The 72,089-nt window shown below is 38.0% G+C and overlaps 1 protein-coding gene across 4 annotated transcripts; it reads left to right on the top strand.

The window, feature by feature from the left end:
* The first annotated feature begins 14,410 nt into the window (after positions 1-14,410).
* Positions 14,411-68,334, top strand: NaPi-T (Na[+]-dependent inorganic phosphate cotransporter). Of its 4 annotated transcripts, none has more exons than XM_067772187.1 (8): positions 14,411-14,543; positions 14,870-15,166; positions 36,820-37,118; positions 66,546-66,791; positions 66,878-67,333; positions 67,415-67,547; positions 67,620-67,861; positions 67,927-68,334. In XM_067772187.1, exons 2-8 carry the CDS (start codon positions 15,157-15,159, stop codon positions 68,155-68,157), a joined length of 1,617 nt encoding a protein of 538 aa, XP_067628288.1. In that variant the 5' UTR covers positions 14,411-14,543; positions 14,870-15,156; the 3' UTR covers positions 68,158-68,334. The 4 variants fall into 4 exon arrangements, with proteins under 4 accessions (XP_067628288.1, XP_067628287.1, XP_067628286.1 ...); XM_067772186.1 differs by having other exon boundaries at positions 14,434-14,745; XM_067772188.1 differs by having other exon boundaries at positions 14,439-14,587.
* The last annotated feature ends 3,755 nt before the right edge of the window (positions 68,335-72,089 follow it).

Raw genomic sequence — 72,089 nt, 5'->3', positions numbered from 1 at the left:
TAAACTTGCAGAAGAGGACAGCAATCTCCCTAGGAAGACGCACGTCACTCTAGCTCAACTTTGTTCTGGTCTGTAACAGGTTAAACTCTTACCTATCCAGAATCAGCACCGAAATTATGTATGTTTCCTGGTTTTGAGTTGTTTGGAAGTTTTTGGGACAGGTGTCTCTTAAAATCGCAAAAAGTTCTGATTTATTAAGGTCGTCGACATCTGGGGGAGCAAATCTCCAAAGCACTTCGTACTGCCGCCGAGGAAAAAATTGGCTGCGGGCGACCACGGAAAAACAACTGGTACGGTGAAGAATGCCGCGTTGCAACCGAAAGAAAAGACGCTGCCTACAGTCCCCCAGCGGGTTAGGGGGGGTCAGAATATACCCGCGGTAGGTATGCCTGTCGTAAGAGGCGACTAAAATACCAGATTCAAGGGGCTGTGTAGCGCAACCCTGCAGGTTGCCAGCGCAACATATAGCTTCTCCAAACCCAATTGTCAACCTCACCTATCCGCGGCGAATCCTGTTTCACTAACAGACGAGGCTCTGGCGACCCTAAGCTCCTTATGGAACTTGGGGTTGGGGAGGGAGGGGATGGCCTGAAGGTTTAATGTGGCCACATAAATCGTTCCCGAGATGGTCGGGCCAGCACCTTAATGGTGCTGTTGTACCGGAGCGTACCGGATCTGTATCCGGCAAAGGACCATCACATCGATAACACTCCCCAAAGCCTTCGGGGAGCAACCTTATCGCTACAACAACAACAACAACAACGCTGCCTACAGGGCTACGTTAAAAGCGAGCGCAACAAGAGGCGTGTGTGAACGCTATCGCGAGATGAAAAGGGAATCTATTCAGGTAGAAAAAAGCAGAGGCAGAAATGCTTTAGTGCGAGGAGCTTGAGCTGCTAGCCACCAGGTTAGGTTAGGTGGTAGCTTCCATGATAGGGGAAGCTCACTTGGACAACAGGAAGGTCCGTTGTGATACCACATACAATAAAATAACGGTGACGTAGTTATAGCTACTTAGAGAATCGTTGGGTAGCAACGATAAAGTTCCGAATGATACCGATTTCAACCTTAGATAAATCCTCGGGAGATCCAAGTGAGTCGCGACCGAAGTACTTTCGCCTAGTTCTGGCAAAAGCTGGACAATCAAGCATAAAGTGATTTCATGATTCCACCTCATCATCCTCCATACAGCTACAGCAGGATGGAGTTTGCAGTATATTGAAACATACCCTGTCAAAAATGACGATTGATAGGTGAGCCTTAGTGAACTCAACTATTTCGGCAGACCTCCTGCCATCCACTTCCGGCCAGAAAGATCGTTGCAGACGTTTGTTGGGCTGACTTGAAGCCCACCTATGGAGGAGCAAACCACAGGTCGCCAGTGGAATCACGAAATCACTACAGCCATCTTCATCCGGTTCAGTTGTACCGATGCGGGCTAAGAGATCCGCTTGACAGTTGCCCGGGATACCACTATGGCCCGGGACCCAGATAATCTTAATTATAAAATAGTTCGATGCAATCAAAAGCGAGGTCAGGTACTCCCAGACCACCCTCGATCGCAATGTAGTTGACCTCAAGGCCTTAATAGCCACTTGGCTATTAGAGTAGATATTAAATTCCCTAACCGTAGTAGCACTGGATAGATAGCATTTCATCCACCGCATCCTTGATCGCAGCAACTTCCGCTTGGAATACACTGCAGTGATCAGCCAACTTAAATATGCGGCTTACATTTAGCTCTTGACAAAAAACTCCCCAATCAACCTTTACATCCAACTGCGACTCATCCGTGAACAAGTTAACCGGTCAATGTCCCAGATTATTTCTCTTCCCCACTGCTCTCGGGGGAATGACTGGCGTAATGGTTGTATAGGGAGCAATTATCGGCCTACAATAGTCCGTCTTGTCCGGGGTAAAGTCGAACCTGGTAAGAAGGCTAGAGTGGCCGAAGTCAGAAAGCCCATAGCCCATATCACGAAGTCTGACTAACGACAGGGCCGTAATATCTACTGGATGTATGCTCAGCATGACATTCAGTGCTAAGGTAGGTGTTTTCCGACCAACGCCGTCCGTTGCACTGACACTAACATTTTGGAGGTGCTCGCCTTTTCCAGGGATTTCCTATAGACCAACACCCCATACGGCATAATCGGTTTGACTACCATCTCATAAAGCCAGTGTACTACTCCTGCCGAGAGTTCCCATCTTTTTCTGATAGCCAACCGAGGCCTTCCTGGCCCTATCTTCTACATTGGATCTCCAGGACAGCTACTTGTCCAAAACAATCCCCAAGTATTTAACCCTATCAGAAAGTCCCAACGGTGCGGTCTTGAAGGTGGATCTTTCACTTCTATTTGAGTTAATCAGAGAAAGCAAGTGCTTCGTTGAGGACCACCAGGAAGTAATCTGTTTGGATGAATTTGCGGCCACCTGGCACTCACTGAGGGCACTCACAATGAATAAAAAAGTCTTTGAGTTGAAGTTTAGGAAGTTCCCGAACAATTGAAGTCCTGGGGGCCTACTCTGTATTGCGATGCGAAAGGCAGTGCGATGCGAAAGGTAATTGGAACTCTGTAGCGCTATCGCATCGCTAACAATGTCGCTTTTTTATTTTCCGCTAATTTTTTGATTGAGTATGCATCACTGACCAAACGCAAAGAGAACAAAAGAAACAAGGCGATTACAATTTTGGCAAACGATTAATTTTTGTTGAACAAATTAAAAAATGGATTCTGTAGCATTATGGGACGATTTAAAAGAAGAAAGGATTGATAGGATTATAAGAGGCAACTCCAAAATTATGAGTCTCAGCGATCAAAGGTAATTTAAACGTTACAAAATTACTCATTCATATACTATTGCTTTATGTTTTATTCATTAGTTTTGTGCAGAATTTTCGGCTTAATAAGGAAGCTTCTTTGTATGTGCTAAATAGCATAAAAAGTGAGTTGAAAAATCCACGGAGAGCAACGGCAGTTCCTGAAATAATAAAAGTTTCTACAACGTTGAAGTTGTTTTCGCGTTGGGTGTTTTAAGTAACCATTTGGCCAAATCTGGGTGTATTGCCATGAAGTCCACTAGGATTTCAAATTGTTGCTTTTGTGTTTGTTTTGTTTTTTGAGTTGTCCTATATATTTTTAAAAGAATGTACAATGAATATAAATATATCAATTTATAAAATCATCAATTAATACTTACATATTTGAACAATGCGAATGCCTATTACTTGTAGCAATAAAAATGCGAAAATGAATGCTGTTTGACATTCGCTTTCGCTATACAGAGTGCTGGCAATGCGAAAAGGGATAAAAATTGCGAATGGGCAAAATGTGAATGCGAAAGTCAAAATATGCATGCGAATGTCAAGATACAGAGTACCGATTTTGCGATTTCGCGTATTTTTTCTTTCGCATCGCAATACAGAGTAGGCCCCCTGGTACACAGTTGTAGTCTCAAGATTTCGTAATGTGGAAAATGATTCGGGATTCCAAAATACCGGGATTTTATGCCCTAATACACACATATGCTATGTGTTCAATTAAGTATTGAGGTGTGTTTCTGTAAATTGTAATACTTATGAATTGTGAAATACTTTTAAAAATAATAGGTGATATTTACGAAATAAATTGTTTTGTAATTTATACTAAATACTGGCATACATAGCTTCCAGCTCAGGGCATTTAATAATAACAGACGAGATAGGGAATTTATTAGCACACAATAGTAGTTGTGCGTAAGAACTAACTAAGCAATCGATGATCATTAATAAACTAACGATTAGGTAGTTTAACTTGTATTACACGAATTACTAGGATACATATATACAATATTTGTTTTGTAATATTAATAATTTTTCATAAGGTTTTATGAGACCTACTCAAAACAACGAGAAAATTACAAAAAATAAATGTATTATACAAACATTAATTTAAATGTCTTATTAATATAGGTATTTATTACCATTGTTTACTATATAGTTTGGCAGCTTAAATTGAGGTTATGTTGCGAATAGAGTGGAAGGTACTCGAATTCAGTGAAAGAGATATTCGAATGGAGTGGAATGAAGAACAGTAGGAAGAGCAGAGTTGCATTGGATTAATATAACTTCAATCATTGCATCAATATTAAAGATAAATTTAGAAAAAATAAATTAATACTTGAGTATAAGCAAACATTTTCTTTCAATTACTGCAATTAAGTTGTCCTAGATGCTATATATTCAAAAATTATTACATTTTATGTCTGTTTAAAAATTTAACTTCAATCTGACGTATGGGAGCAACTGCCGGCAATGCAGTGCAAATATTCACAATAGTGCCACAATCGTTTATTTTTAACAAATTATTTTAATAAAATATAGCTAAAAAAAGCACTGCGAAATCTCCATATTTACAACCAAAACTTTATTTATAGATTTGGATTCCAAACAAGAGCGAGAAAGGGACCCGTACATAAAAGCAGCAATTATAAATAATATATATGACCTTTTGAAGCGACATCTACCGATTTTTTCGTTCGTTTGACGTTTATAGTTGAGATTTATAGTCCCAAATATTGCATTCCCACTGTAGTTGTGAAATGTTCATTTTATTACATAAATAAACTTGTTGATGTTACTTATAACTTGTTGTTTATATTTCTTGTAAGCGAAATTGTAATTGTATTTGAAAAGGGCTTTGCGCTTCATGTTATCTGTCAACTTCTTATCAGTAAACAAAACTACTTTAATCTCAAAAGAAAGCTTATATTCAAATCATATTCGTTAATTTGTTTCAACCATCAAAGCACTAAATTAGTCTAAAAATTTACTCTCTATGACACCAAGCGATTCTTAGTTCTTGTTTATTACTTTCAAACCAATACAACATTCAAAACAAAAACAATCAAGAAGAAATAACAACAGTAGCATAATCACTGATGCAGCTTAGTAGGCTGCTTTCCACATTTTGGATTCTCTGAGTCAATGAGCTCGTTTCGCTGCAAAACCTTAGCAGAAAACCAGCAACTTCACAGAGTAAAAAACAACGGTCTGACTCCCTGTTTGCCTACGCTAATCTAGCGCTTCCCAAGATACCTTGTAGAGCGCTATACTTTTACATATATTATTACCGAAATACTGGGTTGTATATACTAAGTATTGGCAGCCGCCGTGGTGTGATGGTAGTCTGGTCCGCCTACCACACCGAAGATCCTGGGTTCACAACACGGGCAAAGCAACATCAAAATTTTAGAAGCATGCTTTTTCAACTAGAAGAATATTTGTCAACGCGGGGTCGCCCCTCGGCAGTGTTTGGCAAGCACTCCGAGTGTATTTCTGTCATAAAAAGAATCTCAGTGAAAACTCGTCTGCCTGGCAGATGCCGTTCGGAGTCGGCATTAAACAAGTAGGTACCGTCCCGCCAGTTTGTAGAAAAAACTAAAAGGAGCTCGACGCAAATTGGAAGAGAAGCTCGGCCTGAAATCTCTTCGGAGGTTATCGCGTCTTACATTTTTTTTATATACTTTGGATAATATTCGAGAACAGTCTCAAGTTCTACCCTGAGGCTCATTTGAAGGTGTAATATGCTGCCAGAACCTTATTTGACCTTACCTCCATATTTGTCATACAGCTTCCTTTAATACACGAATTCCATCTATTCTACGTGGTACAATCAAAAGCATTGGCTATTCTGGGGCAGGTGCCATTAATTGAAGAGCCCACATTTAGAACGATGTTGTGTACGAAATTTTGTAATACTTCTGCATGACTTATAACATAGGACTGGACCGATGAGCGATAATCGATTATCTTTATAACGGCTAATAACTGTGTCATAAACATCGATAAGTTGAAAAAGTTGCAAAAGCTGTTTCGAATAAGCTCCCTATTTATAATAGTTCCAAGATTTGGCGATTATTTTCCATGGTAACAAAATTAAATGTAAAAGATGGAATCGGCAAATAGTCGATTCTATTCCGATCTACACTGGCAATAGGAGGGGTGAGTTATTCTTAACTAATTAATGAAGTATTCTTAAGACATAGTTAAAGTTTATTATTCAGAATCGGGGGTTTTTATAGAAAATTGATAAGATTTCCCCCAAAGCCACAAGTGATCACACACAAGTGAGTCTTGTTCTTCCGCAAGAACCAATAAAATAATAGCCGTGTTTTTTTTACATACATGTATATATATCTACATTTGGGGGAAAAAACGCTTGTCATCACTTATATAGTGTTTAGGAGATCCATCTGGTGGCAGTGGTTAAATACCTCGCTACAGAACGGGTCGTATCGAATAGCGGAGACACGCACCTCTGTTGGCCATAGCGTATAACCTATAGGTGAATCGATTGTACCGAATAGCGGAGACACGCACCTCTGTTGGCCATAGTGTATAACCTATAGGTGAATCAGTTGCGGTGAATAGTGGACACACATCATTTGTAGAGGTAAAACATAGGCACACATTTCAGTTGCATCTGAATGGTTGAATTTTTTTACTAAGCTCTTCGTGCTTTTTTTCTTTCAAGCTACAAAAAATTTGTTACTTCTGACAACCCTGCTTAATAGGCTTTTAAAAGCTGTGACTAACAGCTGCTTACTACCTGCAAAAACGCTCTCGTCATTCCACGTCATTTGACTAGTCATTTTACGGCCATAGGTTATATTCATAGTCACATTTGCATGGGCGTGATTAAGTTTTGTGACCAAATTTTTTGTAGGGTAGTCGTAAGCTAGACGCATGAGTGATAAAGAGAAATAGAGAGATATAAGTGGGTGGCTGTATTTGAGAGGAAATTCGGCTATAATTTATCACCAGCATAAATACAACACTCATATAGTACTCATAAATGTGATAAGAGTCAAGTGCTGCACCTTAAAATTTATATTGTTGATATTGTTGCGCTGTTATTAATTTTGTGTTGTTGCTCTTGTTGTAATGTGATGAGTTAAAATAATTATTATTATTAGTGCCTAGTTAGGATAGATCTGGGTATGTGCTTTAATTGTTTGCAAGTTCACATACATATATGTAGGTATGTGATAGTGCTATGTAGTTCAAAGTGGGTACTTAATATTGAAAATATTTCTTTGACTTTTAAATAGGAAAGTAAAACTTAACGTGATATCGTAATGCGGGAATTTCAAAATAACAAATTTTGGTAGTTTAAATTGGCATTATTTCGGGTGTCGATTTGGGGGCTACCAGAACTCTGTGCTGAGCACATCGCTTCGGAATGCTCTTTAATACTCTCTAAACCTGTGGTCTCAGTAGAGTTTGTAGAAACCTTTATTATGCTAGCACGAAATCAGTTTCATAAATTCATTTATTATTTCCCTAAGTTATCTTTTGTTTGCGAGAGCTTGCGACTGTTGGGTATAGCAAAGGAAGACAAATCTTTCTTCCCGTTTTTTCTACTCACTAGGTAGGCAACTGAAACGTAAAGTCCTCTCTTGGCAAACGAAAATCATGCTCAACAAGTCACTTATTGTACAAGAATTGCTACATATATAGCATGGACAATGACAACATGAGATGAAGCGCCCCTGGGAGTGTTCGAGAGAAAAGACGAAAGACCAAGTGGAAAAATATTTAAACTCCCTTAGTGTGTCCAATTGGCGACAGCTGGTATAGCGAAGAAGCGACTGGCGCCACTTGATGGACGGCCATAACCGTTTAAACGGTTAAGCGCCAATTAAGTAAGTAAGTAACCGATAAAATTATCCTCTTCATAATGGTCTCTTCATTCATTCTCAACACATCACCTAGACATCCAAGCCATTGGACCTTAATGCTCATTCCGCCCGAAATACCAACCGCTGGTACAATAAAAGGTATCTCCTAAAAGTGTATTAGATTTTAATTAAATTTAATCTCGCTTGATCCCCAAAAAGACTTCTTCACTTTTTCAAGTGTGCGCCGATTCTCGTACCATGTGTTTTATACAGGATTTCATCAATTCTGAAGGTGTGGTCTAGAATAGACACTTTTAGTTTGTAGCTGCACTGATGAGGTCCAACAAGCAGCTTTAAGAGTACTTCAAACCTTCGGTGTGTTTAACTAAATTCCAGTGGAAGTGTTTTTTACTGGTCGCAAAACTCAGCAGATCCTAAACGCAGCATGCAATGGAATCGAAATATATTTACAAGGTGGACAAACATTGCTAACATTAACGAGGACTTATGTATGTCGAAAATAACAGAGTGAGCTCTCCCCCACTCCCTGTTGTTGTAGTTGTATAAGCTGCAAAAAAACATACCCTAAATATTTTGACAGTTGAATATGGCTCGGTTTAGATCGGGTACTTGCATATTCAAGTACTTGTTCGATTTTCATGCACAGGATTTTAATTGACCACGTCAAGCCTTCCATGCTTATCAGTACTCCACAAGCATGTTTGGGTCTAATAGTGCCACATAGCGTGTTGAGAAAACAAGAGATTTAAGGGTGAGAGCAATCAACTGACATATGTTTAGACCAACTATGAAGTTGCAGATCACTATGTTGTTGTAACAGAAAAAAACGCTACGAGAACTTTAAGGGGGTGTTGTGGGTATGTACAGTCCTCTACCGGACATTAATCTATAAGCTTCGGTAGTAGTACCACTGATACCCATCCGACTGCCGCGGGAACGATGTTGGTTGATCTCCCCAACGTTCGGATCGATGGATATTGGTCGCCTAACACGACATGCCTACCTATGGTGGGAATATTCTAAACTTCTTAGCTCACTGGGAGCGTTTATATAATAAATATTTGTCCTCCGAGTTTTTCAGCCAAATTCTCCTGATGCTTGAACATTGGTTACATATGAATTGTTAAAAAATCCGGATACAGTTCCTAGCTTTACTTTGTGTCGAAAACAATGGAGTCCCTGATAAAAGGTAACATTTTATCTATTTCAAATCTCTAGCAAACATGCAGTGATATGCACAGGGCCGAATTAAGTGTGCCCGCTGCCTAGAAATGCATGCAATATCGATTTTGAGATGTTGATATTTCAAAAATTCAAGAGTTTTTCTCCGTATCGTTCACAACAACAATAACAAAAACAAGAAAGTCACATGTATCGTAAAGTGCGAATTAATAATGATGATCATGATACAGTTTAAATAGAGCCGAATTCGCAAGCGTTATTTTCCATAAAACGCCTTGGTATAGATTCGCCTTGATACAAGGTGATGGCAAAGCGAATTCAACCGAATTCGCCGTGAGAAGAATGTGAAGTTAAAAGAAAACTAGCATTGATTTCGATTAACTGACATCCTCTTATACGAAGGTGTTGCGTGGAAACTATCAAAGAGAAGCAATCAGCTGATGGGATAGACCACCTTGTACTGAATTCGCTTTGATCCTACATAATTTTCATATGTCGAAAAAATCGGTCTAAAACTTGAAAGCTAAACTGGAAAGCGAATTTGCCCTCCCCCAAAATGTTGTCTAAAACTCGACATCGACCTTTAATTTTTCATTTAATTTAATTTCTTTTATTAATAGTATATATTAGTACAAAAGTGTTGCAAACAATTTGCCAGGGAACTTATATTCGCCTATTATTTTGCCTTAAAACCCGAAAGCGAATTCGCATTTTCATAAAGTTACATTTTAGAGCGTAAGGACTTTTTTGGAATTTGCCTTTAAGTTTGCTTCAAATCACCTGCGAATTAGATTTACACGTTTCGCGAAGGAGGGTGGGCCGTGTGTAGAAGTCCACGAAAGTGGGGAAAGCTCCTGACCGCCATTCACCTGGGAATGGCCAGAGCGATTCTTTTGCATGCGGTTCAAGCAGCTCACTACTGCCGGTCGCTTGCGGCCAAGTATCCTCCGTTTAGCGGTGATCTAATGTGAGAAGGCGACAACCTGGCTAGGCCACTCTGACATAATCGGTTTAAGGGCTAGCCGGGGAAGATCTCATCGGCAGCGTCTGTACACCTCTAGGCGCGGCTGCAAGCGGGCGTCTGTCTTGGAGCAAGCGGCTCGCTATATAAACGTGCCAAGTAATATTTTCACCCCCGCTGAGCGGGTTGTGCGCTGGGCTTGGGACCCGCCACGTAAAACCATACTCCAATGAAATATAACAACAAGCCTCGGATAAATACACTCTCTATTGATGACGACCATGGCAAAAGTTTGAAGGACAATGAATTGAGGGCATGCACCTGGAACGTCCGCTCCCTGAATGGGATTGGTGCAGATGCCCGGCTGGTTGATGTCCTCGTCAAAGCAAAATCTGACATCACCGCCATCCAAGAAATGCGTTGGACGAAGCAAGGAAGAAAGAAGATCAAAAATTGTGACATATATTGGAGTGGCCATACGAATAAGCGCAGTTTCGGCGTCGGATTCGTGGTGGGAGAGAGACTTTGTCACCAAGTGCTGGCGTTCACGGCTGTGGACGAGCGTCTCGCCGCTATCCGAATAAAAGTAAAATTTTTTAATATATCATTCATCTGCGCCCATGCGCCGACAGAGGAGAAAGACGATGAGGTAAAAGACACTTTTTTATGAACAATTAGAACGCACATACGAGCGCTGCCCCCGTCATGATATAAAAGTCGTGCTTGGCGACTTTAACGCCAGGGTGGGCAAAGAAGGTGTTTTTGGCCCTACAGTAGGAAAGTTCAGCCTACACAATGAAACTTCTCCTAACGGACTAAGGCTGATTGACTTTGCCGGTGCTCGAAACATGGTCATATCCAGCACGAAGTTCATGCATAAAAAGATACATCAAGCTACATGGCTGTCTCCTGATCGAAATACTTGCAATCAGATCGATCACGTTGTGATAGACGGACGGCATGCCTCCAGTGTTTTAGATGTGCACACGATCCGAGGACCTAACATCGACTCGGACCATTATCTCGTTGCAGCCAAAATACGCACCCGCCTCAACGCGGCTAAAACCAAGGAACAAAAAACACAAGGAAAGCTAGACGTCGAAAAGCTTCAATCACAACAGACTGCCAATGATTTCGCAACTCTACTCTCACACCAACACTCTCACTCTCACTCACGCGACAAGAAGAGTGTGTAAACGCTATCGTGAGTTGAAAAGGGAAGCGAGACGCCTTTTCAGGAAGAAAACAGCAGAAGCAGAAAGGCGGGAGTGCGAGGAGCTTGAGCTGCTAGCCACCAGGAATAACGCCCGAAAATTTTACCAAAAAATACGGCGACAGACGGAAGGTTTTAAGACCGGGGCAAACTCCTGCAGGAATGAAAACGGCGACCTTGTAACTGATGTCCAGAGAGTGCTTAGATTATGGAGGGAATACTTATCTGCTCTCCTAAATGGAGGCAGCAATTCACCGCGCAGAGATGAAGAACCCGATCCCGCAATCGATGATGATGGAATATATGTCCCCCGGGCGATTATGACGAAGTTAGAGTAGCAATAACCAGATTGAAAAACAACAAGGCCGTGGGCGCTGATGGATTGCCTGCGGAGCTATTCAAGTACGGCGGCGAGGACTTGGTAAGGCGCATGCAGCAGCTTCTTAGCAAAATATGGGCGGACGAGTGCATGCCCGACGGTTGGAATCAAAGTGTTCTTTGCCCAGTCCACAAGAAGTGGGATACTGCAAAATGCACCAACTATCGTGGAATCAGCCTTCTTAATATCGCATATAAGGTCCTTTCAAGTGTATTGTGCGAAAGATTGAAGCCTACCGTGAACCGGCTGATTGGACCTTATCAGTGCGGTTTCAGACCTGGTAAATCTACCATCGACCAGATTTTCACAATGCGCCAAATCTTGAAAAAAAAAAACCGTGAAAAGAGAATCGACACACATCACCTCTTCGTCGACTTTAAAGCCGCCTTCGACAGCACGAAAGGGAGCTGCCTATATGCCGCTATGTCTGAATTTGGTTTCCCCGCAAAACTTATACGGCTGTGCAAAATGACGTTGAGCAACACCATCAGCTCAGTCAGAATTGGGAAGGACCTCTCCGAGCCGTTCGAAACTAAACGAGGTTTCAGACAGGGTGACCCGCTATCGTGCGATTTCTTTAATTTGATGCTGGAGAAAATTATACTAGCTGCATAACTTAACCGCACTGGAACAATATACTATAAAAGCGTGCAATTACTGGCATATGCTGATGACATTGATATCATCGGCTTAAACACCCGCGCTGTTAGTTCTGCTTACTCCAAACTGGAAAAAGAAGCGGTAAAGATGGGTTTGATGGTGAACGAGGACAAAACGAAGTACCTGCTGTCATCCAGCAAAGAGTCATCGCATACGCGCCTTGGCAACCACGCTACTGTTGGCAGCCATAATTTCGAAATAGTAAAAGACTTCGTTTATTTGGGAACCAGCATCAACACTAGCAACAACATCAGCACTGAAATCCAGCGAAGAATCAATCTTGCCAATAAATGCTACTTTGGAATAGGTAGGCAATTGAAAAGTAAAGTCCTCTCTCGGCGAACGAAAATCATACTCTACAAGTCACTTATCGTAGCCGTCCTGCTATATGGGGACCATGACAACAGCAGATGAAGCGGCTTTGGGAGTGTTCGAGAGAAAAGTTCTTCGAAAGATTTATCGACCTCTACGCGTTGGCGATGGCGAGTACCGAAGAAGATTTAATGATGAGCTGTACGAGCTATACGCAGACATCAACATAGTCCAGCGAATTAAAACGCAGCGGCTGCGCTGGCTAGGCCATGTTATGCGAATGCCTTGTTGGACGGCCATAACCGTTTAGACGGTTGAGCGCCAATTAAGTAAGTAAGTAAGTAAGTTTCGCGAATTAACCGTTTTTCGCTTGCGAATTCCGTTTTCGTTCCTATTCGTAATTCACTTCACTTTCTCATCATTACCATTATCATTGGCATCGAAATCATCCTTTACATATAATCCCAATTATCTCTCTCCTGCCATATTATTATTTTGTTGTCATCCATATTCTTCCATTTTCGCCTTCTGCATTTCCACTCTCTTTTCCTTTTTCTCTGTGATCGCCTAAAATTTCGCTTTCTAATTCGCTTTTGAGTTCGCTGGAAATTTTGCAAGTGAGTTGTCCATTTGTCTTTGATTGCACATCATCATCATTATTACCATTACCAGTTTCATCATTATCCTGACATGGCTGTCATCATCCCCAAATTGTCACAATTACCCTTTTTTATCTTTTTTATATTACTTTTTGGCCGAAGCGTCTTCGTCCATTCGCAAAGCATGACCTAGCCAACGAAGCTTTTAGGCTTTTACTCGAATCACTTTCTTCATATCTGTGTAAAACTCATACATTTCATCATTATACCTCCTTGGATACTCGCCGTCGGCATGACGGACATAACCATAAATCTTCCGTAGAACTTTTCTCTCGAACACTCCAAGAGCAAGTTTTTATCTCGACACCGACTATGATTCGGAGCCATACATCTGGACAGGTATAATGAGCGACTTATGAAGCGTGATTTTCGTTTTTCAAGAGAGAAGGCTTTACATTTCAATTGCCCACTCAGTCCAAAGTGGCACTTGTTAGCAAGAGTTATTCTCCGTTTGATTTCTTTTCATGAAAATTGAATCTGCTTGCAGCTGCCGTTGGGACTCGGCATATATCACGTAGGTCCCGTCGCACCCATTTGTAGGGAAAATTAAAAAATAGTACTACACAAATTGGAAGAGAAGCTCGGCTTAAATCTCCTCGGAGGAAAATCGCGCCAAGTAGTTATTTATTGCTCTTTCTATTTTCGTTTCAACTGTCCATGACATTTCTTACCCTTCCCTTAATGATTTCATTTTTATTTTTTGATTTGGCTCATGTCCACTTACTGAGACTTTTCCTTGTTGCCTGATTACACTCTTATCAGATCAACTAGGCTATCTTACAAACTACCTTTAACTTCTAAATTTTACGCATTGTAGGCTGGATCTCTCCCTTCTTCTTCTTCCACTTGTAGTGATAGCGACACTTCCCGTAGATTTTGGGGAATATTATCGATGATAATGGTCCTCTACCGGATAATAATTCGGTCAGCTCCGGTAATTAACTACTTTGAGGTATTGGCCCGACCTTATTGGGCACGATTTCATAAGATCACGGTGAATCTTCTAGGTCTGTGGATTTTAGTTGCCTGTTATGACAGGCATACCTACCGCGGGAATATACTAAACCATTGACGCGCTGAGGGATCATCTCCCTCAATATCTAGAAAATTTACATTGATCGTGCCCCTATCCAAACAGTCCGCCCGTTTGCCTACTTATAGGTAATCCGGCACTGTATATATATGCTTAGCGTAATCTGAGGCACTCACCTCTCCAGTTTATAAGTAATACATTTTTATCAGAAATAATTTGAATGTCGTCCAGCGGCGAGCGGTAAAACGCAATCAGCTGACTATGTACACAGTACTAACTAACTAAACATATGAAATGTTGCCTACTTCAGAAGCTAGCTTAGTTTTGTGATATGTATTATTAGACGGATAGTATTTTCCTCATTCAACTTGTGAACTTCTCACTGATGAGATGTGGTCGTGGTGATCGTCATCCGTTCCTTTGAAATTCGTACCGATTTCATTTGTCGTACAGATCGTGTAGTTAGTACTCTAAATGAAATTATATCTAAAACAAAAAAGCGTTTGTAAGGGGATATCCGTAATTTTTATTTAGAGGCGCGAAAAAAAAAAATTTAAAATTGAGACCGATCGCGTAATGATCATTTCATAATGTAGTATGATCGTTTAGCGCGTATTATTGGTTTTTATCATTCATACGTGTGTGGATTACAGAAGTGCAGTGGTAGTTTTTTTTTTGTTATAAAAAAATCTATGATGATGCTAACTCGTGGCGCTTGTGGTGGTTGCTAAGCTTTAAAAAAGGCTTCCCCCGCTAACCATTATAATCTATTTTTATTATTTAATAGCGTGCTCAGACGTCGCTCCATTTTCTTGTGATTCAAACACGATCGTTGTACGCATAATTCATTGTCATGACGTTTGAACGCTGACGCTGCTTGTTGAAAGTAATCTTTAAACACCCACGCCTCCAATGCGTTGCAGAAGTATACTCGTGCAATAGAGCGTGTAGTGGTGAAACTAGTGGAAAGATCTTGGCGCCGAAGGCGAGCAGAAACGCGATTTTGTTTCAGCGATATTGTATTTGTATTTTGATTGATTTCTTATTGCGCTACCATCAAAGAAAGGCGAAAAAATGGTTGAAGGTAAAAATCCTTATATCTAAGTTTATTTTTTAACCGCTGACTTCATAATTTTTTTCTTAAGAATATGGCGGTAAGTTTGTGTTTATTTTTGTTGCTCGCTACACCAGTACTCGTTTAGACCAAGAAACACATCACCGAAGATCCAAATGTGTACTAGAGAAGGGGATGTTATCTGTAGTCTCAGCATATGCAGGGCCCGCATTATGTTCTAAAGTCGCGAATTCACATATGTTATTAATCCGATCTACTTGTTCAGAGCCATTGGGATTTGAAAAATTAGTTTCGATCACGGATGTTGTTGTTGTTGTTGTATTAACGATAAAGGCACTTCCCGAAGGTTTTGGTGAGTCTTATCGATGTTGATGGTCCTATGCCGAATATAGATCCGGTACGTTCCAGTAACAAGCACCATTAAGGCACTATCCTGAACATCTCGAGAACGAATAATATGATCACATTAAAACTTCTAGACTTCCATGAGGAACTTCATATTTGTAACAGGGGTGCGGACGCTCAGCTATATATGTATATTTTGTATTGCGCTTATCAACCATTGAATCGCCAATCGGTTATGCGGGCTCACTTCCGGTCGTTATATCCTCATTTTCGCACATTGCTATGAAAGTAGAATTATTTGGGATAGAAAGAGATTTCTACAGGATAAAGTTAAAGAAGCTGCTATCTGCTATCTTTTTTAACAATTTTTTGTAAAAGCGTAATATATTTTTGGGGCTGCTGACAGATGTTCTCTCAATGAAGTAAGTGGCCTGTGTGAAAAAGGAAAGCTTAATTATTTCATTAAATAAAATTCGATTAAGTTTCTCTGTGAAGTCGGTATTAGGGAGAGAAAAAAATAGTTCTCTTTTGTATGTTTAAATGAAAACTTGTGATAAATTCAATAATCTCATAAGCAACTACACAAATACAGAAATATTAAAAGAAATACTACAGTTAATTAAAAGAAATTTGACCAGTCCAGGACTCGAATAAATTTATTTTGCAACAAATTAATGTCCATAGAAACTTATAAAGATATTCTTCTTACTAAGCAAAACTTACAATGGAGAAAAAGTTTAAAAAATCTTATTCTAACTAATCTTATCTGTGTTCGTGTCCTACGCTCGCCAGGTCAAGGCTCCAGCTATTAGGGGCGGCAGAGTTTCCAGATCTCGAGGCAGCAAATAAGCTGGGTCCTAGAAAACTGCTAGTATTTGCCAAGATGACGGAGTTATTCTATAACATTTATAAGATATGTACTGGCACCTGATTGGGGTTCTTTTTCTGGTAACACTATGGACACATTCAGCCTATGTGAGGATTTTATTGACCGGCCAGTTCAACCTAACCTAATCTTATCTTACTTCTTAAATATATTATAAAGTTATTTGCAAAAGTTTGTGAGTTTGTTTGTTTTAAAGAGCATCACGCTTAAACTACTGAACTAATCTTCCTGAAATTTCGTATCCTTTTATTAGTGGGCTTGAAAAAGGATACCTACCGCTTTCTTGTTGTCATCAAAGATGTCTCTACGACGTTGCCACATATTTCAAAATTTTGAAACATTATACGATACTTGGAAATTTGAGTATCAAGGGAAAACTGGTTTACTTTGAATTGCAATAAAAAAATATTTAAGTTATATACAATAAATATATATAGTAGTTTATTTTCTTTAAATATGTTAAACGACTTCAGAATTTTGTGTATTTGATGTTGGAAGCGTTGCTACAGCAAATATATGCTACGTATCGTGAGCAACTTTTCATTTTCAATTGTTTCTATCCACATTTTGCTTTGTATTGACAACTGCTGATTTTCGATTTAATATTTGGAAAAATAAACTAAAGTTTTAGATGTTGCGTATCTGCAATGACGTAGCAAATGCATAACCGCGTATTTTGTTAGAGTATTGTAAAAAATATGCTATGCCCATTGCAATACAATGGTTCTATATATATATTTTTAATTTTTATTTAATTTGGTTTTACCTTATTTTATATTTTTCCTTATTTTCTTTTATTTTATTTATTTTATTTGGCTCTATTTGTGTTATTTCCTATTTAATTAAAGTGGTTTTACTTTATTTTACATTCTTCCTTGTATTTATATTTAATTTTATTTTCTTTTATTACATTTTTTTTAATTTTGATATATTTCATTATCTTGTGTTGCTATATTTAATTTTTTGTATTTATATAAGTTTTATTTAAAAAATTTGTTTAAATTTTATTTATAATTATTGTATAGCTAAATGGTTAGCGCAGAATACCTAAAGCGTACTGATGATGAAGGCTTAGCACCCTTCGAAATGGATCTATCTGCGCAGCTATGGCAGGTTGTCTGAAAAATTTTCTACTTACTATTCCGAAAACAAAATACAATTTTTCAAATTTAGAAAAATTAAAAAATAACAATAATTATCATTAGAAAAAAATTATTGTTCTGGCCGTGAGCTCGATTCGAACGTTGTATAATTATTTATATAATTTAGTTTAATTTTAAAATAATTTGTTTTGTTTTATTTTTTATTGTTTTATGCCATTTTATTTTTTAAATAAAATTTAATTAAGTTTTATTTATATAATTGAACTTTATTTTATTTTAGTTCTTTATTTAATTTAATTTTATTTTATTTTATTTTAATTTTATTTTAATTTAATTTTATTTCATTATACCTTTCATGAAGATGAAATGGTATAATAATTACGTCAATAATCCCAAAATTGTAAGTCCTTAAAAGAAAATAGATAGACCCACCGTTAAGTATACCGAAATAATCAGGATGAAGAGCTGAGTTGATTTAGGCGTGTCCGTCTGTCTGTTTGTATGCAAACTAGTCCCTCAATTTTTGAGATATCTTGATAAGATTTGGTGAGCGGGTGTATTTGGGTGTCCGATTAGACATTTGTCGGAACCGGCCGGATCGGACCAATATAGCATATATCCTCCATACAACCGATTTTTCAGAAAAAGAGGACTTTTGTCATATCTTCCTCAATTTATCAGATTGAAGCTTCAAACTTCACCATATACTTTCACATATTGCACATATTGTTGTCTGAAAAAATTGATGAGATCGGTCATATATATAGTATATATCCCCACAATCGATTGTTCAGATAAGAAACTTTTCGTAATTACTGCCCTATTTTAAGAGCTAGAGACTTCAAATTTCAACGAATGCTTACGTATATAGCATATATTGTTGTCTGAAAAAATCATAGAGATAGGTGGTATATATGGTATATATCTCATACAACCGATTGTTCAGATAAGAAACCTTTCGCAATTTATACCCCATTTTAACAGCTAGAAGCTTAAAATTTCACCAATTGCTTACGTATATAGCGTATATTGTTGTCTAAAAAAATCATAGAGATCGGTAGTATATATATTATATACCCCATATAAACTGTCATTTTTGCCCCTTTTTACGGCTAGAAGCTTCAAATTTCAACAAATTGCATCAAATAGTTACGTTTACGTCATATATTGTTGAAATACGTGATTCGTAGTCATAGTTTTTACATGCAGACCACAAGAAACCCGAAATTTTGCATCCTCAAACAAAGTACCTACCTATTTTTTATTTTATATTTATCTTAAAAATCGTTAAGGTATGTACATCTGTACTATATATTTCTTATCTTATACATCCGATTATTTGGAGATTACGAACGGGATAATATTATTGTTCAGCCCCATTCATGAAAGGTATGAAGTCTTCGGCACAGATGAAGACAGCCTCGTCCTTACTTGTTTTATTTTGTTCTAGTTTATTTAATATAATTTAGTTTAATTTAATTTCATGTAATCTTTTTTAATTAAATTAAATTATTTTAAATTTTAATTTAATTTAATTTAATTTAACTTAATTTATAATGACTTTTTCCGGTCAATTTATTTATAGAATTAAATTTTGGTTAGGCTTTTTTGACCAATGTATTTTAGATGCAAAATAAAAACTTTATTTCATCTTTCTACCCGACGTTTCGCTAGTCTCTCTAGCTTCTTCAGGGGGATATCTGTTTATTTAGGAAAAACAACAAAAAACATTAAAGCAAATTGTTAAAAACCGAAATGAAAACTAATATTACATCACATTTTTATATATACATGTGATATTTATCATGTATTCATGTGTATATAAAAATGTGATGTAATATTAGTTTTCATTTCGGTTTTTAACAATTTGCTTTAATGTTTTTTGTTGTTTTTCCTAAATAAACAGATATCCCCCTGAAGAAGCTAGAGAGACTAGCGAAACGTCGGGTAGAAAGATGAAATAAAGTTTTTATTTTGCATCTAAAATACATTGGTCAAAAAAGCCTAACCAAAATTTAAAACTTAATTTAATTTATTTTAATATAATTTAATTTAGTTTAATTTAATTTAATTTAATTAAATTTTATGGCATTTTTTAATTTTTTTATTTAATTTAATTTTATATTCTTTCATTTAATTTTGTTTTATGCTATTTTTATTAAATTTAGTTTAATTTAATCTAATTTTTTTAATTTTATTTTACTTAAATATTTTTTATAATTTATTTAATAATTTGGGAAAAATTTAAACAACGTCACATTAGGACGGACAACGCGACAGCTGTTTCGATTATACCTTGTAAATCTCTTCTAATTTATTTAATAATTTGGGAAATAAATTGTATTGTGTTATATAATTATTATTATCACGTTGTTTAAATTTTTCCCAAATTATTAGATTATTTCATATTAATTTTATTTTATTTTGCTCTATTTTGTTTTGTTCTATTTAGTTTTTTTCTTTTTATAAAATTTGGTTTTATTTTATTTTACTTCATTTATAAAATAAATAAATATGGGGTGCGATAACCTCCGAAGAGATTTTAGGCCGAGCTTCTCTTCCAATTTGCGTTGTGATCCATTTTAAGTTTTCCTACAAATTGTCGGGACGGAACCTACTTATTATATTCCGCCTCCGAACGGCATCTGCAAGGCAGATGAGTTTTCACTGAGAGCTTTTCCTGGCAGAAATACACTCGGAGTGCTTGCCAAACACTGCTGAGGGGCGATCCCGCTTATAAAAGTTTTCTTATAATTTTGGTTGTTTACGGCCCCTTTGAATTATAAATTTTTAAATATAAACGAGCTCTAGGCCAAATATTTGTATATTCTTAATAAAACACAATACGTAAATTTTTGATATACAATTATATTATGTAATTTGTCGATATTTCGACTTCAGGCTGAAGTCATCATCGGGAGTTGTTGAATGCACTAGTCGACAAATTGCATTCAACAACTCCTGATAATGACTTCAGACTAAAGACGAAATTTCGACGAATTACATAATATAATTGTATATCAAAAATTTACGTATTGTGTTTTATTAAGAATATACAAATATTTGGCCTAGAGCTCGTTTATATTTAAAAAGTTTTCTTATAATTGAAAAAACTTGTTTCTAAAATTTGTTTGATGTTGCTTTCCCCGTGGCGTGAAGCCAGGATCGTCGGTGTGGTAGGATGAGCACGCTACCATCACACCACGGCGGCCGCCAATTCATTTTATTTTATTCTTTATTCTACTTTAATTTATTTTAATATAATATATTTTATTTAATTTAAGTTTCCATTTTAATCCAATGTGTACCTGCGACTGTTTTCGGTTTTCGCAGCAGGGCAGTGGGCGTTGTTTCCTAAAGGGGCGTTAATACACTTTTGAATAGGGAATAAGGCCCGTAGGCCTTACTTCCCGAAAATAAGAAAACAGGTAATTTTTTTACTACCTTTACATAAGTTTCTTTTTATGTTTCCATACAAAGTTGGAGAATATTCCAATCCATTTTCGAGTTACTTCTCGGATAGCTACTGTCTTGAAACTTGGAACATATGTACATGGGAACCCGATTAACATTTAACATGAGACAAAAAAACTAATTTGGGCGTGTCGGGGTTGATTACGGACAGGTAATTATGATGGCGACTCATCATGGATTAGATTGAGGGTCCAGCTCCAACATAATCCGTTGCCGGCTGTTTCCTTGAATTGACAAAAGGTGTCGGTTGCAAAAGTTAAAGCGTTTTACATTAGGGTGATTACTTTCGCCTTACTTCATACTAGCTTTGCAAAAAGCTATGCTAACATGGCTAAAAATGGGTGCCGAGTCGAAGATGCTACAGCAAGTGTTAACAAAACAGATGATATTAAAGCACCTTTTCTGTGACAGTCCGGTCTTCAATAGTACTATGTTCCCAATTTATGAGACCCATCACGATGTGAAGGCCCCTTAAACAAATTTGCTGTTACGATGCCTCCGTTTTTCGTAGTTTTGGTCCTTTTCAGCGACGAACTCTAGTCGCGAATAAAACTCTGGTGTGGCTACCATGGGGTTCAAATCAAAATTGTTTTTAGGTCTCTGTAGTAGAAAAGGAAAAGGGTGTCGAATGCCTGCATGTATTTTAATTTTTGGCCTTGAACTTGCCACTAACAAAGAATTTATTTATTGTGAAATCCTTTTATAGTTAAATTTCTTTCTTATAATATTTACAATGCAAAATTCTGGCGAAATATTAAAAATAAACATATATAATTACTACGTACATATGTTTATATAAACATGTGCTTGATACGATAAAAAGCGGATTTCAGGAAAACAGTTTTTTTAAGTTCAGATAAAGCGAATTCCTGTTTAGCTCATAAGAAAAATAATGCAAAAACAAGTAAGGAAGGCTAAGTTCGGGTGTAACCGAACATTACATACTCAGCTGAGAGCTATGGAGATAAAATAAGGGAAAATCACAATGTAGGAAAGTGAACCTAGGGTAACCCTGGAATGTGTTTGTATGACATGGGTATCAAATGGAAGGTGCTAATGAGTATTTTAAAAGGGAGAGGGCTATAGTTCTATAGGTCGACGCCTTTTCGAGAAATCGCCATAAAGGTGGACCAGGGGTGACTCTAGAATGCGTTTGTACGATATGGGTATCAAATTAAAAGTATCAATGAGGGTTTTAAAAGGGAGTGGCCCTTAGTTGTATATGTGAAGGCGTTTTCGAGATATCGAACAAAATGTGGATCAGGGTGACCCAGAACATCATATGTCATGATTCCAAAGGCTTTTGATTTCGTCCTGCAGAACTTTTTCATTTTCTTCTACTTAATATGGTAGGCGTCACCCTCATTTTACCATAGATTTTTCTAAAGCTATATTTTGCGTCAAAAACCCAATCCAATCACCATGTTTCATCCCTTTTTTAAACGGCCGTAGTCATCACACTCCTCATCAATCTAGGGCGTTGATAAGACAATTAAATAAAAGCGTTAGACGCGTGAAATTTCTATTGATAGTCATATATAAGACCAACTTTAGAAATTTAGAAATTTCACGCACCCAACGCTTTTATTTAATTGTCTGATCAACGCCCCAGGTTGATGAGGAGTGTGATGACCAGTACCTAGGACCTACCTAATTATTTTCTAGCTTTTAGTATTATTATTACTTCATATAAGTATTTTTTTCAATAAAACCGTTTAACTTAAAAACATTTTTTTAATTATTTTCGTATTTGGTATGGAATTATGGTCTTTCGATATCGAAAAAGTGGGCGGGTCATAGTCGGATTTTACCCATTTTTAATACCAAGATAAAGTGAGTTCAGATAAGTACGTGAACTAAGTTTAGTAAAGATACACCAATTTTTGCCCAAGTTATCGTGTTATCGGCCGAGCGGAAGGACAGACGGTCGACTGTGTATAAAAACTGGGCCTGGCTTCAACCGATTTCGCCCATTTTCACAGAAAACAGTTATCGTCATAGAAGCTATGCCCTTAACGACTTATGGCATTAAAAGTATTCTAGACAAATTAAATGAAAAAGGGCAAAACCACGCCCATTTTGAAATTTTCTTTTATTTTTGTATTTTGTTGCACCATATCATTACTGGAGTTGAATGTTGATATTGTTACGAACATTAGCAAAACTAAGGAGTGCTGCCGTCTCTAAGCCGATGCTAAGCAGTGACGTGAATGGACATAAATAATTCAATCATTATGTATGTACATAAACGAAACAATAACTGCCTCTACATATATGTACCATGTACGTATACGAGCAGCGGAGGGTCAATGCACTAACACATGCATATATCTGCGATACTCCTATAAGTATGCAATGAGAAAAACTATAAAATTGTGCAATTGTAGTTACAGCTGAGAAGTTTGAGAGCTACTGGACTAGTAGATTCTGGAAGCGCCTAGAAGATGTATAAAATTGTGCAATTGTAGTTACAGCTGAGAAGTTTGAGAGCTCATGGACAATGCTAGTAGATTCTAGAAGATGCGAACGAGGAAACCAGAGAATATAAAAGGCCGCAGATGTAGAGGCGCTGGAATTCAGTTTGATTTGAGTTGTCAAGCAGTTACGACTAAGACGATATCTAGCAATAGCAGTATTATTTTGAAAGTCAGTTCATTTAATCTATCAATTTGGTTATTAAGCTATTCGTTGCACAGTTTGAGTGTTATTGTGAAGTATTTTAATAAAGGCCATTTTTCCATTATTCAATATTGGAGTTATTTATTCAACAGTTTAGCGATACGAACCTAGCAAAAGGGCAAATAAGAGGATTTGCAGCAAATTCGTTACAATATAATTTACTTATATACTGTAAGGATATTCAATTTGTCAACAAGTCTCAAATTACAGCTTGCAAAACTTTTAAATTACCTTCTTTTAAAAGTGGGCGGTGCTACGCCCATTGTCCGAAATTTTACTAATTTTCTATTCTGCTTTATAAGGCCACCTGCAAAGTTCAATCGCTTTATCCGTCTTTGGTTATGAATTATCGCACTTTTTCGGTTTTTCGAAATTTTCGATATCGAAAAAGTGGGCGTGGTTACAGTCCGATATCGTTCATTTTAAATAGCGATGTGAGATGAGTGCCCAGGAACTTACATACCAAATTTCATTGAGACACCTCAGAATTTACTCAAGTTATCGTGTTCACAGACAGACGGATGGACGGACGCACAAGGCTAAATGAATTTCTTTTTCGCACAGATCATTTTGATATATAGAAGTCTATATCTATCTCGATTAGTTTATGCTGTTACGGGGTACGGTTATGCGAACAAAATTAATATACTCTGTGAGCTCTGCTCAGCTGAGTGTAACAATGAAAGTGAGAATTAGAAATAGGCATGAAAGGGAATATTAAACAATTTCAAGCAAAATAGGAATAACTAGAAAATTAGCTACACAAAGGCTTGGTGCAACTGATTGTAGATAAAGAAAATACATTCACTATTGAAATCATCTACTAAGTAGCTACATATTATGATGATGAATTTGATATGCCCAAAGCAATCAATTACTACTAAATTAAGTATTGTATGATAAAGGAAAATTTCTTTTTAATTATTATGTACATGGCCCTTTAGAAAAGTCAGCGATACACTTTCGCTGCCTTTCAAAATGGGAATAAACCTACCACCTTGCCTTGCTTCTGAGGGGTTTTATGCCCTCTCTGCCAATTGGAGATCTCTACCGAACTTGTTAGGTTAGGTTGAACTTACCGGTTCATAAGGACCTCATATAGACCTATGTCATAATATAACTCCGTGCTCTGGGCAAATAAGTACTAGGACCTATGCCACTTGCTGCTTCTAGATCTGACAGCCGTATTACTACTAATAGCTGGAGTCTTAGCCTGGCGAGCGAGCACGAGCACATAACGTGCTCAATTGTTTTCTCCTCCCAGGCTATCATAGGACATATGCAGCGCATTTTTGTTGTGATATATGGTTCGTTAAGATTGAGTAGGATAGGGCAATGCCTGTATGTACGCTCTTTCTAGAGGACCGACTATCTTAGTGTGGGGCACATTGAGATGCCGTATCCTTGATATATAGATCGATTGTTGGGACATTGCATATAATGTTCAATGTTTTTGAAGTGCACGTTTCGATCATCCATGTGGGCGTTAAAATCGTCTTCTACCACAGATAGACTTACTCTGTACGTCATTTTTGGAGAAAGATGTTAAACAAGTCAAAACTTTAATCTAAAACTTCATTACCAAGAATATAAATGCTAACTAAGATACTACGCAAAACGTTATGGACAAATTTAGTCTATGTGAGATCTTTATTGACCGGCCTTTTAAACGTAAGATACTACGCAAAATCCACTACAGGAGAGGAGAGGTTAATCGAAGTACTTATGTACTGTTATTAATGAAACTGCCAAGCTCATCGAAGAAACTGCCAAGCTCAGATCTGTATGTTCGAAATATTCAAAACCTGGGCCCTGATGTCGTTAATGAAAGTAAATCCCTCGATGCTGCTTTTGGATACTTGTTATTCCCCTAACACGCAAGCGCAGCCTGAGTCGATTACAGCCGTTAACATTCCTATCTTGGAAGAGAAGATGAAATGAACCGTCAGGAGTCTTAAACCTTATAAAACTGCGCATCCTAATGGAATTATTCTAGTTTTAAAATACACTGCAGTTATCTTCCAAAATGGCCATAGTGCATTTGGGAATCATACTTCACTTTCAATCACATTCAGAGGCATGGAGATGTGAAACCTTAGGAAGGATTATAAAATCGTTTTTCTCCTACAATCGATACAAACATAGTTTCCTGCCGCCTACTTCGACATCAGTTGGGCCTTCAACTAGGTCGTCCTGAAGGCAATGCGAACGGCAGGTTTTAGGTTGACCGCTTCATTGATAGAGCTTGTGGAACAGCTTTCAATGGGCAGAAAGGTTTACATCTCTTGGGGGATTTAAACTATCAAGAAAAGTTTGGAGTATAACACCAAAGATGTCACACTCGATCTCAACATGACATTTGAATCTCGCTCTGACCTCGGAGCGATAGAGATATTATAGCAAATGCCAATGACTTTGCTTTTCCTTATCCGGAGTATGTGGGATCATATTTCAGAGAATGGTATGCAGATATTCGCCACAAAGGGGTGCTGGTCCCCTAAACTCCGGGTTTTGGAAGTAAACGAGCTTCGTGTGGACTTCGAAGCAAGTGGCTAGTGTTAGCCTACTGAGTGAACTGGCCATCTTGGTCAAAGTTGCCATTTCGGGCACCCTGATAATGCGGTGCACGGTTATCTGGACAAGGAGACAAGATTGCAGAGTCATGTCAACTGGCTGCTACTCTAGAAAAATTCAATTAGGTATGCTTTTTTAAGAAAAGCAATAAGTTCATTTAGCTCTAAGGCCTCCATTGATTAGGCTTGCATTTATGGTACTTTTTGAAAGATATATGAAATTAAAAGGGATTTAGGTCACTCCAGCAGCCTTACCAGGATCGACTAACCTCGGACAAGATAGATTACCGAGTGTCGGTATTTAGATCCTCTGCAAGCTTCAACACTTTTATTATTTCGTACGGAAAGGGATCAGGAACTCATTTGGTATAGTAGACTGGATCAGTTGAGCGCGGATCAGCCACGGATGGATCGAAGTGTTGCGGTAGAGAATAGCCTACCTATGTATGTGTGGTCTCGATTGCCTTTGCTTCGAGCTATTTTGAGATAAGTATCATTTGGGTCCTGTGATGCAGCAATATAAAGGGCTACTATCACACAGCTGTCATAGCTCGTATGAGCATCCGTGAACTGAGGCTGGCGGACTGTAGCGATTTCTAAGCATCCCTGGTCATCTGTAGTTTGCTCTTTATGCCTTTAACCAGCTGAGTTAACAGATGGTGAATCTAGTTCTGTTACTCAGTTACTCAGTCAAGGATTTTCAAATGGCAGCAATCGAAGCCAGGCTTAAAGCCCTCTCAGAAGAGTATTGAATCATGGGGAACCATTCTGATCCCATAAGCCTTTCTGAAAATAAGTTCACTATACTGATACTCAGCTGGAAATACTAATCCTATAGCAGAGAGGAGTATGTTCCCTTACCAAATTTTCGTTTAATTCGACTTTACTGAACTCTCAGCGGTCTCTACAACCAATCTGAGCATTTCCTACTGTTGAGCATTTCCAAGTGGGCAGTCAAATGTTTCATTACAGTTGCAATGTCTGTATCTGAAACCTTTCTAACAACGCACAATCCGATATGATAACACACCCAGGGCGTAGTTGAAAAATTTCCACTAAATAGTTCGATACCAGTACAGTCTGACAATTGTTTATGGCGATAAGCAATGTTGTTGTATTGTTACATAAATATAAACAATTAATACCCTAATTTAGTTAACATACTTTGTAGGATTTATTATTATTAGACAAATCTAGAATAACAAAGATGCATTGTAATTATATATGCTCTCTCTTTATAAATATGTGCATTAGGGTGTGCTATTTTGCAATTAAATTATGTATCAAATTATTCAATAAGAAGGCTTTTTGATTTTATATGCAAGCACATGCGGTAGCTTTGCGAACTCCAAACTTCTAGTTAGAGAGTATATAAACAAGGTGAGACGACCCAGCTTGAAAATAGTCTGCGAAACTCTTTGTCGAACCTGGGCCCGATTTACACTTTTTACAGTTGCAATTGATATGCAAATGCGAAATCGTTACTTCTATTGCAGAACGGTAATTTTTAAATTTGGAAACGTCAAATGAAAATTTCGTAGGGTTAATTGCATTTGAGAATAGTCAGTTAGGTTAGGTTGAACTGGCCAGCCCATGAGGGCTCAAATAGACTGAATGAGTCCGTAGTATTACTAAAAGATTGTCTAACAGCCAAACTGAAAAACCCTATCAAATATCAGGACCTATATTATAAAAAAAGCTTATAATAACTCTTAACTCTTGGAAAATACGGCTGTTTTCACACTTGGTCGATCATATGCACCTCTTGCCTTCTCTAATTTGGTGCGCTACGGAGCAAGCTTCGAGACATGTGCCCCTTTTAAATAGTTCATTCGCTTTTTCATTCCCATCTATTACAATATGCCCTGAGACCCAATATAGATGTATGCTTCTCCCTATTCCGACCCTTTCCAGGGATCTCTTACGCTCTAACATACTTGCTGCTGCATTACTGTCAAAATAAAAGTTGACGCGGCTGTAGTTTAATGTATTTACTTTCAGTGTTTCTACTGCTCTGGTTACGACTACTATTTCCGCCTGAAAAACACCCAGTGATCTGGAAGCTTGTAGGATCAGTTTCCAGTACATTGGAACCATTGGCAGCATTTTGGCACCTTTGCGCCAACCATCTACATCTATGCTGGCTCTAAGAGGCCCTTCGAAGTGCAGATACTGAATCAGGTAGTCTGCTCGCAAAGTAATTGATGACACTATACTACTATAGCCGTATGGTCTGCGCGCAAGCTGCCCAAGACACTGAGGTTAGTTGCAGTTGTTAACGCTTTGTTCTTAGCCACCGGGTGGAATATCAGAATATTCAGTTGATAATGAGAATCAGTGTTGCCAGGTTAGCCTTTTCGAGGCTAGATTTAGCCTTTTTTTTTGCCTTTAGCCTCGAAATTTTGTGTTTAGCTTCGTGACTTTTTTCTAGCCTTTTTTACTCCGAATATATTTTTAAAAATTTCTAAAATAAAATAATTTCAATAGTTCCTGTGAACACCTAATACCTAATAATATGAGTTCTCTACAAAAGATTAATTCTTTTTCTGCTGAAAATTCGTTGAAAATTTCAAAGCCAGATGTATTTTCTTACTTTGGAAAAGAGAAGTATAGTTATTCTTCAAGTCAAATAGCATTAACAGAGCTGCAGTGGTGAAAACTTATAACTATACAATGGAAAAATGTACACTCCACCATGGAATTTTGGTCGGAAGTCAGAGAACATAAAAATGCATTAAACGAACCCCCTTTTTTAGAACTTGTCGAATTCATATTTAGTTTTTTAGTATTACCACTCAGTAACGCGGAGGTGGAAAGAGTTTTTAGTGGCATGAAAATTCTGAAAACTAAATTAAGGAACAAACTAAAAATTAAAATGCTTAATGCGCTGCTTAATATTAGATGCTCGTTAAAACGCTTATCTAAATGTTGTAATGACTTTGAAATTACCTATGATCTCATATCTATGGTAAATAGCCAAACTTTATACCCAGACAAAAGCTCTTATGATTCTTCAGGCGGAATATTTTATATAAATAATTAGTTTGTAATATTTTTTTTATGTATATACACATATGCAATCATTTAAAGTAATTCCATGTGCTAGTCAAAGAAAATGTGCCTGATATGTTTTGAAACAGGAAGTTATGCTTAAGTTATGTTTATAAGTTTTTTTTATAAAAAAAATCTAATCAATTAACCAAAAAATTTCTGGCCTTTTTTAGCTTCTTGTTTTTTTTCTAAATTTAGCCTTTTCTAACCTTTTTTTTTTGCCAATCTAGCTTCTTTTTTTTGCATCACCTGGCAACACTGATGAGAATAGTCAATACGCTAGCGTAAACTCAGAAGAGAAGAGTCATTTGCACAAAAGCGCCAATAAATATAACAATAGTGAAAGTAAATGAGAGAGCTACAAATGAGAATTCGAGAGCGTCAATTGTAATTGAGAATAGCCAGTTTTGTACGAGAATAGTAAATTATAAATGAAATGGCTATATAATAAAAATACGAACGTGTCGTTTGTTTTTGAGAATAGTCAGTTGTAAATGAGAAACCGATATTTGATATTGAGAACATTTGATGGGCTAGAAGTTCGGCGTTGCACGAGATTGTAAGTTTTTAGGTACAAAGGGCTAATACCTTCAGGTGACGGAAGGAAGACAAGGAAGACAAAAACGCTACAAGGGATGCGTCGTATTTGACGAAAGTAGTGGATTGTCAACGAACTCCGTGATGGAAAAGCATGCGAATGCAAACGAAGAAGTAGAGTGGAGAAGCATACGAAGCAGAGGTAGTAAGAGTACTCTCTCGCAGTATTGTGCAGCACTTAGGCCTATGCAATGCTTGGAAGCAGTGGTCACAGAACCGGAGAGCGAGCGCTTGGAATATCAAGAAGTTTACTGCGGGAAATCCTTTGGACTGCAACCGGTAAAAGGAGGCAGAAGCTTCGAGCTGCAGAATGAAGGGGTAACATTCGGCGGAGTGCGATGAGCTTGCTTACAAGAGTCAGAAAGGACCCAGTCCCTTTGATTGTGCTACAAAACTGAATACTCGAATAATTCAGAGAACTCCAAATAAAATGTTCGAAATTTTCATTGAAATTTCTCGAATTTTTTCATTCTTACGATAGATTGATTTGCATAGTTTCAGTTACAAAAATTCAAGGAATTTCTTAGTTCGGGTGAAACCGGACATTACATACCCAGCTGTGCTGTTGAAACGATGTTGTTGTTTGCTTTGTGTGGTTAATAGTGTTATAAGGCTACATGATTCAATTACACGAGGTTTTGCATGTAGGTTTTCTAAAAATGTGACACTCTGCACTCATGGTTGTTTTTAAGAAGAAGTGGAGAAGGGGGAAAAATGAAATCCCCTTTTTCAAAAAGGCACAAATTCGGCAAAAATCTTTTTTTGAGACATAACTATTGATAAAGCTTTAGCCAAGCGCTTTGTTAGAGAATGTGGCCGCAATAAACAACCTGTTAGTCACATTTGACACTGAGGGAAAATGATGGTGTGCATAACGCATCATAGATAAATCCTAAGATCGATATATGGACTGCGGTTTAGGAGCTGAAAGCTTATCAGCAATTTTAGCTGTCGTTTTCAGCCCGTCTTTCAAACTCGGCCAGTACCTTCCGAGCAGAAGTCCTAGCGTCTTATCCTGTACTATGTTCGAAGAAAATTTCGTTTCAAAAGCTTTCAATCAAAAACAATTTTTTTAATCCGGAAACAATTTCTTACGAATAGGGTAATATAATAACACACCTGAGCACTTACTCAAGCTGTGCTCATGACGCTTTACTCCCCCAACACTTCGTCTAAGGTCAGCAGCTGCAAGAGGTCGCTTTAGGCTGCAGCTGACTACGCAACAGGAACGGGTGGATGCAGCATAGGTGGTCATAATTTAAGAAAATAAATATTTAGGACATTGCCACAATCACTGGCCTGCATGAAGAAAGAACGGAGATCCCTTTTTACAGCATTGGAGTGAGCTGCAAAGAAACAGTCACGCACTGCGTTTAGCTACATATGTCCAGCTTGAGCACACGCTAGGTTTCAAACTATTCGCAGTTACACACAGCCGGAAGTTCTTGAAGTTGCTTAGTACTTCGTAAACGAGATCTGGAAGTTCAAACGGGCGAGCCAAATATTTTGAAAAGAGCGCAGAACATCCTTTTGACCAGCATCAAGGAAGTGCATCAAAACAGCACCTCGTTCTTTACTTGCGGGTCTTTAGCATACGGGCAGCACAGCAACCAGGATTTGCGCTTATTTGTGGCATCGGCAAAATAATTACAAATTTCTAGTACTCAATATTGTTACAAATTGCGTTTTTATTTGTAATTTACCCAAAAATTAACAGCAAAATTATTACGTTTTTCGCGATTCTTATCAAAAGAAACTATCAAAACTAAAAAACATTAAGATTTTTTTCTGAAAGGTAAAACTTTCAGCACTGTTTTAAAGTTTTGTTCATTATTCGGAAAGGAGTTCGAAAAAAAATAACACTTTTAATTTTTAGGAGCGACTTGGGAGTTTGGAATGTGAAAAGCACAGTGTGATCTAAGGATACATGGGTAACCTTTAATAATTAAACCATGATAAGGCTGTGCAATAAAACATATGAAGTAAAAAAGGGGCGAGTCACGCCCTGAGCTCAACCATACCACTACTGAGGTAGAATATCAATCAAATGCATTTAAATACCTTAGAGTTATTGCAGTTATAGTTAAGGTTGGACCTTTAGGAAAAGTGAGCGTTGTCTTTAACCGATTTTGATTATCTTCACTCAGTCTATATAATTTGACAAGGATAGTGTTTCTGCCAAATTTCGATGCAATATCTTTGACGGCTTGTTAAACTTCCAAATTTTCTTCTTCTAAATGTGGGTGGTGCCACGCTCATATTCCAATAATTTATGGAATTAATGTTTGCGTCATAAAACCAATCCGCCCATCAAATTTCATTAGCTTGGCGGAATTCGTCTTTGAATTATCTCATTTTTTCCATTTTTTTTTTTTTTTTTAATTTTCGCTATCCAAAAAGTGGGCTTGGTGAAGATATCACAATATTTGATTAAGTTACCGTGATAACGGATGAACAGACGGACAGGCGGGCAGACGGACATGGCTTAATTAAATTTTTTTTGATTGATGATAATTTTGATATATGGAAGTCTATATCTATCTCGATTCCTTTATACATGTACAACCAGCCCTGTGTACAAGTTCTTAAGAATTTAGCTGACGAAATTTGATTAAAATTTCTTCTGCTATTTTTCTTCTCTACAATGTTGGTGTAGCTCAACTACCACAAAAACAAAAAAAAAAAAAAAAAAAAAAACAACCAAACAAAAAAAATTATGCGCCTAAAACGACACACCCTAACGAACATTTAATTGGATTGTATTAATTAAATATTTTGCTTTATTATATACATAAATTACGATATGTGCATATGAATATCCGCACTTACACATACACACACATAAATACTAAAATGATCTGATTATCACATAATAACTGGCTGAGATCATTTATCAATTGGAATTCGTTTACAAATGCCGACTTCTCGTCTGTCAAAATCAATTTTCCTCAAATGATTTTGACTTGATTTATTTATCATTATGTTTACTATGTATATTATTTATTCGTATTTCGTATAGATGGGCAGTTTGCATTTCAATACATGAAAAATCTCGAACAAATTTTATTCATTTTCAAAGATAAGGAACGTATGGGAAAATGATTATTATGCACAAAGTTAATACAAAAGAATATTCAAGATAAAAATTGCAAACAAAAAAGGAAAATGAATTTGCAAATAACTGTAACATTGAAAGATTAGTGTGGAAAGGTTTAAGCGCAGTTGTACATATGAACAATGAGACCGCATAGATAAAACCTTAAGCCTGTTTTCATTAACATTTACATTGCGGAAGATTTGGCTATTGCGTGATAATAAATACGTCCGCAAACATTGAAATAGACAGGAAATATTTTTTTAATGCAGCCACAACATCCGAAATCTTATTAGGCAGCTATTATATACAAGAGTACACAGGCAGTCCTTGCTCTGGCCGAAAATTAGTTTGCCTACATTTAAAATAGTTAGCCTCGCGTTCCCGTTTCCTTTTCTCTACCATTCTCTTGCACTTTTTATACCTTTCATGAAAATGAAATGGTATATTAACTTCGTCACGAATCTCAAAATTGTAAGTATACCCAATTGACCAGGATGAAGAGCTGAGTTGATTTAGCCATGTCCGTCTGTCCGTCTGCCTCTTTGTATGCATACAAGTACCTCAACTTTTGAGATATCTTGATAAAATTTGGTGAGCGGGTGTATTTAGGTATCCAATTAGACATTTGTGGGAACCGGCCGGATCGGACCACTATAGCATATATCCCCCTTACAACCGATTTTTCATAAAGGAGGATTTTTGTCATATTTTCCTCAATTTATCAGATTGAAGCTTCAAACTTCACCACATGCTTTCGTATATTGCACATATTGTTGTCTGAAAAAATGGATGGGATCGGTCGTATATATGGTATGTATCCCATACAACCGATTGTTCTGATAAGAAACTTTTCGTAATTTTTGCCCCATTTTAACAGATAGAAGCTTAAAATTTCACCAAATTCTTACATATATAGCATATATTGTTGTCTGAAAAATCTTAGAGATCCGTGTTATATATAGTATATACCCCATATAAACTGTCATTTCTGCCCCCTTTTTGACGGATAGAAGCTTCAAATTTCATGAAATACTTACGTTTGCGTCATATATTGTTGAGGTAGTAATTCATGGTTATAGTTATTTCATGCAGACCACAAAAATCGTGAAACTTTGCATCCTCACACAAAGTACCTACCTACTTTTTATGTTCTGGTCTGTATTTCATATCTTATATACCCGCTTATTTAGATATTATGAATGGCATAAGATTATTGTTCAGTCCTATTCATGAAAGGTATGAAGTCTTCAGCACAGCCGAAGACACTCCGTCCTTACTTGTTCTTCCTCATTCAATACCAAATATGGAATACCTGATTCACCTTACCGGCCGATTTCAATATCTTTTTGTTTATAAACCACAATAAACTAGATGAAACTAACGTAGGTACAATTTTGAGATATAGGTAGATAATTGAGACGTTCTCCTGTGCGACCACTCCTCTTTCTCTATCTCCAACTCTCCAATTCCCCCTCCTGTTAACTATTTTTTTTCTACCTATGGCTTCCCGTATAATTCTCCATTTCCCTCTCGCTCTTATTATTAACCATCGCTCTTTGTCAAAACCCTCATATTGTAAAAACAAATTATAGGGCCCCTCTGATCCACGGAAATGTGTTAACACATGGAACACAGGTCCAACTACAACCCATCTACGATCTTGAGTTATAAAGTTACCAACAGATCTTATATTAGTTGTTATATAAGACATTAACCTATTAGAAAGGCTGTCGAAATGATAAATTTCAACAAATCGCGAACAAATCGCTCAGAACTTAGCCCACTTGCCGGAAAGAAAGGGTACCAAGTATTTAGCTTGTCGGATTAAGAAAATTGCAATATAAATAAGAATTTTTCGAATAGGTCGGCCATGGGCCTCCTTCCCGGAAAGAAAAATTTATCGAATATCAAGCAAGTCAAAGAAGTAACCCTGTACCAAATTTCAAGCAAGACGCACCATAATTTATTTTTTGTTTAAAAAAGGTGGGCCCCTGGTTCACTCTCCGGAAAGATAATAAAGAAAACGAACCAAATTTCATCAAAATCGATTCATTCTCTTAGGAGGAGTTCAGTCACAAACACACGTACAGAAGATTAACCCGCAGACGTTGTCCTGCTCGAACTATGTTTTACCTGAAAAAGTTTCGAGAAATTGGTTAAGTTCACTCTTCTTCTCCTAGCTTATTCTTTTTCCTCTCCCAATATCTCTCTCTCTCTCCTTTCTCCTTACTTTCGCTGACCTTATCTTTATCTCCTTTTCCGCACCGACGACTATCCTATACTTAACTTAAGAGTAGGTTAACACTTCTCTTTATTTGTTGGTTTAAAGCCGTTTGAACGGTTTTCCCCGTCCAACAAGAAGGCTTCAGACGATTATTCGTAGCGCTAGCAGTCCTAAAGGACTCTAATCATAATGCACATAGCTCTTCCAATAGACTTCGGCTCTTACTCTGTTTACATAGGTGAAATCCATTGAAGAATTTATCTCTTGTCTTAACTGATGTAGTTAGCTTCCATGCTTCTGCGCCATACAGCAGGACGGGTACGATAAATGACTTGTGGAGAGACGGTTTTAGAACTCAACTTGCTTCGAAAAATATGTTTCCCCTGGTCTCGAAAAGCAAAATTCTTTAGAGGACTCTTTTGAGGACCAGTAAAATTATGTTTTAGAATATCAGGAATGCAAATTGGGAACTTTATTGTAATGGACTAGAGACTTAACTGCCGTTGATGCCTGATTCTGTCTAAGACTAACATTGATAGGTTGACAAAATTACTCTAGCATATAAAAGGGCTTATCTCTCGTCTTGACCGCAGAACACCTCGAGATGGACGCAGGTATTAGATGGCATTGTGGCGTCCCGTAGAAGGCTTTCAACAAGTCCACGATGACATAGCCACCCCTAGAGTGGGAGCGCGACAAGGTTGGGACCACAATAAAGAAGAGTTACCCGAAACTTCTGGAGACACTTTTGCAAAAAAGAGGAAGACGCAATGAGGCAAGGTTCTCGGCAGGAGTCCTGCTCCCATGGATTACTGCAGAAAGGTGGATGGCAGGTGGGCAATAAGCGGCGAACAATCCTTAAATGTTCTCCTGGACACTCCCTTTCCCGATGTCCCAGCTGCACAGAAGTTCTTTCTCTCGCTGAAACAGATTGCTGGCCAAAGAGAGTTGCCTATCATCCGACATCAACATTCGTATCAACATGCCTATTATAAAGGTAGGTCAACTGAAACTGCCATTTGTTATTTGTCAAATTGATAGAAGGGCCACTCGAGTGCAAAGAGTTCTAACTGGGTATCTCCGAAGATATCGGAGGGGCTGCTCTCAGGCTTTATTTATTGAGATTCGAAGTCGAACCGTTTCTGGTCCTCTTTACTCTAAGAACTGTCACAGCGGAGTATAGGGGGTAGTTCTGTATCCACTTCTATGGTACGTGGCCGTAAACGAACTACTCGGAAACCTCGTTAGGGTTAATTTCCCCTATTCTCTGCGTGACCTTCTATAGGGATGCCTGGTGATCAAGCCGATCTTATATTCGAACGTTCTAGACAGTCCGTTTAATTTTTAAAGGCTAGGGACCTGACTTTACTTAATTTAATCGTTTCGGAGAACGAAAATGGAAACTGATGATGGCACAAAACCGAAACTGGTTTGTTTCAAAACCAAATTTGACAAGGGATGACGGAAAATCGTTCCAATATACATCATTTATCAACAAAACAAAATAAGTTACTTAATTTTCTTTTTTTTTTAATTAATTCAAACCAGCCCATCTACAGTATTAGCTTAATTAGAATTACTCTCATTCACATTATCATTTCATTCGTTCTTCATCTAATTATTTTTCTTACAGTTCAAGCACGCAGAGTCCTTTGGTATTTGGTATTCACTGGTTTCGCCGTGAATTACATGATTCGCATTAATCTCAATATAACAATTGTGGAAATGATCGCGACGAAGGCGAAGTCCGCATCCGTTTACTCAGTTCCTGCAACGAATCTCACGCAAAATAGTTTAAGCAATAATAGTCATAATCAGGAATCAATAAACAATTCCCGACTTAATGCATCATTAAGTAGTGAGAGGCCAGTGCTGTTGGTGCCTAAAAAGGTTAAATATTCGTTGGAAAAACACATCTTTCAAGTGCTGGGGGTAAGTTAAATAACAAAAATAGTATAACTTTTTATAAAACGTATTGTAGCGAATTTTAGAAAGTTCCTGATAAGTTTGCCCGTTTGTAGTCTTTCGACTCGGACTACAGAATAAATAACTCAGATATTCAGTATAGAAAAAAAATTCTTTATTTGCACTACTTTGGTAGCAATATTACTCGCATACTTCACTTTCGGCGTGTTAAAATCAAATTGGCTAATTATTCCTCAGCTAGCGCTGCTTATATACTCTTAGTTACCTCGTTAGCCTATTTCTCCTAGGGTCTAGGCTTTTCACGAGCAGCCTTCTCGAACAGTTGTATCTCGTAGTTGGTTATTTAGCTACATACTTGTATATGCATGAGTAATGTCATATTTTCTCTTAACTGATGATTACATGGTGTGTGACTGTTTCTCTTTTTTCGCTCTTAGCTGCTAACTACGTGTTTGTATGTAAAATATTCTCTTCCCTCTTAGCTTTGCTGTTTACATGTATGTAAGTGTGGCTGCTTGCTTTAATGCTGTTGCGCATTTATTTACTAGCAGCATATTGGTGTATCGAAATGCTAATATTCGCCACAGTATTGTAATTTTGGTTGTTGCGCAAACAAGCGGACATGTCATCTTTCCGCGATAAGTGAACCCTCTTCTTCATAGGGGGTCGTCTATGAGAATACTTTTTACAACTGTTATCACTGACGCCAAAAGCAAATGTTCAATAAAACCCTCTATCAAGAACCTATAGTCATTTAGAGGTGAGACTAGATTTGTTAGTCTTAGATAGTAAGGCTTGTAACTTCTGACACTTAACAGCACCGTGTTTGGCTCTTTACTGCTTGGTTATTCTTGTCCCATCCAAGTTTTTTTGGCACATACATTTTATATGCTGCAAGGATTGCGTCCTCTTTTGACAGATTATCGGCCTTTATGTTATCATATAGTTATGCTCATATGATCAGGAACCCAACAGGAACAGTTTAAAATTAAAAAAGGGAGCTTTTGCTGGGCTGTACTCAGGGAAGCTGCGGGTCAATCAGTCTTACCGTCTCGTTGACTCTTCCAGCAAAGATCTAAGCCAGACATACTGCAACACAGTATGGTCTCCGAATCCAGGTTGCCTTAAAGGCATAAGAATCTAACTTGATCAAATAGAATGCAGTGAGGATATGTCTAGACTCTTTGGCGTCTGTAGGGCAATTCAATGGCTCTCGTTCATAAAAAGTGGGCATTTTCTATCAGACTCGCTTTCTTCAGTAAAACGTTGCATGTTTGTTTTTCGAGTTGGAATATATGCTCCTTTTTTAATGAAGCCACTTGCCTCCTTTTGCTGGTTTCCTGCACACAGTAATACATGGTTAGGCAAGGTTTTTTCCGAGGTGCCGAATAAGTCGCGATTGTTGACTGAATAATATTGTTGATAAGATGGTCAGGAAGGTTTCCGAAATGGATATAAACGAGGCGAACAGGTGCGTTCGACTACTACTGCGCCCCTCGACGAAAATACCTTTGGAGCAAAGTTTTTGCTGTGGACCAACCAAAACGATTGTCAACACTCAATATCCTTATATCCAGGTTGCCATAGGAAAGGAACAAACTTAACAATCGTCACTGATTGATTGCACCAATGTTTCGACTATGACGTATACGAACAAACTTCCTCTGCGGCAAATGTTACGATTAGGAGAAAGACTAGTCGAGTAATCACTTTCGCTGCTGATGCCCAGGACTGCAAACAAGAGAATTCAGATTTCTAGGTACACAGTTAAGTCTAGCGTAGGTAAAAAAGATGAATCTTGCGCTTCAACTTAAGTTCAAATAGGAAATGAAGTACTTTATTGAATATTATTCCGGAAGAAACGAGTTGGAAGAAAGCGTCTTCATTCGGCACTCACATTACTAAGATATGACTCCGAGTTTAAAAGAGAATATGCCCTTTCCAACCTACTTATCTAGTTCGGACAAACCTGTAAATAAGTTCACAAGACCTCTGCCCCAGATGAGATTTCAAAGCCATTTCTCCTAAGAAGTTAGAGGGTATTATGTTATAAAATTAGCAGCCGGGGAAAACCCTGCTGGGGATATAATCGGAGCTGGTACAAATTCTGCACTACACATTATAGCTAAGTCCAAATCCCGCGTCTCGAAGTGTCTCATTTGTTCCACCAGAAAGCAATTGGCTTGATCACCAAGCATCCGTGTAGGATGGGCACTAGTAGGTAGCCCCTACATTGGAGTAGTTCATTTACGACCACCACGAAGAGGAGGGGAAACAGAAACCCGTCAAACTGTACTGTGACAGTTCTGTTGATAAAAGTACCAACAGATGTGAATTCAGATTGTTAGGGTGCTTAAATCGGACCGTTTGAAAATAAGTCTAACATGATCTAATACTTCTTGAAACACACAAAATAAGTTATAAATCATCATTAATTAGCGCTTAGTTGCCTGATCGATTTAGGCCGTTTCATAACAAGTCAAACCCTCCTTCTATACTCGTCGTCGGTATACCGGATAGGATCAAAAATCTTCCGGAGAATTTCTCAGTCCAAAGTAGCACTTTTATAGCTTTGGCCACTATTTTCCGGTTGATTTCTAAGCTGACATTGTTTTTGCTGTTAATGCTGGTTCTCACAAAAGGGGAGTCCATCGCAGTCTCGAAATTATATATCCATGACTGCCATAATGCGAACTTGTTATTGAGACAATGCTTATGATTATGAAAATGTTTTCTTAACATATCAACGATTTATTTATTTATTTATTTATTTGACATAGTGGTTGTATCTGTAAGGCAAAGTCTTTTTAAGTACATCAGCAAGTTTTAAAAACAAAATAAATAATTTAAAATTGAAGTTGTTATTACAACTTTAATGCTTAACCTAGAATACACGTTTGATAAGAACATGAAAGTGCTTAAGTATATTAAGAAAGAAAGAATAGAATATAGATGAAATTATGTTGTAACCACATTAATCACACTGAATTGAAGTAACTATGAATTAGCTTCCTGTAGTTGCTCCTACCCATATCAGCCTTGAGAGAGTCAGGAATGGAGTTCCAGAGCCTTACAGCATTAACAAAAAACAGCCTCGATGAGGAAAAATATAAATATCGTGGTATTATTAGCTTGCGGTGTCTAGAAGACTTGGAAAATTTTAGTTTTTCATAAAGATAATTTGGTGTTTTGAATTCAATAAGTTTGAACATAAATATATAGTTTCGTGCAGCAATATAATCAAAAATACTGCATCCTAGAACCTCAATGTGGAGATGTGGTCATACTTTTTAAGGCCATAGACATAACGCGTTATATTATTAATGCAACATCAATTTTATGGCTCGAAGCAGAATCTAATTGACTGTAGACAAGCTCAGAGTATGTTATGTGCGGCACAATCAATTGTATAGCTAACTTTTTTCTGGTCTCCAAAGGTGTAAAAGAAGCAGAAGCTCTTAAACGGCGCAAAATAGAATAAACATTGCTTAGAATTTTATTAACGTGGTCAATACAGGTCAACTTGGAGTTTATCACAAAACCCAAATTTCGAATCTTTTCAGTAAACGAGAGGACACTATTTCCAACAAAGAGCTGTGGAATATCCCCAACATGTATCAGGTCCTCGAAATGGTTCGAAGAAGAGAGATATTGGTGTCAAAATACACTAACCCTCATCCCTGCCGGAAAATCAACAAATCTTGAAGCTTTCTCTTTATTCGGTCTAACATTGATCCCTGTGTTGACCACTTAAAATGCAGCTTTTATCAAGCGCCTACCACAATAACAACATTCTTACGTACATACATATATCTGACAGGGGCGCCAATCAACTAATAAACTGTACTAATAACACAGTGCTACAAAAAAAAAAATATCTCAAGAACTTTTGTAGCGACCTAGTGTCCGTTGTAGTTCTTGATGAGTAGATCCAGATGCCGTGTTTCAAAATTTTCTAACACCCCGAAATTTTCAAGTTATTGTTGAAAAACTGTTTTTCTTGTACCTCGCGCATTCAAAAATTCTCTACTCCGTCATTTTTCCATCAATTTTTGGTTGCTTAACAGCCTTGGAAAGCTGAAAGATTGGGGCTTTAAAATATATATACTTGTTTACACTTTTTATAGCAAATTTTTGAGATTTTTTAAAAGTTATCTAAAATTTTCTCGTTTTTTTTTAATTTTTTAAAGTTCGACGGCTTTTTAATGTATCATTTCTGTAATGAATTATTTTTTTTCTTAAAGAGGTTGGGAGAGCATTCTATTTCGAGTAAAAAAAGTACAGGTTGATCAAATTCGGTTGAGAATTGTTGAAATGACAACACTTTTTGTGAACAAGAAAATTTTGCTCTCATCGTAGAATCGATATCGCGCCACGTCAGGACTGAAGGTATGATTTCAGTATATCGCTGCCATCGTTTTGAACATTCTTATCGTTTCTTTTATTCCACCCATTATTTTTTGTTATAACAAAATTTCAATTATTTACTTTAATTATTTAAACAATTTCGATATTTTTTATTTATCTACATATATCATCTCTCGAGTAATTTTATTTCGCTCCTATGTTGGAGAGAAAAAATAAAGAAATAAATAGTTGCAAATATATTTACATAAAATTTTGTTTTATATTATGTACTTAATACAAAAAAAAAACTTCGAATTTCGATAGCTGTTAAAAATGTTTGCTAGATGTTCTACGTTTATAAGCCACATCGTCAGTATTGCGTTTTAGAGACCAGCAATAATTTGCCAGCATTCTGATCTGACTTTTTCCGACAAAGCGTTTTTCGATCTCTAATAGTTCCTGATGGAACCATTCTCCCTGTTCGTCACTGAATTGTCCAAGATTTTCAGAGAAGAAATCCAAATGTGAATGCAGAAAATGGACTTTGTGTCGTTGATTTCTTGGCCGTCAGAGTTTTCTTCATCATCAGCTTCTAATGAATTTTGCAGTTCGGAAATTGCATCACGAATAGTCGATATTTCTGCCTTGATTGGATGAGATACAGTTAACACATTAGCATATTTTATACGGTCACGGGTTTTGTAGTGATGATCAACAGTATTTGTTTTGCAGAAGTAGCAATCTTCTGGCTTATGGAAAAGTTGACGATGCCTTATCATTGGAGTTGAGAATGGTAAAGATTGTTTGCTGCATTTCCCAGTTTTCCATTTTTTGAGTGCGCTGCACCACTTCACACAAGCATACTCTGGTTCATACAAAACATTTTCACCATACACGCGATTAAAGATAGATGTGAAAGCTTCTGTGAGAGCTGCATTGGTCTTTAATTGTATACGATGTTTCGTATCAACGAATAACCCGTAGACGTAACAAAACTTATTACGCTTATCACACATTTTTAAAAAAGTACCTTGTAGCAACACGTACAACCACTGACTGATTTGATTCTACCAAAATGACAGTATCCTAACTTTCGTCTTGTCATTTATCTTACAGAGGCAAAGAGGCAAATGTCTCGGAGAGCAATTAAATAACTGTGTATCTGATTTCCACAAACAAGAAAAACCGTTGTCAAAACCGTGGTCATATCAATTTTTCCTAACATATGATTTGATGATAAAAGTAAATAATTTTGTTTATCTTTGTTTCATAATTAAATCTTAAAAAAAGGTTAAACGGAGTATAGAGAATGCTCAAAACAACGACGACGATATACTGAAATCATACATTCAATCTTGGCATGGCGCGATATCGATTCTACGATGAGAGCAGAATTTTCTTGTTCACAAAAAGTGTTGTCATTTCAACAATTCTCAACCGAATTTGATCAACCAGTACTTTTCTTACTCGAAATATAATGTTTTCTCAACCACTTTAAGAAAAAAACTAATTTATTAAAGAAATGATACATTAAAAAGCCGTCAAACTTTGAAAAATTAAAATAAAACGAGAAAATTTTAGATAACTTTTAAAAAATCTCAAAAATTTGCTATAAAAAGTGTAGACAAATATATATATTTTTAAAGCCCTATCTTTCAGCTTTCCAAAACTGTTAAGCAATCGAAAATTTATGGAAAAATGACGGAGTAACGAATTTTTGAATGCGCGAGGTACAAGAAAAACATTTTTTCAACAATAACTTGAAAATTTCGGGGTGTTAGAAAATTTTGAAACACGGCATCTTGATCTACTCATCAAGACCTACAACGGACACTAGGTCGCTATTAAAGTTCAAAATCAGTGTAGCACAGTGTAATTTGTTTTTTTTTTATTTACCCGTAAAATATTTCAAAATTGTTTTTTGTTAGATAAGCAGATAATGAGCTTATTATTGGCTAAAAATTTGTTTACGTAATGCAATAATGTATTTGTAATTGAAAGTTGTCAACAACATCGTTGCCTAGATCCCTTTGAATCGGTGCAGTTGTCTACACAGCTGTTCAATTGCAATGTGCCATTATATGATCCGATTATTTTCTATTTACAAAAGATCGAAGTCGCGACGAGTAAATCATTTAATTAATGTTTACCTTCAATAACACTGGATCACAAATTCCAATTTTTTTCTGTACCAGAGACGCCATTATGAAATTCCTATGTAAAATCACCCCCTGATTCTATGATAACGTTTTTGAGATATTTACGAATAACGGATATTTCAAAAAAAAAAAAAAAAAAAAATTGGGTCCACTTAATCATATATATCTCAAGAACGAATTGAGCAATTCCAAAACGGTTTGAAGCTTTTGAAAGGCAATAAATTTGTGCATACAACACTTTTTTCTAGGCCCTGCAGATTCAAAGATAACGAACAATCATTACGAATTTTTTCAATTTTTTTTGTAAAAATCTAAAAAAATTTGTATTTTGCAAGGAAGGATCTCGAAAACTTTTTATTTTTTTGCAGATTTGTTTTTTCTCTCTAAGGTCTGTCTTATTACAAAAAAAAAAAAAAAATAAGCTAATACAAAAGTTATAAGCATTCAAGTAAATATATCCAGAGCAGAGCTCACAGTGTATATTAACTTTGATTGGATAACGGTTGGTTGTACAGGTATAAAGGAATCGAGATAGAGGCAGACTTCCATATATCAAAATCATCAGTATCGAAAAAAAAATTGATTGAGCCATGTCCGCCCGTCCGTCCGTTAACACAATAATTTTAGTAAATTTTGAGGTATCTTGATGAAATTTGGTATGTAGGTTCTTGGGCACTCATCTCAGATCGCTATTTAAAATGAACGATATCGGACTATAACCAAGCCCACTTTTTCGATATCGAAAATTTCGAAAATCGAAAAAGTGCGATAATTCATTACCAAAGACGGATAAAGCGATGAAACTTGAATAGAAAATTAGTAAAATTTTGGACAATGGGCGTCCACTTTTTAAAGAAGGTAATTTAGAAGTTTCGCAAGCTTTAATTTTGCAGTCGTTGAAGATATCATGATGAAATTTGGCAGGTACGTTACTCCTATTACTATATGTATGCTTAATAAAAATTAGCAAAATCGGAGAACGACCACGCCCACTTTAAAAAAAATTTTTTTTTAAAGTCAAGTTTAAAAAAAAAGTTAATATCTTTACAGTATATAAAATTATGTCAACACTCAACTCCAGTAATGATGTGGTGCAAAAAAATACAAAAATAAAAGAAAATTTCAAAATGGGCGTGGCTCCGCCCTTTTTCATTTAATTTGTCTAGGATACTTTTAATGCCATAAGTCGAACAAAAATTTACCAATCCTCGTGAAATTTGGTAGGGGCTTAGACTCTAGGACGATAACTGTTTTCTGTGAAGAAGATCGAAATTGGTTGAAGCCACGCCCAGTTTTTATACACAGTCGACCGTCTGTCCTTCCGCTCGGCCGTTAACGCGATAACTTGAGCAAAAATCGATATATCTTTACTAAACTCAGTTCACGTAATTATCTGAACTCACTTTGTATTGGTATAAAAAATGGCCGAAATCCGACTATGACCACGCCCACTTACGAAAAATGAAAAAAATGCCATAATTCTATACCAAAACGAAAAAACGGATGAAACATGGTAATTGGATTGGTTTATTGACGCAAAATATAACTTTAGAAAAAAACTTTATAAAATGAGTGTGACAACTACCACATTAAGTAGAAGAAAATGAAAAAATTCTGCAGGGTGAAATCAAAAGCCCTTGGAATCTTGGCAAGAATACTGTTCGTGGTATTACATATATAAATAAATTAGCGGTGCCCGACAGATGATGGCCTGGGACACCTTGGTCCACATTTGGGTCGATAACTCGAAAACGCCTTCACATATACAACTAAGGGCTACTCCCTTTTAAAACTCTCATTAATACCTTTAATTTGATACCCATATCGTACAAACACATTATAGAGTCACCCCTGGTCCACCTTTATGGCGATATTTCGAAAAGGCGTCCACCTATAGAACTACGGCCCACTCCCTTTTAAAATACTCATTATCACCTTTCGTTTGATATCCATATCGTACAAACAAATTCTAGAGTCACCCCTGGTCCACCTTTATGGCGATATCCCTAAATGGCGTCCACCTATAGAACTATGGCCCTCTTAAAATACCTTTCAATACCTTCCATTTGATACACATGTCATACAAACACATTCCAGGGTTACCCTAGGTTCATTTTCCTACATGGTGATTTTCCCTTACTTTGTCTCAATAGCTCTCAACTGAGTATGTAATGTTCGGTTACACCCGAACTTAGCCTTCCTTACTTGTTTTTGTAATAAAACAGAGCTTAGAGGTAAAAAAACAAATCTGCAAAAAAATAAAAAGTTTTCGAGATCCTTCCTCGCAAAGTACAAATTTTTTTATATTTTTACAAAAAAAAAATGGAAAGAAACGGTAATGGTTGTTCGTTATCTTTGAATCTGCAGGGCCTAGAAAAAAGTGTTGTATGCACAGTTTATAGAAAATTTTATTACCTTTTAAAAGCTTCAAACCGTTTTGGAATTGCTCAATTCGTTCTTTTTTTATTTTTTTGAAAAACTGTTATTCGTAAATATCTCAAAAACGTTAACATAGAATTAAAAATAACCTTGATCCGAAATCAGGTGTGATTTTACATAGGAATTTCATAATGGCGTCTCTGGTGCATTTTGGCTTTAAACCAGTGTAATTAAAGACCAGTAAAAATGCTGGCTCTGACAGATATTTTATAATTTTTAATCGATATTCGATAAATCAGTAAAGTTCCATGGACCATGTGTAGAGGTCCACGAAAGTGGGAAAGCATTCATCACGATGAAATAACGAGGGATACCCTATTGCATAAGATTTAAGCAGCTCACTACTCCCGGACGCGGTGCATTCAAGTAAATTATTTCTAAAAGTGAGAAGGCGACAGCCGAAAATATCGGCTTGAACTCTTGCTGACGGATTTCTATCGCAGCTTTTGAACACAAAGATATGCGGCTGCAAGCATACATCTGTATAAGATCAAGCGGCTAGTTCTATAAGAGCGTGTAAAGCTTCACAATGTGAATGCATGCACCTGCAACGTACATTTCCTTAATAATGTGAAGAATGTTAGCCAAAGGGAATTCAGTACCAGGTGTTATTATCCCAACAGCTGATTGCTTCTTTTTGATTATGTTCCATACAACGCCTTGCACTACAACATGTCAGTTAATCGGAATCAATGAAGATTTCCTTTGACTTGACATTCTTCTGCACGGCGAATTGGTTGAATTCGCTTTGCCACCGCCTGGTATGGATTCGCCTTGATATTAGCATTTCGGTTCATCACTATGCAGCTACTAAATAAATGCACAACAACAATAAAGCAGCCACACATTTTTACATGTAAACATCAAAGCTGACAGCGAAGAGAATATTTCACATACATATATGTAGCCGGTAGCTAAGAGCAGAAGTTGTTACTCACGCACACACACATATAAAGCCAGAAGAAAAACATAAACTACAGATATACATGTACATAGCTAAATAACCAAGCATGAGATACAACTGTTCTAGAAGGCATGTTTGTGAAACGTTTAGACCTTAGGAGAAATGGGTGAACAGGAAACCGAGAGTACAAAACCAGCGCAAGCTGAGGAATCAGGATTCAGTTTCGATTTTAACACTCTTTAGCGAAGTACGCGACAAATGTGAAGTACTACTCCCAAAGTATTCTAAATCAAGCCCATTTTACCACACTGAATATTGGAGTTATTTTGGACAGTTCAGCGATTTTAACGTTATCAGAAGGTACATAATTATCAGGAATTTGCCAAAATTTGTTACAATAATAATGGAGTTCTACCTGGCTCGTTGTTGTTTGTGTGAAAGACAGATCTTACACCACCGCCTTTCAAGAGACGCGAAGAACGGGACAGGGACTGGGAAATATGACGTTTACAGCATTGATCACGCTGAAAGTGCAGGTGCGGAATTTGTAATGGAGGGAGGGGCTTAGTCGCCTAGTATTTCCATTCACGCTTAAGGACCTGTCGCCTCAATTCGCTTAAAAGCAACATTTTTCATATTCATACATCTGCCGACATAATAAAAGAGAGACGCATTCTACCATCGCCTAGATTGTACACATGAGCGCTGACCTCACCACAGAAAGGCCTTTACCACCATATCATACAACAGGTCTATAACCTTAGGAGAAGGTACCCACGGTCAACAATAACGAACGAGGAAAGCCTTTTCCTATCTCGGTCATCTTTATTAAGCTTCCATGACATCTTGCTTTCATATAATAAGCTCAGGTTAGTTTGGTTTTACAGCTAGGCCGCAACATTAAAATCACACCTAGCCAACGTACCCAGGTATTATTGCATGATATCTCGTAACGCGTCTAAAATTTCCGCTTAAAGAGGATTACCAGGTCATAAGAAAAGACCTGCATCTAGCAGCTCTTGTATTCGAGGTCTTGTGGTAGACAGAGATAAGAGCTTCTATGATTGAAATAGGAAAGTGGATAGACTAATCAATCTACAGCCCTTGGGAGAGACGTTAAATCTCATTGCCGCCTTCAAAATGCAGCTGGGCTTTATCATTTTCCAAGAATTAGGGACATTATTGAGCTTCAAGCAGTTGGCACAGATAGGAGTCAGCAAGTTGCTAAAGATCATTCCAACTGTTGTTGTTGTTGTTGTCGCAGTGCTGCGCCCCATCAAATTGGTGCGACTACTCAGAAATTGTAATTAATATGCTCTAACGGGAGTCCAAGGAAACTTGCAGTTCAACAGGGGTATACTAGAGTGAGAAGGGTGTTACAATCGTTGGTTTCACATTGCAATTAAAAAGATTGTTGGTGTCATTCATGTGGGGCACCTTGCAAGCAGGACATACATTATGTGTGTCGAGATTGATTCTGGATTGGTAAGAGTTTAACCTGTTATAGTTTCAGACTTGTATGTAAAGAAGCATTGGAAAAACTTCGCTCAGGCTGGACAATACATCTTTATTGGGTTCTCGGTCATAAAGGGACAGAAACTAACGAAAATGCCGATGAGTTGGCAAAAGAGGGTGCAACACGCGCTGAGTCGACGATAAGCGTCTGTAACGAACTTCTCCTCACACTGCTGCTTAAACTAGGGAAACCTACGAAGGTGCGTTCGGATTGAAGCGGGGTGGCACACCTAGCTCTGCTTCAGCTTAGCTCAGGGAAAATGGGAGTGGGTTTGCTTCATCCTTGCGCAGCGAAGTCGTACAAAAAGATTTAAATTGTATGCCGATAACCAAAAAAAAAAATCAAAACCAAAACGAAACCAGCGAAATGCAAACTGCAGCCAAACAAACAAACAAAAAAAAAATCTATAACAAAAACAGCCTGCGATTAACTGTCTATAAAATCTGGGTACATGGAGTAGTTTGCGAAAGCAAATGCCGAGGGGAGAAAAAAAAAAGGTGGAAAAAAAACCCCCCTGTCTATACCCACCCAACCTGTTAACCTGGGAGAGATATTCGTTTAGGTTAACCCTATTTATACTTACGTCATTTCAGCTTATAATATACCTACATTTCGTCATCGACCAAGAAAAGATTAGTCGTTCATTTCAATATTCAAGTTTTTACATTTTATTCAATCCAAATCTAAACTAAAGTTTAAGTCCTACGCCTACATCAGAATACTTAGAAAATTAGCATCCGCTTTGTGAATGTTTAGGAATTTAATTTTAGCAATTCGCAAGTATCCAAAAAAAACCACTATTAGCCTAATACTTAATATTCGCAATTTTTCTTTTCCGAATTCAACGCTATAAAAAAAAACGATAGTAAACCAAAATGTCTCCTTTAAATGGAAATATAGGTCTAAGTAATTTTAGTTAATTGTGCAAAAAAAAAAAAAACTACATCAAAATCAAATTTTAAAAAGAATCAAGCAACCTTATTTTCGAAAGCCTGTATGTATGTCGATCGAACATTTTATCTCGGTATGTAAGTCATAAACCTTACTACGTTTACGTAACATCAGTATGTTCGATCCAAATACATATTTTGGCAATTTTTCTTAGTTGCAAGATTAGGATAGATTACTTACTTGCATTCAGCTATTCCATCGATGCGACGGTGGGCCCAGCGACGACGACGTTGTAGATGATGCCTTCAAAGAAATAACAAGTGAACTAGGTTGCACAAGAACAACTAGTTCGGAATCATTAAAAAGGTAATCAGGGTCGAGCAGGTTCGACTAGTACTATCGGAACAACTTATATGTGATTTCTTTTCATAATTACGTCGGTCAACAAGTTACCTTTTTCAAACACACACACCCATAGGCATGCCCAAAAGCACACAAGGCAATAAGCCTTGAACACTTTGCAATGAAATATTGCGAATATTTTACATTGCTCTTTTCCTTCTGAATTCTAACATTTAAACATTTTGAAACTTCAATACAATTCTGTTTGTTTTGGGTTTTTTTTTTTTTTTTTTATTTTAGGTATATTTTACTAGATATAGTTATTTTAGTTGTCTCTACATTTCTATTTAAAATTTTTTTTTTTTTTTTTTTCTATTAATTATTTATTTATTATTTATTTTTATTTAGCTAACATTTATGCTTGCCCTGCGTATTGTTTCCTTCATGATTATATTTAGAACTCAATAAAACATAATAGGATTAAGGGCTTCTTAAGATTGTTTTGTACTTTATATATATATATATATATATATATATATATTAATTCTTATTTTAAAAAATAATTTATACTTTCTAACTTTGTATTCAACAATTCGAAAGAAATTTATACTCCGATTAACTAAAGCGATTCATGTGTTTCGTACTGCTTATTTTTCTGAATACCTTGACCGATTGCAAGACTTCAGAAATTGCACTTAGCAACATTTTGCAAAATTTTAAATTTCAACAAAGATTTTCGATTTATAATTAAAGAAATCAAAATAAGTGTTTCACCACTGCAACACTGGCACTATGGATTTCGGGATCTTCACGGTAGGCCTCAGGAACATGGTTTTGGGAATACGACGTTAAGCGCGGATCTCTACAGTTGTCTACGCCTTTAAGAAAATTCGCCTAGGTTGGCACTCTAAGTCACTTCACCTTCCTTTTGCATATTTATGGTTTTAACTGATGCACTTATTATTTTATTTTAGTGCAACGTAAAATCGTTCGAAGTTTTTGTTAGTTTATACCAACTTAGTGCAAACAGTCACTATACTTCACATTTTAACTTTTATTCTTTAATAAATCGTTTTTAAATATTTTCTCGCCAAGATATCCAAGACGTTTTCATTTCAATTGCCGACAAAAGACTGACTTTTCCTCCTAAAGTCAACATCAAGCTCAGCTCCAAAAAGTCTTGCTAACCTTGAACTAATGTGGAACTAGGACTAGCGGTATTTACTGCTATTGTTCCAGCTTAGTGCAATGTTAATCCATAAACAATTAGTAGGCATAGAAGAATTTGAAATAATAGTCGGCATAGGTGACTTCCCGATCACGCTACTTAAATATGCTTTCTGTGCTCTAATTACCAAAAAAAAACTACTTATATGTATTCATTGCCAAAAAGGTTTATTATTAGCGAATTAGGTATTTTGTGAATTAGGTATTTAGGAATTAATTATGAAATATGTATTCCTAAAATAAGTAAGTATGAATTCCTAAATTAAATAAGAATGAATTAGGTATTTATTACTAGCGCAAACCTTAATTAGACATTCACGAACTAATTAAATATGAATTAAGTATTCTCGAATTACGTGAGTATGACTAAGGTTTAGATGACTTCCGCAAGGTTAATTAAGTATTCCCGAATTAGGTAAACATGAATTAGATATTTATTCATTAAGTATAAAGTCGGTATTTATGAATTAAGTACATAGGTATTAGGTATTATTGAACTAAGTAAAGATATATCAGGTATAATAATAAATAATTAATAAGTAACTCTGGTGTTTTCCAATTAGGGATGAGCGAATTAACTATAAGAAATTGAATTACGAATGGGTGAATTAGGTACTTGCGAATTAGGTATTAGCGAATTAGGTACGCGCGAATTAGCCATAGTTAAATAGATTACGAATTAATGAATTAAGCATTTCCACAATAGGAATGAGCTATTTCGGTCTATATACGGAATAAATATGAATTAATTTGGTGATTACAAGTTAAGTCTGCGCCAATTGGGTTTTAACGAATTAAGTAAGTGGTGAACTAGGTATTTATGACTGTTGCTTTTCGTATCAAATATTCACGAATTAAGTAGGTATCAAATAACTATTAACAAATTACGGTTTACAAAATAACTTCTGATGACTTAACTATTGACGAATTAAGTAAACTTGAATTATGTAATTTAGAATTAAATGCTTTCAATCAAATCCCGATGAAAAAAAAACTTTAGTATTTTAAGCCGAACTAAAGTGACCGACTGCAAAATGTAGCGCCACAAGTACTTTAACAACATTTTTTTTTCTTTGTTCTCCAAAAATCGCCTGATTATCCCGCTATGGTTTATGCGAAAAGTATGTAGGTATTTAAGGTAACGCCTACAATAATTCTTCTATTGTGCCATATCACCTTATGTAGAAGAAAATTCGATACTCGAATAGCCCTGTAGGGTATATTTGACATGAGCGCTACAAATTCCCCCCAACCGGACAGATGCTACACGATGCCAACGCGGAAGTTAGCAACTGCAACTATCAAAAACAACTACTATCCGCAATTCAATATCTTCGATAATATAAGACTATTATTCGGCTACCAAATATCCTTGGCATGGTAAGTTCCCTTGCCTTTGCCATCTACATCTTCCAGCTTGTAATATGAATTTCCTACCCTTTTGATGACCTTTGCTTTGACTCCTTTGGGTGCTAGTTTGGAATTGAAGAACTGCACCAAGTTACTTTGTGCGAAATTTCTCCTTACCACTAACTGTCCCGGTTTGAAATCGCGCAATCGGGTCCTAAGATTATAGGAACGAGCATTTTTGTCATAGGCAGACTGTATTCTTCTCGCAATATCTTCCCTAAGGATAGCGAATTCGTCTTCGCGTTCTATTTTCGCAGTAGCTTCATTCAAAATTTCAAGGTTCCATAACACTTTGTAATCATGTCCATTAGTCATCATATTCTGTCCAAAAACTATAAAATAGGGTGATTTCCCTGTAGTATGATGCAAGCTATTCCGAAGTGAGCTATTTATACTACTAATATAACTATCCCAATCCCGCTGATCCTTTCGAAGGAATGATCGCAACGCCTCTATTATCGACCGGTTTACTCGCTCCGAAGCATTTGCTTGTGGGGAATAAACTGCTGCTTTTATGTGGGTAACGCCATACTTAGTCAGAAATGATGTAAAATCTTTGCTCACAAACTGACTGCCATTATCCGAAACTATAGTTTCAGGCACACCAAAGCAATCAAATATACTTTCCTTTAGAAACTGTATTATTAGGTTCGATGTAAACTTTTTAAGCGGCTTCAAAAAGGTAAACTTCGAAAAATGGTCTAACACTATGAGGATACCAATATTACCTTTTTTGGATCTAGGAAAGGGTCCTATGAGATCGACATACAAACGCTCGAATGGCCGTTCGCTACTTACTAGCTGACCCATTGGCGGGCGCAGGGCATGTGTCGGCGTTTTCGATGTTTTGCATAACTCGCAAGATAGAACATATTTCCGCACATCTACAACCATTCCCGGCCAAAACAAATTTCTTCTTATACGCTCTAGAGTTTTGGTTATTCCACCATGTGCTGCCGAGGGAGTGTTATGAGCACTATAGATCACATCCTTTCTAAGTCCCTCAGGTACTAAAAGTTTCCATGGGTCGGGTTGTAAACTGCCTTCAGTTTCAAAGGACGTTCGATGGTAGATAAATTTGTCTACTACTCGATAGTCCGGTAATTCTGCCTGTAAAAATTTATCTCGTAACTGCTTATAATCGCTAGCCTCGAACAATTCTGAATCCAGATCTATTTCTGGCAATACTTCTAAATCTAACGCTTCCATGTTTATCGAGTCAACTTCGTGTATTCGCGATAGTGCATCAGCTACCTTATTTTCGCTCCCTTTTCTGTGTTCTATCGAAAAGTTGAAACCCTGAAGTTTCAGAGCCCATCTTGCTAATCGCCCACTCAAGTCTTTCTGCCGCATTAGCCATTTCAGACTGGCGTGGTCTGTTACCACTTTAAATTCATGACCTTCAATGTAAGCTCTAAATTTTTTTATTGCTAATACGACCGCGAGACACTCCAATTCGGTGACGGTATAGTTTCTTTGGGCTTTATTCAGTTTATGGGACATAAAGGCAATAGGCCTTTCATCTCCATTCTCATCACATTGAGCCAGGAGACCACCAACACCGTACTGGCTTGCGTCGCATTGGACTATGAATGGCTTCGCGTAATCGGGATGCAATAAAAATGGAGCTGTAGTAAGCTTCTCCTTGACCGCTTCAAATGAACTTTGAGCCTCAGTACTCCATCTGAACGGTTTTTTCTTTGTCAGCAATTCTGTAAGCGGAAAAGTGAGACTTGCATAGTCGGAAATAAAGCGTCGGTACCACCCCGTCATTCCTAAAAACTGGCGGATGTGGCGTACATTTTTGGGCACGGGATAATTGGTGATCGCTTCAACCTTATCCGGATCGACTGAGAGCGAACCATTACCTACAACAAAACCCAAATATTTCACTTTACGTAACCCAAAACTACTTTTACTAACGTTTATTGTTAGCCCTGCTTTCTTTATTTGGGTGGCTACTTCCAATAAATGAGTAACGTGTTCTTCGAAAGATTGCGAAACGACCAGCAGGTCATCCAGATACACAAAAACGTGCATTTTAAGGTGGTATGGAATCACTTTGTCCATCAATCGGCACATTGTCTGCGGCGCGTTGCATAGGCCAAAGGGCATACGCGTGAACTGATACAACGGTCGATTGGGTACAGTGAAAGCAGTTTTTGGCTTAGATTCTGGTGACAAACGAATTTGCCAAAAAGCATCCTTAAGGTCAATCTTCGAAATGATTCGTACGGGAGGCAACCTCGATAAAAGTCCGTCGATATTAGGTATCGGATATGCATCTTTAACCGTTAACTCATTTAGTTTACGGGAGTCTAAACAGAATCTGGCTTTCCCTGGCTTCACGATTAATACTCCTGGTGAAGACCATGGCGATCCTTCAGCTTCCTCTATAACGCCTAATTGTAACATGCGGTCTATTTCTTTGCAGAGAATTTTCTCCATAGCTGGTGAAATGGGGTAATATCTCTGTTTCACTGGGGTAGATATTCCCGTGTCTATGGAATGTTCAATCAGGTTTGTGGTGCCTAGGCCTTCTTTCTCAAACGAAGGGAAGGCGGCTATCGCTACTGCTAACTGACGTCTCTGCATCGAGGAAAGCTGTACTACTTCCGTTTCTTCTTCTTCTTCTTCTGCAGAAAACTGGCATAAACTCGCTTCTACTAATACTTTTAAACCAAATGTCTGCCAGAAATCCATGCCGCAGATAATATTAATTGCTACAGTGGGTACAATCAAAAATTCAAAATTATGCTGCTGATCATTAAATGATATTTTAAGGCTAATCGACCCTGCTACATTTTGCTTTTTCCCATCGGCAGTTCTAACTAGTCCAGAGAATTTCCTATATTTCATGTCCGGATTATCTAAAATCTCTTTAGCTAAATGCGACCCTATACAACTTTTATTGGCTCCGCTATCCAGCAATGCCAAATAGCTTGTTCCAAAAAGTGATAAGTTAGCGTAGGGTCTAATATCCGACCCATTAGCCACAATTGACGATATAACATGCTTGCGCATGTCCTTTTTGCGCTGCCAAAAGTCATGCATACGCTTACTCGATCTTGACTTTGGAAGTGCGTGCGACAATCCTGAATATATTCGAGCCCTCGCCCTCTTATATTCAGCCAAACGTATATGGTACGGTCGAAAAAGTGGATTTACTATACTGCGTGAACTGCACGCAACTGGGTTAACGGAATCTAAAGGTTTTTTTAACGATAAATATGTATATGTCTTGTCTGGTACCTTCGAAGAAACCTTTGGTAGGATTTTGGCTCTAATGAAATCATTATTAACTGAGCTGGAATTTAGTTCCGAGGTCGATGAGTTGGACGTCCGCCGGTTGTTTGACGAACATCCCTCCATGCGTTTTCCGACGTGCATTTTGCACAAGATGGTTTGTATGTGTCCGCGGCACCACAGCCATAACAAAATATTCGCCGTGTCTTCAGACAATCGTGATATCGATGACCTACTTCTTCACAGTTCCAACATTTGCTTTGACTAAAATCTACTGCTGCAACATCCATCCTAGCGTCATCAATGTTATCTTCTCCGCTGTTATCATCACTTTTGGGGTGAGGGGAAAGTTCGCATATCTGCCGACGCATTGGTGTTTGCCGCGGTACTGTATTGTTAAGGTCACGAAAGAATTTTTCATGCCTTCGTGCCTCTCTTCTCAAAGTAACGATATCGCGTATGTCCAGATGTAGCAACTCGTGTCGGAGGTCAGGCTTTATATTTCGCATAAGTGTCTCCACTAAATCGGAGTCGTTCATAGGATATCTTAATCTGTCACACATGCTCATAATGTTATCTAAAAAGTCATCAAATAGCTCATTCGGCTTCTGTTTCCTTTTCCTAATGTCGTCTTTAATTTCCGAGTCGGTAGAGAAATCTTTAAATTGGCGTCGCATCGCCTCACATAACTCAAGCCAATCTAGATTCTCGCTGTTTTGACGATACCGCCAAAACCATTGCAGAGCTTTTCCCTCGAATAAGGAATGCACATGCTGACATAATAGGATAAAATTTCCATTCAAGTGAAGAGATGTAAGGGTATTTATCCGATAGATAAATTGGTCGATGGATATGGCATCGTTGGAGCCACTGAACCTAATCTGCCAATTTCTTATCAGATTCGATAGTTTTTCATTAGCCAAAGAAATCCGTGATGTTCCCAACGATTCTCCTCGGCTAGGGTTAGAAGGTCTATTTATAGGGCGTTCCTCGTACGGAATATCGCGTGGCCATACTGGTGGCTCCTCACGACGTTCATTGGTAGGTGATGGGATTCTATCTACGTTCCTATTAATATTTAAATTTTGAAATAAATTTTGTACTTCATTGGTAATGGATGCCATGATTTGACCACGAAAATCATTCATGGACTCGCGTATAATCTGTTGCACTCTATTCTCAGATATATTGTTAGAGTTAGTATTGGAATTTCGTTGTCTCCTCGGGCTGGCCTGAGCTGGAACACCGGAAGACGTCGTCAACCGTTGTTGGCTTTGTACATGCCATCGAGTATTTGGCCTATTCCGCGGAATAGCGCCTGTTTGGGGATTAGTCTGTTCAAGTATATTAACGACATTTCCAGATGCTACGTTCGAATCAGAACATTCGCATGTGGCTCTACATACAGGACATGTGGAGTTATTCTCTAGCCATGTACGAATACAAGTTGAATGGAAATGATGCTTACATTCCGTTTCAACTCGATCAGCGTCAGCTCGAAGAGCTTCGCTACAAATCACGCAAATTGAATTATTCATATTTTCTGCTTCTATTCTAGAGGCATCTCGCTCTGGACTATGAGTCACGGGCATTGCAAAAAAAAAAGAAAACGAAAATTCTATCGGCACTAGCAAATTACAGAGCTTCTCCAACCTCTGACTTATATGATCACACAAAAAATAGTAATATACATATATTCGGTATTTAACTGCAAATGTAAAGTTACACGTGCAATAACAAAAAAAAACTTTAATCAATTGTTATTTATTAAAATGGTCGACTACTCTGTAGGGTATATGAATAGCTGAAAGTATTATTTAATTTTTCGACAATTGCAAACGCGTTATGCTGTAATCACAAGAAAAACGCGACGGCTAGGCATTGCGTTTACAGCTTTACTCAAAAAAAAAATGCTGGCATATTTGTACTACTACTATGAAATGAAATGAAATTCCTTAGTATTTCTCCGGTAAACTTCTGAAGAAAAAGTTCCTAAGGTATTTAATCTGAAAATGTAATTTCTCGACTATAGCGCCAAGGGTATGCTTTTAATATAAACCAAAAGCAAAAACTCCACTTCGGGCAAATAAAAAAAATATGTATGAACAAAAAGGTAAAATTATAAATTATCCCAATGCTTTAATCGCTTCCAAAAGCAGATAATTTAGTGGCTAGCAATTAAGGCAACTCAATATGCTATGAATCCAAGCTTTCTTAACTGTTCTAAGTAAACAATAAAGCGAAGTACGAGTGATGCAGTAACAGTTATAAGAGATTGAAAAATTAGCGGTCAGATTCCGAAATAATCCAGAAATTCTGCAAATCCTGCATCTTTTAAACCTCCTAACTGTTAACGCAACAGCAAAATTTAAATTCAAAGAAATTTAGTCTTCAATGACCGATAATCTTAGCGAGTCAATATAACACGCTTGTAAGCCTCTGCTTACTACATTCTACATTAATTGAGCCTAGAAATTTCTCGAGCCTTTCTCGTTGATCGGGCTTCGAAGGTATTCTGGTCCAATCTTGAGGGGCTTCTAGATCTTCCGGCCCCACGTTGGGCGCCATTTCTTTTCTGTAACGAACTTCTCCTCACACTGCTGCTTAAACTAGGGAAACCTACGAAGGTGCGTTCGGATTGAAGCGGGGTGGCACACCTAGCTCTGCTTCAGCTTAGCTCAGGGAAAATGGGAGTGGGTTTGCTTCATCCTTGCGCAGCGAAGTCGTACAAAAAGATTTAAATTGTATGCCGATAACCAAAAAAAAAAATCAAAACCAAAACGAAACCAGCGAAATGCAAACTGCAGCCAAACAAACAAACAAAAAAAAAATCTATAACAAAAACAGCCTGCGATTAACTGTCTATAAAATCTGGGTACATGGAGTAGTTTGCGAAAGCAAATGCCGAGGGGAGAAAAAAAAAAGGTGGAAAAAAAACCCCCCTGTCTATACCCACCCAACCTGTTAACCTGGGAGAGATATTCGTTTAGGTTAACCCTATTTATACTTACGTCATTTCAGCTTATAATATACCTACATTTCGTCATCGACCAAGAAAAGATTAGTCGTTCATTTCAATATTCAAGTTTTTACATTTTATTCAATCCAAATCTAAACTAAAGTTTAAGTCCTACGCCTACATCAGAATACTTAGAAAATTAGCATCCGCTTTGTGAATGTTTAGGAATTTAATTTTAGCAATTCGCAAGTATCCAAAAAAAACCACTATTAGCCTAATACTTAATATTCGCAATTTTTCTTTTCCGAATTCAACGCTATAAAAAAAAACGATAGTAAACCAAAATGTCTCCTTTAAATGGAAATATAGGTCTAAGTAATTTTAGTTAATTGTGCAAAAAAAAAAAAAACTACATCAAAATCAAATTTTAAAAAGAATCAAGCAACCTTATTTTCGAAAGCCTGTATGTATGTCGATCGAACATTTTATCTCGGTATGTAAGTCATAAACCTTACTACGTTTACGTAACATCAGTATGTTCGATCCAAATACATATTTTGGCAATTTTTCTTAGTTGCAAGATTAGGATAGATTACTTACTTGCATTCAGCTATTCCATCGATGCGACGGTGGGCCCAGCGACGACGACGTTGTAGATGATGCCTTCAAAGAAATAACAAGTGAACTAGGTTGCACAAGAACAACTAGTTCGGAATCATTAAAAAGGTAATCAGGGTCGAGCAGGTTCGACTAGTACTATCGGAACAACTTATATGTGATTTCTTTTCATAATTACGTCGGTCAACAAGTTACCTTTTTCAAACACACACACCCATAGGCATGCCCAAAAGCACACAAGGCAATAAGCCTTGAACACTTTGCAATGAAATATTGCGAATATTTTACATTGCTCTTTTCCTTCTGAATTCTAACATTTAAACATTTTGAAACTTCAATACAATTCTGTTTGTTTTGGGTTTTTTTTTTTTTTTTTTATTTTAGGTATATTTTACTAGATATAGTTATTTAGTTGTCTCTACATTTCTATTTAAAATTTTTTTTTTTTTTTTTTTTTCTATTAATTATTTATTTATTATTTATTTTTATTTAGCTAACATTTATGCTTGCCCTGCGTATTGTTTCCTTCATGATTATATTTAGAACTCAATAAAACATAATAGGATTAAGGGCTTCTTAAGATTGTTTTGTACTTTATATATATATATATATATATATATATATATATTAATTCTTATTTTAAAAAATAATTTATACTTTCTAACTTTGTATTCAACAATTCGAAAGAAATTTATACTCCGATTAACTAAAGCGATTCATGTGTTTCGTACTGCTTATTTTTCTGAATACCTTGACCGATTGCAAGACTTCAGAAATTGCACTTAGCAACATTTTGCAAAATTTTAAATTTCAACAAAGATTTTCGATTTATAATTAAAGAAATCAAAATAAGTGTTTCACCACTGCAACACTGGCACTATGGATTTCGGGATCTTCACGGTAGGCCTCAGGAACATGGTTTTGGGAATACGACGTTAAGCGCGGATCTCTACAGTTGTCTACGCCTTTAAGAAAATTCGCCTAGGTTGGCACTCTAAGTCACTTCACCTTCCTTTTGCATATTTATGGTTTTAACTGATGCACTTATTATTTTATTTTAGTGCAACGTAAAATCGTTCGAAGTTTTTGTTAGTTTATACCAACTTAGTGCAAACAGTCACTATACTTCACATTTTAACTTTTATTCTTTAATAAATCGTTTTTAAATATTTTCTCGCCAAGATATCCAAGACGTTTTCATTTCAATTGCCGACAAAAGACTGACTTTTCCTCCTAAAGTCAACATCAAGCTCAGCTCCAAAAAGTCTTGCTAACCTTGAACTAATGTTGAACTAGGACTAGCGGTATTTACTGCTATTGTTCCAGCTTAGTGCAATGTTAATCCATAAACAATTAGTAGGCATAGAAGAATTTGAAATAATAGTCGGCATAGGTGACTTCCCGATCACGCTACTTAAATATGCTTTCTGTGCTCTAATTACCAAAAAAAAACTACTTATATGTATTCATTGCCAAAAAGGTTTATTATTAGCGAATTAGGTATTTTGTGAATTAGGTATTTAGGAATTAATTATGAAATATGTATTCCTAAAATAAGTAAGTATGAATTCCTAAATTAAATAAGAATGAATTAGGTATTTATTACTAGCGCAAACCTTAATTAGGCATTCACGAACTAATTAAATATGAATTAAGTATTCTCGAATTACGTGAGTATGACTAAGGTTTAGATGACTTCCGCAAGGTTAATTAAGTATTCCCGAATTAGGTAAACATGAATTAGATATTTATTCATTAAGTATAAAGTCGGTATTTATGAATTAAGTACATAGGTATTAGGTATTATTGAACTAAGTAAAGATATATCAGGTATAATAACAAATAATTAATAAGTAACTCTGGTGTTTTCCAATTAGGGATGAGCGAATTAACTATAAGAAATTGAATTACGAATGGGTGAATTAGGTACTTGCGAATTAGGTATTAGCGAATTAGGTACGCGCGAATTAGCCATAGTTAAATAGATTACGAATTAATGAATTAAGCATTTCCACAATAGGAATGAGCTATTTCGGTCTATATACGGAATAAATATGAATTAATTTGGTGATTACAAGTTAAGTCTGCGCCAATTGGGTTTTAACGAATTAAGTAAGTGGTGAACTAGGTATTTATGACTGTTGCTTTTCGTATCAAATATTCACGAATTAAGTAGGTATCAAATAACTATTAACAAATTACGGTTTACAAACTAACTTCTGATGACTTAACTATTGACGAATTAAGTAAACTTGAATTATGTAATTTAGAATTAAATGCTTTCAATCAAATCCCGATGAAAAAAAAACTTTAGTATTTTAAGCCGAACTAAAGTGACCGACTGCAAAATGTAGCGCCACAAGTACTTTAACAACATTTTTTTTCCTTTGTTCTCCAAAAATCGCCTGATTATCCCGCTATGGTTTATGCGAAAAGTATGTAGGTATTTAAGGTAACGCCTACAATAATTCTTCTATTGTGCCATATCACCTTATGTAGAAGAAAATTCGATACTCGAATAGCCCTGTAGGGTATATTTGACATGAGCGCTACACGTCCCAATCCGTTTGAAAGAAATCAAAAGGAGACAGGAGTTGCATATGATCCATCAAGCAGGAAAGGCGTGGACAAAAGCACGGGGCTGCAAAATTTCTAAGATCATGTGCAAAGCCTACGATATTAGACTCACAAAGTGGCTCATATCTCTGAAAAGAGAAGACTTAAGGCTCACGATGGGCATACTGACTGGACATTGCCTTCTGGCGTCACATGCTTATATGTTAGGCCTCGTCAGTAAGTGTAGGAAGTGCGAGCTGGAGGAAGAAACGGTTGAGCACGTTCTGTGTCCATGTCCTGCGCTCACCAGGTCAAGGCTCTAGCTATTAGGGATGGCAGAATTGCCAGATCTTGAGGCAGCAATTAAGCTGGATCCTAGAAAACTGCTAGTATTTGCCAAGAGGACAGAGTTATTCTATAACATATGTCCTGGCAACTAATTGGGGTTCTTCCGCTTGGTCGTCAAATGAATTCTAACACTATGGACACACTCAGTCTATGTGAGATCTTTATTGACAGGCCAGTTCCACCTAAACTAACTTGTTGAGCTAGACTGACGCGCGTCTTCCTAGGAAGAATACTTTCCTTTTCTGCGAGTTAAGGGTATTAATCTTTAAGAACGGGGTTCGCCGGGCAATTCCGGGCAAAGAGGTCTGACGTACTTTTGATGACCTATTTGTGTGTTTCTTCTACATACGGATGTGTTCTGAGGTGCCGTATTTACTCTTAATGCTTGCGGAGATTACTTCTTAAGCCCGTTGGATGTGTCAATCAGATGTCTGTTGGAATTCCCAGTTTTCTGGGTATTAAACAGAAACTGTTTGCTCAGCATTTCATTTCTCTCCCTTATGAGGAATACTGTGTAGCTGCTGTTCTGGGGACATAAGAAGACAGCCCATAGGGATCTCTGGGCTAGATCATTTCAGCTCGATATCAGGGGAAATACGTCCAAAACATCACTCCTCGCTATAGCGGTGAGCTTGTAGTTGGTAGCGGGCGACGGCCCCGATAAATCGCCATGGGACGTAGATTTCCATACTTGTTTTTTTTATTAATAAACATAATTTTAACAGAAAATGTTTAAATTATACTAGAATTAAGCATATTTACAGACTTTATTTTTCGCACTCTATGAAGGTCATGTTGCTTATCGGGAAGCGTTTATTTTTTATAATCGTTCTTGAGATAAGTTAAATATATTGATGCGGCTTGGAGGCTTTACATAATTTGCTATTTGCTAACCATATATAAGATTTTTAAATTTGAAGTATTTACGTAGTTGAGATAAGTGTCAATATATGTTTTCGGCATGGTGTGAGGTCTAGATATGTGTCGCATGAGTACTGTCTGAGCTGTGGATAAAACAAACAAGACTTTTGAAAGTATCGATTGTGAACGCGGGAAGTTCCTGTTAGATGCGTAGGTTCCACCTTACAATTGGAAGGATGATTCGTGGCATATGGGCAGACATCGCATGCAGATTACGTATGTCGGAGTTGATTTTGGACAAGTAATAGTTTAGTCTGTTACAGTATCCAGAAGGAAGTTGGGCCAAGGCGACTCGTGTCTACCTTGGTAATGTGCCTTCTTCTTCTGCAAGATTAGATTAGCGTATATTGATATCGGGGTTCACCGGGCGCGTCCTGACAAAAGCGTTTACCGATTCTGCGTGGTTTTGGCCTTAGGTCTTCTGATGCTCATCTGGATCAAGCGGATGTGCTGACAAGTGCCTCATCTCATCATAGTGTTTATGGAGATGTTCCTTTAACCCTCTTGGAGGCGTGGTTAGATCAAGCTGTTACTTGCTATGGTATCCTGGCTTGTGACAATTAAGCAACATCTGTCTGTTCAGCATTTCGTTATGCTCTTTAATGTTAAGCTCTTTGGTCTCGCTATGTAGTTGATGTTTAGGGGTCATAAGCAGACATTCCGGGGCAGTTCTTAGTGCAGTATTTCGGCAGGCCTGTAGCCTTTCCAGTATGCGTTTTTAAGACCAGACGACCAAACTGGTGACGCGGAGCACACGAGAGGTCGGCCTATTGCTTCGTACTTGGCTTTGTATTTTCTTTAAGTGCTGCCGGCAAGCGGGTTCACAATTTAGTTGCGGCTTTGTACTTTAGCCAGAGCTTCGGAGGAACACGCCTTGATGGTAAGATTATATCGAACGTTACTCCTAAGATCTTTGGGTGGCTGATTATCGGTAACATAATGACATCGACGTGAACGTCCAATATTTGCGTCATCTGTTCCTTGCGCGTCGTTAACAGAGTGGCTGTGGATTTGATTCGGTGATAGTGTGAGGACACGCGAGCTGAAGAAATCAAAAATACTGGGGAGGTAACTATTTATTTTAGAAAATTGTTCGTCTATGTAAAGGCCGGTTCACAGGTTTGGAGATTTCGTTCCAAAACTGAACCTGCGCTTGCCGACCATTCAGATAATTTGGAGGTCATCTTTTTAGACAAAGGAAGCGAACGCGTGAACTTTCTATGTCTTGGAGTAGTGTGTCGTGGTTGACTGTGTCAAATGCTTTTGACATGTCAGGTGATGTGAGCATCGTCCTATGATGGGGGTTTGGCGGATTTAGTTCGTAATTTTTCTGGGTGTTTATTACATTTAGTAGGCGGTGGAGCTATGCATTTTACGAAAGCCGTGCTGGGTATGCGAAGTTTCGGAGTGAAATGAGAGAGCAGGACGCTTGCCAACATCTTCGTTGCTGGCGAAAGGAATAATAGCGGTCGATATGACACACCTTCGTTAGCTGGTGTTCAAGGCTTTAGGAGTGGAATTATCCATGCAATTTTCCATTGTTCTGAAATGATAAAGAACTTCAACGACAAGTTGAAAACGTGCGTCAGATATTTTATGACCTTATAATGACTTCTTTAGCCTCTGTTGGGGTGATGGTAATGTCCGGCACGCCGTGTTTGTGTTTATGTGCCCGTCTTCCCATTTGGCACGTTTGTGTTCATTTACGAGCCGCATGATATCCAAGTTGAGATTCCTAATATGAGGGTGTCTAGGGTCGTGCTGTCTCGCTAGGCCACGTTCTCTTGGTAGAGTTGCAGCTTCTGTCGGGAAATGTGGTTCGATTTAAGGTTTTCTGACAACAGTCAGAATGAGGAGAGTAGCGAAAGATTGATTTGTGAAAGTTTTGTAGACTTCCCAGTTTACTTTGCTGAAATTAACTAAGTCCGTCGTTCAGAGGTGATCAAATTTGTTGATCGCTGTTTTGAGGGGAATATGGGCAGGTGCTCAGTTGCTAAGGTAAACATCGGCTGCCATCCAACGCAGTTTATAAGTTCTGCACGATTCGAGTGGGGGCATCGTAATTTATTGTACATAAAGTCGTATTGTCTAACTCCCTGTCTCTGCAGTTTCATTGCAGAATTCTAGAGTTCAGCGAAAGGGCAGTCGTCGTTCTGGGGCTTTAGGGATAGATGGATACGCCTTCAACGATTTAAGCTTTGTCGTCCGTACTGTCCGACTGCTGCTGGTGCACCTGATGATAATGGGTTGGTACTTGAGTTAGGCTAGTATGGTTCAATGAATCCAGTCGGAGGGTTGCAATTGCTGAGCCCAAAAAATGTGTGAAGTTGGCAACAGCCAAGGCATGAACTGCATTGGACTGATGTCGTAATCATAAATATTCTTAGTTGTGATACGGAGCACGTAGCGTGGGTAACCAGGAGTTGATGACGCTTTCTAAAGCCACTGCGCGTTCCGGAAAAGGAGCGGTAAGGTGGGAGCAGGCACTGGAGCCCGGAATTGATTCTATTCGTGCTAAGTAGATTGTAGTGATGGGTTGTAGCTGCAACGTGAGCTGGATGCGCCATTTTCCGCGAGCAACAGCGGGCAGTTGATGGGGTCTGCTGAGCAGCGTTGCTACTAGAAGGTGGCGGAGATACCCCTTAAAGTCAACCGCGGGACGTCCTTGAATGCTAACACCAAGGAGCCAAAAAAGTTTTATAAAAATTTCGGGGTCAACGAATATTGGGATTTAGCCCAGAAGATCCCGAACTATGCAATCATCCTTGACACTTGCACTTGGCACACTGATAGGAGTATGATTGTCTTAAGTAGATGATTTTCCGGCTAATAATAATAATAATAATAATAATAATAATAATAATAATAATAACAGCTGCAAGAAGCTGTTCCGTGGATGACAATTAGTGAGAGGGACACTGAATGTGGTTACGCTGAAATAACAGCCCTTGATCGGGAAAACTATCTTGAGGCACTCCGGCGCATAGAACCTATTGTTGTGAAAAGTGGTCCTTATCTACTGCATCTCGCTAATTTTTTCGGACGATGTTAAGCTCTTTATGCCTATTCTTGAAAGGGTTGCGCTACATAACCCCCTTGAGTCCCAAATATATAGTCTTATCATAACAATTGGTGTAGACCATGATTCGATACTTTACATGAAGTGAGTGAGGTTGATGCATGGGTTCGTTACAAATTTGTACCGTAGCGCCCTGGAAATATACAGACCGATGTGCTGATGAAGATCATCAGCAAAAACTCTTCTACCTTAGCAGGTACCTTTCGAAGTTGGCATAAAGCTTATAATGTAAAAGAAGCTCAGCCTTAATCACTTCGGAGGTAAATCGCACCGAAAGTGGGTATAATAAAGCTGCAGCATTCCTGTATCGCAGGGTATATCATCGCGAGAATGATGGCCTCAAAGTCACTGGTGTTCAAGCTGTGCACAAATTATAATATTCTCACGATCTCCCAAGATTGCATTATCCTTAATATCAGCTTAATCTTCCTCTTTGTCGTCTCAAATCTCATTTAAATTTTTTTCTTACAGATCCAATACGATCGTGACGGTTTCGCTTGGAACGAGTACCAGCAAGGCTTGATACTGGGTTCATTTTACTGGGCGCATTGGGTTAGTCAAATCCCCGGCGGTATGTTAGCCAAAAAATATGGAACTAAATTGGTGTTTGGACTGGCGAATGCGATCGGTTGCTGGATCTGCTTAGTCATACCACTGGCTTCGTATTGGAGTTATGAAATTTTAATATGGTTGCGTATACTGCAAGGTCTAATAACGGTAAGTAATGAGCAATTGTACTGACATTTTGAATAGTGGTTTATTATAAGATCTCTCTCTTTTTGCTTTCACGCACTCTCTTACAGGGTCTCGCATGGCCTGCTATGCACCACATGGTCGGTAAATGGATACCGCCAAACGAACGCAGCAAATTCGTTACTGCTTATTTGGGAAGCTCAGTAGGTGTTGCTACATTCTATCCCGTATTCGGCTATGTTATGCATTGGACCTCATGGGAGTGGGTCTATTTTATGTGTGGTGTACTCGGCACTATATGGTGGGTCTTTTGGCTGTACTTTGCTTATGATTCACCTGCTGAGCATCCACGCATAAGTAGCGCGGAACAGCGTTACATAGAAAAGTCTTTGGGCGCATCATCATATCCCGCCAATCAAGGTCCGACACCTTGGGGTCGCATACTGACCTCACGTGCAGTTTGGATGAATGTTATAGCACAGTGGGGTGGTATATGGAGTCTATTTACAATGATGACACAAGCGCCTACGTATTTCCGTGTCATACATCATTGGAATATCAAAGCGGTGAGTTTGGTTGGGTATACGAAAGTGAGTAACTCACTCATAAACTTAATTTTTGTTTTTGTTCTGTTTGTGTTATTGTAGACCGGCGTACTCTCTGGCCTGCCACATTTGATGCGTATGCTCTTCGCTATGGCTTTCTCGTTGTTTGCTGATTATATGTTATGCACAGATAAGTTGAGTCGTACGAATTTGCGAAAATTGGCAACAGCATTCTGTAAGTGCCTCGTTGCATGATTTCATCTCTGAAGGAGAGAAGCTAAAAAACTCCTTACTGTCGTTCTTACAGGTTGCATTGTGAATGGTTTGATGGTTTTGTGTCTCGCGTTTTACGGTTATAATGCTTTGGCAGCAATTGTTTTCCTTACTTTGGGTTTGATGTTCCATGGCGCTGTTTCGTCTGGACCGCTAGCGGCCTTAGTTGATGTGTCACCCAACTATGCGGGCATAGTTATGGGTATAAGTGGCATGATTGGTGTATTGCCTGGTTTTGTATCATCCTACATCGTGGGCATCATGACTCTGGGAAATGTAAGTACTTTCTTTGTGTTGACGTTCTTGTTCTCATCAACGTAAGTTCTGATATCCCTCTTCAGCAAACAATAGAAGCGTGGAAGAATGTCTTCTTGCTCTGCGCGGGTATGTTACTCGTTTGTGGTGTGCTATATGTGCTCTTCTCCGATTCGACGTTACAAGATTGGAATTCTCCGAAACATGCTGCGGTTATCGATCCCAAAGAGTTGGAGAGTTTGAATGCGAAGCTCGATAATGAGAAGAATATTCGTAACGAGAAGGAGTCCACTTACAAAAAAGTTAATGAAAATTAAACAAATCTTAGCTGTGAATATTTATTACGAATTAGAGTTAAGCTTATACGAATGTTATTAAAGTACACTTGATTTTTTTGTTAGTTTATAAGGATTTACTAAAGTTGTGACTATCGATTTGACCATCGACATCAGATGTTATATACTATTAAAATAAAAAAATTCAATACAGAATAAGTAATCGATATTTTATATGCTAACGAGGAATACTCAGGGCTTGGTTTGGTTGAGGTGCAATCGGACAGTGTTTCGCGATAACTGACGTTGATAGGCAGCACCAGGGGAGATCAAATCCTCCTCCGTCTTCGTGCTTGTTAAGGCCAATAATTAAAAGTAACCTAAGCCGGAGCAAGCTTGCTGGTGAGCTACTACACCAATTGGTCTATAACGATAAAGCCGACTGCGTAATCGTTATCGAACCTTAAAGAGGGCCCAAAGATGGCATATCACCGCAATGTAGATGGCGGATGCTAACGTCAATATTGTGGACCTTGTTGCCGGATAACGTTAGTTTCGTGTAATCGCGACTAATACCACAACAGTCAGCTGCTACTTGTCCTCGAATGACCCTATTCTAGTGATCAGTGATAAGTTTTAAAGATGATCGGAGGGTCCTAACTGCTAATTTGATTAAAGCGGACGACTTTAACGTAAGAGCCTTCGAATGGGGATTGTCGCAGGCCAACAGCTGGGGAAAGCTAGATTTTGAGATGGCAGCCTGACTTGGTCTCATTGTTTTCAATACTGGCCCGACCCAAAATACAGACGGCCGGCCTGTGGATACTCGATTTCCTATATACCCTTAGTCTCGGAACGCTGCTTGTTGGAGAGTTATGGAGGAATCAACTCTCAGCAATCACAATTTCATCACTTTCTAATCTCGGTTGGAGGTAGGTATTAAACGGGCTACGCAAAACTTGGACATGGGACGCACCCACGGTTGACGCTGCGATGTTTTTTGCATCGGTAAACAATGCTCTGTCTACGCCACGTATGCAATGTCTCTCAGCAACGGGAGAGGAACGTGGAGAGCAAAGAAGCAAGCATACTTGTGGAACGTCGTGGAGCTGAGCAAAACTTGCCATAGGATGTACAGGCTAGCAACTCGTGTGCGTGGCAGGATTGAGGATATCGAAAATTCGGAAGCGTATGTGATCCCTGGGGACCCAGGATATAGAAAAGTAATGCAAGTACGAGACACATTGTGGACGTTGTCTTTCCAACCCAAGTTTTGAGAGGCGATGGGCACACCACAGACGAATCCCGTACCGTGGAACCGTTTCAAGGAAAAGAGCTCAAAACGGAACTGCGCAGCATAACACCTAGAAAATCCCCGGGGCTGATGGATTAGCCACCGATGCTATAAGGTTAGATGCAATAATATGCTAGACATTTTTTTGCACATGTACAGCCAATGGCTTGAAGCAAGACATTTCTCTTAGGGCCCCAACTATCCATCGCATACTTTGTATGCTGAACACCGCAGGAATAAAGTAGCGCCTCACGAGAGCAATACAGGCCGGGGCAAGGCTTTATCATCGAACGCATGGTTAACGGAAAGGTCATTAGGCACGCTAGACGTCAAAAAAGCCAGGTGGTTCGACATGCTTGAAGCAGTAGAACGCTGTTTCAGGGCACCTCAATACCTCATAGAATTTCTGAGAAATATCCGATAAACCGCTATATAAGTTGTGAAACCACCTACGGTCAAAGAAAGGTGAAGATAGCCCAGAAAGTACATCCTCGTTGCTTTCGAAGACAACGTGGCAGCTGACATAAGAGCACGAAGCTGCGAGCTAGCACAGATTAAACTAAACCAGGTAATACCCAGTGTGAATAGATAGATGGTTGGTCACGGTATTTAGCAGCAGCAGGAAAACTGGAGATTGTCCTCCTAACGAGGAGGCGGTGTTCCACTATCATTAACATGCAGGAGACCAGCAAATAGACATGCACTTCAACGAAATATCTGCGGATGAAGCTAGACAGTAAGTTCATCTTCTCGGAGGGCTGCGCACACAGCAGCGAATCTGAATCAATTAATGGCAAACAATGGAAGGCAGTCCAAGGCTATGTACAAGGTAGCAGCTTGAAGCAGCTTGCATCAGCCTCGGATTTTATACTTTTATATGCAATGAAACGGCGGAAACACCGAACCGACTATACCTCGGTCTACCGCAGAACAGGAACCATACCGATATATCTTCTCGTTGTGGATAGAAAAACAAAATGCGCCAGCGGATCGCAGGAGAGTAGAGATGCTGTTGCTATACAGGCGCGAGAAAAATCGATCCTACGCTGGCAACGACAGTGGAACAGCAGCACTGCAGGGCAAGGGAACTAATTCCGAAACTGAGCCAATGGTTGAAGCGACCACACGGGGACGTCGACTTTAACTTGACCCAATATCTAATCGGACAAGGTTACTTCAGTAAATATCATAACAGACTGGGTAAGGTTGAAACCCCATATTTCAGGCGATGTAGGTTGCACCTTTCTTGATATGCGATACTGAGACAGCTGATTCCGCCGATCGGTTAGTTGTTCGTCGTTTTCTGCAGTCTTGTTATTTTTTTAGCCGGGGTGTTGTTATTCCCGGTTCGCCGTAGTCAGTTTAAGGAACGCACAGTCTGACTTCAGGGTTTGGGATATTGGCTATCTAGAAATGAGGATAAATGTATTTTACGCTCTGCTTGTTGTTTCTTGCCATCTCCGATTCAGAAGTATTAATTCCTGTAAACGAGAATGAGGTCAGACACTCGCAGTTACCCTCGTCCAATACACTTTGTGATTCCCTAATCAAGAAAAGACTGATTCAAAGCCACCCCTGCCAGGAAGACTTACAGCTGACTTCAAGCTCTTGATAACTCTCCCACATAGTTGGGACACATCTGGGAATGAGTTCGCCCATGGGAGGCCCGAAATGGGTTCTTATCGTAACACTTTGACTAAAAAGTGTCCGTCCGACACGAATTCAAAGTAATCTACGTATGCAAGCACTAAGGAGTTGCTGACTACAAGAGACTTATGCAGATCACTTATGATTACAGTCCAGATCATGAGGAATAAACCTCCTTGCTGTATGGTAGGTTAGGTTAGGTTAGGTTGAGCTGGCCGGTCCATGAGGACTTCAAATAGACTGAATGAGTCCGTAGTGTTACCAGAAGTTTGTTTTAACGACCAAAATGAAAAAACCCTATCAAAAACCAGGACCTATGTTAAAAACTAACACTTGCTGCTTCTAGATCTGACAGCTGTATCACTCCTAATAACTGGAGTCCAAGCCTGGGAAGCGCAGGACACGAGCACAGAACGTGCTTGACCGTTTCCTCCTCCAACCCGCACTTCCTATATCTGCTTCACTTACCAAGCCTAATCTAAAGGCATGTACAGTGGCACGAACTGGGCACTTATAACCCTTACAGCGGATGATGCCAAGGCTGTTCTTAGTACGCAAAGAATCCAGGTAGGATGGGTTTCCTGCCGAATTAAAGAGGTCAAGCAAGAGAAACGCTGTTATAGATGCTGCGGCTACGGGCATATAGCTCAGAAATGTAAGGAGACTGTAGATAGGTCTAGACTATGCGAGAAATGCGGTCAGGAAGGTCATAAGGCTGTAAGTTGCGAAAACGCACCGAAATGCGCGCTATGTGGGGGACAACATTCGGCAGGCAGTTTTAAATACCCACAACGAGAGGGCAGCAAAATTACTGTCTCATGAGGGTATTGCAGCTCAATTTAAACCATTGCGAGGCAGCCCAAGAGCTATTATCCCAAACAGTCTATGAAGGAGGATATGACATAGTGGTACTTTCTGAACAATACAAAAAGGGTTGGCACTCAGATTCCGCAGGAAAAGCCTCAATTTGGGCACCAGGGAAATTCCTCCACAGGAAAATATGACGCCAATGGTAGCAGGATTCACGTGGCCA

The sequence above is a fragment of the Eurosta solidaginis genome, chromosome 3 (genome assembly GCF_040869045.1).
Source record: "Eurosta solidaginis isolate ZX-2024a chromosome 3, ASM4086904v1, whole genome shotgun sequence".
NCBI classification, from domain to species: Eukaryota; Metazoa; Arthropoda; class Insecta; order Diptera; family Tephritidae; genus Eurosta; species Eurosta solidaginis.
Note: the sequence above shows the minus strand (reverse complement) of the source record. Positions and strands in the feature narration are given on the sequence as shown.

Bases quoted from the DNA above. Each gene is read 5' to 3' on its own strand.
- NaPi-T (XM_067772187.1), top strand. The intron at 67,334-67,414 runs GTGAGTTTGGTT...GTGTTATTGTAG, and splicing joins ATCATTGGAATATCAAAGCG to ACCGGCGTACTCTCTGGCCT. The intron at 67,862-67,926 runs GTAAGTACTTTC...ATCCCTCTTCAG, and splicing joins GCATCATGACTCTGGGAAAT to CAAACAATAGAAGCGTGGAA.